This window comes from Argopecten irradians, chromosome 1, assembly GCF_041381155.1.
Source record: "Argopecten irradians isolate NY chromosome 1, Ai_NY, whole genome shotgun sequence".
Classification (NCBI taxonomy): domain Eukaryota; kingdom Metazoa; phylum Mollusca; class Bivalvia; order Pectinida; family Pectinidae; genus Argopecten; species Argopecten irradians.
Window position 1 is genome coordinate 74,417,692 of NC_091134.1, and position 72,089 is coordinate 74,489,780.

The window sequence follows — 72,089 nt, forward strand, 5'->3', positions numbered from 1 at the left end:
CTTCATGTTAAGCTGCTTGGCTAGTTGTCAAGCCTTCATGTTAAGCTGCTAGGCTAGTTGTCAAGTCTTCATGTTAAGCTGCTAGGCTATAGTTGTCAAGCCTTCATGTTAAGCTGCTAGGCTATAGTTATCAAGCCTTCATGTTAAGCTGCTAGGCTATAGTTGTCAAGCCTTCATGTTAAGCTGCTAGGCTATAGTTGTCAAGCCTTCATGTTAAGCTGCTAGGCTATAGTTGTCAAGCCTTCATGTTAAGCTGCTAGGCTTATAGTTATCAAGCCTTCATGTTAAGCTGCTAGGCTAGTTGTCAAGCCTTCATGTTAAGCTGCTAGGCTATAGTTATCAAGACTTCATGTTAAGCTGCTAGGCTAGTTGTCAAGCCTTCATGTTAAGCTGCTAGGCTAGTTGTCAAGCCTTCATGTTAAGCTGCTAGGCTATAGTTATCAAGCCTTCATGTTAAGCTGCTAGGCTAGTTGTCAAGCCTTCATGTTAAGCTGCTAGGCTAGTTGTCAAGCCTTCATGTTAAGCTGCTAGGCTAGTTGTCAAGCCTTCATGTTAAGCTGCTAGGCTATAGTTGTCAAGCCTTCATGTTAAGCTGCTAGGCTAGTTATCAAGCCTTCATGTTAAGCTGCTAGGCTATAGTTATCAAGCCTTCATGTTAAGCTGCTAGGCTATAGTTATCAAGCCTTCATGTTAAGCTGCCTAGGCTAGTTTGTCAAGCCTTCATGTTAAGCTGCTAGGCTTAGTTGTCAAGCCTTCATGTTAAGCTGCTAGGCTAGTTGTCAAGCCTTCATGTTAAGCTGCTAGGCTATAGTTATCAAGCCTTCATGTTAAGCTGCTAGGCTATAGTTATCAAGCCTTCATGTTAAGCTGCTAGGCTAGTTGTCAAGCCTTCATGTTAAGCTGCTAGGCTAGTTGTCAAGCCTTCATGTTAAGCTGCTAGGCTAGTTGTCAAGCCTTCATGTTAAGCTGCTAGGCTATTAGTTATCAAGCCTTCATGTTAAGCTGCTAGGCTAGTTGTCAAGCCTTCATGTTAAGCTGCTAGGCTAGTTATCAAGCCTTCATGTTAAGCTGCTAGGCTAGTTGTCAAGCCTTCATGTTAAGCTGCTAGGCTATAGTTATCAAGCCTTCATGTTAAGCTGCTAGGCTAGTTGTCAAGCCTTCATGTTAAGCTGCTAGGCTAGTTGTCAAGCCTTCATGTTAAGCTGCTAGGCAAAGCCTTCATGTTAAGCTGCTAGGCTATAGTTATCAAGCCTTCATGTTAAGCTGCTAGGCTATAGTTATCAAGCCTTCATGTTAAGCTGCTAGGCTAGTTGTCAAGCCTTCATGTTAAGCTGCTAGGCTAGTTGTCAAGCCTTCATGTTAAGCTGCTAGGCTATAGTTATCAAGCCTTCATGTTAAGCTGCTAGGCTAGTTGTCAAGCCTTCATGTTAAGCTGCTAGGCTATAGTTATCAAGCCTTCATGTTAAGCTGCTAGGCTATAGTTATCAAGCCTTCATGTTAAGCTGCTAGGCTAGTTGTCAAGCCTTCATGTTAAGCTGCTAGGCTAGTTGTCAAGCCTTCATGTTAAGCTGCTAGGCTAGTTGTCAAGCCTTCATGTTAAGCTGCTAGGCTATAGTTATCAAGCCTTCATGTTAAGCTGCTAGGCTATAGTTATCAAGCCTTCATGTTAAGCTGCTAGGCTAGTTGTCAAGCCTTCATGTTAAGCTGCTAGGTTAGTTGTCAAGTCTTCATGTTAAGCTGCTAGGCTAGTTGTCAAGCCTTCATGTTAAGCTGCTAGGCTATAGTTGTCAAGCCTTCATGTTAAGCTGCTAGGCTAGTTGTCAAGCCTTCATGTTAAGCTGCTAGGCTATAGTTATCAAGCCTTCATGTTAAGCTGCTAGGCTATAGTTATCAAGTCTTCATGTTAAGCTGCTAGGCTAGTTGTCAAGCCTTCATGTTAAGCTGCTAGGCTAGTTGTCAAGCCTTCATGTTAAGCTGCTAGGCTATAGTTATCAAGCCTTCATGTTAAACTGCTAGGCTATAGTTATCAAGCCTTCATGTTAAGCTGCTAGGCTATAGTTATCAAGCCTTCATGTTAAGCTGCTAGGCTAGTTGTCAAGCCTTCATGTTAAGCTGCTAGGCTATAGTTATCAAGTCTTCATGTTAAGCTGCTAGGCTAGTTGTCAAGCCTTCATGTTAAGCTGCTAGGCTATAGTTATCAAGCCTTCATGTTAAGCTGCTAGGCTAGTTGTCAAGCCTTCATGTTAAGCTGCTAGGCTATAGTTATCAAGCCTTCATGTTAAGCTGCTAGGCTATAGTTGTCAAGCCTTCATGTTAAGCTGCTAGGCTAGTTGTCAAGCCTTCATGTTAAGCTGCTAGGCTATAGTTATCAAGCCTTCATGTGTTAAGCTGCTAGGCTAGTTGTCAAGCCTTCATGTTAAGCTGCTAGGCATAGTTGTCAAGCCTTCATGTTAAGCTATTAGGCTAGTTGTCAAGCCTTCATGTTAAGCTGCTAGGCTATAGTTATCAAGCCTTCATGTTAAGCTGCTAGGCTATAGTTGTCAAGCCTTCATGTTAAGCTGCTAGGCTATAGTTATCAAGCCTTCATGTTAAGCTGCTAGGCTATAGTTATCAAGCCTTCATGTTAAGCTGCTAGGCTAGTTGTCAAGCCTTCATGTTAAGCTGCTAGGCTAGTTGTCAAGCCTTCATGTTAAGCTGCTAGGCTAGTTGTCAAGCCTTCATGTTAAGCTGCTAGGCTATAGTTGTCAAGCCTTCATGTTAAGCTGCTAGGCTAGTTGTCAAGCCTTCATGGTTAAGCTGCTAGGCTAGTTGTCAAGCCTTCATGTTAAGCTGCTAGGCTATAGTTGTCAAGCCTTCATGTTAAGCTGCTAGGCTATAGTTGTCAAGCCTTCATGTTAAGCTGCTAGGCTAGTTGTCAAGCCTTCATGTTAAGCTGCTAGGCTAGTTATCAAGCCTTCATGTTAAGCATGTTAGGCTAGTTCAAGCCTTCATGTTAAGCTGCTAGGCTATAGTTATCAAGCCTTCATGTTAAGCTGCTAGGCTAGTTGTCAAGCCTTCATGTTAAGCTGTTAGGCTAGTTGTCAAGCCTTCATGTTAAGCTGCTAGGCTATAGTTATCAAGCCTTCATGTTAAGCTGCTAGGCTATAGTTATCAAGCCTTCATGTTAAGCTGCTAGGCTATAGTTATCAAGCCTTCATGTTAAGCTGCTAGGCTAGTTGTCAAGCCTTCATGTTAAGCTGCTAGGCTATAGTTGTCAAGCCTTCATGTTAAGCTGCTAGGCTATAGTTGTCAAGCCTTCATGTTAAGCTGCTAGGCTAGTTGTCAAGCCTTCATGTTAAGCTGCTAGGCTAGTTTTCAAGCCTTCATGTTAAGCTGCTAGGCTAGTTGTCAAGCCTTCATGTTAAGCTGCTAGGCTAGTTGTCAAGCCTTCATGTTAAGCTGCTAGGCTATAGTTATCAAGCCTTCATGTTAAGCTGCTAGGCTAGTTATCAAGCCTTCATGTTAAGCTGCTAGGCTATAGTTATCAAGCCTTCATGTTAAGCTGCTAGGCTATAGTTGTCAAGCCTTCATGTTAAGCTGCTAGGCTATAGTTGTCAAGCCTTCATGTTAAGCTGCTAGGCTATAGTTATCAAGCCTTCATGTTAAGCTGCTAGGCTAGTTGTCAAGCCTTCATGTTAAGCTGCTAGGCTATAGTTGTCAAGCCTTCATGTTAAGCTGCTAGGCTAGTTGTCAAGCCTTCATGTTAAGCTGCTAGGCTATAGTTGTCAAGCCTTCATGTTAAGCTGCTAGGCTATAGTTATCAAGCCTTCATGTTAAGCTGCTAGGCTATAGTTATCAAGCCTTCATGTTAAGCTGCTAGGCTATAGTTATCAAGCCTTCATGTTAAGCTGCTAGGCTATAGTTGTCAAGCCTTCATGTTAAGCTGCTAGGCTAGTTAGTTGTCAAGCCTTCATGTTAAGCTGCTAGGCTAGTTATCAAGCCTTCATGTTAAGCTGCTAGGCTAGTTGTCAAGCCTTCATGTTAAGCTGCTAGGCTATAGTTGTCAAGCCTTCATGTTAAGCTGCTAGGCTATAGTTATCAAGCCTTCATGTTAAGCTGCTAGGCTAGTTATCAAGCCTTCATGTTAAGCTGCTAGGCTATAGTTATCAAGCCTTCATGTTAAGCTGCTAGGCTAGTTGTCAAGCCTTCATGTTAAGCTGCTAGGCTAGTTGTCAAGCCTTCATGTTAAGCTGCTAGGCTATAGTTGTCAAGCCTTCATGTTAAGCTGCTAGGCTATAGTTGTCAAGCCTTCATGTTAAGCTGCTTAGGCTAGTTGTCAAGCCTTCATGTTAAGCTGCTAGGCTAGTTGTCAAGCCTTCATGTTAAGCTGCTAGGCTAGTTGTCAAGCCTTCATGTTAAGCTGCTAGGCTATAGTTATCAAGCCTTCATGTTAAGCTGCTAGGCTAGTTGTCAAGCCTTCATGTTAAGCTGCTAGGCTAGTTGTCAAGCCTTCATGTTAAGCTGCTAGGCTATAGTTGTCAAGCCTTCATGTTAAGCTGCTAGGCTAGTTGTCAAGCCTTCATGTTAAGCTGCTAGGCTATAGTTATCAAGCCTTCATGTTAAGCTGCTAGGCTAGTTGTCAAGCCTTCATGTTAAGCTGCTAGGCTATAGTTATCAAGCCTTCATGTTAAGCTGCTAGGCTAGTTGTCAAGCCTTCATGTTAAGCTGCTAGGCTAGTTGTCAAGCCTTCATGTTAAGCTGCTAGGCTAGTTATCAAGCCTTCATGTTAAGCTGCTAGGCTATAGTTATCAAGCCTTCATGTTAAGCTGCTAGGCTATAGTTATCAAGCCTTCATGTTAAGCTGCTAGGCTAGTTGTCAAGCCTTCATGTTAAGCTGCTAGGCTATAGTTATCAAGCCTTCATGTTAAGCTGCTAGGCTATAGTTGTCAAGCCTTCATGTTAAGCTGCTAGGCTAGTTGTCAAGCCTTCATGTTAAGCTGCTAGGTAGTTGTCAAGCCTTCATGTTAAGCTGCTAGGCTATAGTTATCAAGCCTTCATGTTAAGCTGCTAGGCTAGTTGTCAAGCCTTCATGTTAAGCTGCTAGGCTAGTTGTCAAGCCTTCATGTTAAGCTGCTAGGCTAGTTGTCAAGCCTTCATGTTAAACTGCTAGGCTATAGTTATCAAGCCTTCATGTTAAACTGCTAGGCTATAGTTATCAAGCCTTCATGTTAAGCTGCTAGGCTATAGTTATCAAGCCTTCATGTTAAGCTGCTAGGCTATAGTTATCAAGCCTTCATGTTAAGCTGCTAGGCTAGTTGTCAAGCCTTCATGTTAAGCTGCTAGGCTATAGTTGTCAAGCCTTCATGTTAAGCTGCTAGGCTATAGTTATCAAGCCTTCATGTTAAGCTGCTAGGCTAGTTGTCAAGCCTTCATGTTAAGCTGCTAGGCTAGTTGTCAAGCCTTCATGTTAAGCTGCTAGGCTATAGTTATCAAGCCTTCATGTTAAGGCTGCTAGGCTATAGTTGTCAAGCCTTCATGTTAAGCTGCTAGGCTAGTTGTCAAGCCTTCATGTTAAGCTGCTAGGCTATAGTTATCAAGCCTTCATGTTAAGCTGCTAGGCTAGTTGTCAAGCCTTCATGTTAAGCTGCTTGGCTAGTTGTCAAGCCTTCATGTTAAGCTGCTAGGCTAGTTGTCAAGTCTTCATGTTAAGCTGTTAGGCTAGTTGTCAAGCCTTCATGTTAAGCTGCTAGGCTATAGTTATCAAGCCTTCATGTTAAGCTGCTAGGCTATAGTTATCAAGCCTTCATGTTAAGCTGCTAGGCTAGTTGTCAAGCCTTCATGTTAAGCTGCTAGGCTATAGTTGTCAAGCCTTCATGTTAAGCTGCTAGGCTAGTTGTCAAGCCTTCATGTTAAGCTGCTAGGCTATAGTTGTCAAGCCTTCATGTTAAGCTGCTAGGCTAGTTGTCAAGCCTTCATGTTAAGCTGCTAGGCTAGTTGTCAAGCCTTCATGTTAAGCTGCTAGGCTAGTTGTCAAGCCTTCATGTTAAGCTGCTAGGCTAGTTGTCAAGCCTTCATGTTAAGCTGCTAGGCTATAGTTATCAAGCCTTCATGTTAAGCTGCTAGGCTATAGTTATCAAGCCTTCATGTTAAGCTGCTAGGCTATAGTTATCAAGCCTTCATGTTAAGCTGCTAGGCTATAGTTGTCAAGCCTTCATGTTAAGCTGCTAGGCTATAGTTATCAAGCCTTCATGTTAAGCTGCTAGGCTAGTTGTCAAGCCTTCATGTTAAGCTGCTAGGCTAGTTGTCAAGCCTTCATGTTAAGCTGCTAGGCTATAGTTGTCAAGCCTTCATGTTAAGCTGCTAGGCTATAGTTATGTTGTCAAGCCTTCATGTTAAGCTGCTAGGCTAGTTGTCAAGCCTTCATGTTAAGCTGCTAGGCTATAGTTGTCAAGCCTTCATGTTAAGCTGCTAGGCTAGTTGTCAAGCCTTCATGTTAAGCTGCTAGGCTATAGTTATCAAGCCTTCATGTTAAGCTGCTAGGCTATAGTTAGTTCAAGCCTTCATGTTAAGCTGCTAGGCTATAGTTGTCAAGCCTTCATGTTAAGCTGCTAGGCTAGTTGTCAAGCCTTCATGTTAAGCTGCTAGGCTATAGTTATCAAGCCTTCATGTTAAGCTGCTAGGCTATAGTTGTCAAGTCTTCATGTTAAGCTATTAGGCTAGTTGTCAAGCCTTCATGTTAAGCTGCTAGGCTATAGTTATCAAGACTTCATGTTAAGCTGCTAGGCTAGTTGTCAAGCCTTCATGTTAAGCTGCTAGGCTAGTTGTCAAGCCTTCATGTTAAGCTGCTAGGCTAGTTGTCAAGCCTTCATGTTAAGCTGCTAGGCTATAGTTATCAAGCCTTCATGTTAAGCTGCTAGGCTATAGTTGTCAAGCCTTCATGTTAAGCTGCTAGGCTATAGTTATCAAGCCTTCATGTTAAGCTGCTAGGCTAGTTATCAAGCCTTCATGTTAAGCTGCTAGGCTAGTTATCAAGCCTTCATGTTAAGCTGCTAGGCTATAGTTATCAAGCCTTCATGTTAAGCTGCTAGGCTAGTTGTCAAGCCTTCATGTTAAGCTGCTAGGCTAGTTGTCAAGCCTTCATGTTAAGCTGCTAGGCTATAGTTATCAAGCCTTCATGTTAAGCTGCTAGGCTAGTAGTTATCAAGCCTTCATGGTTAAGCTGCTAGGCTAGTTGTCAAGCCTTCATGTTAAGCTGCTAGGCTATAGTTATCAAGCCTTCATGTTAAGCTGCTAGGCTAGTTGTCAAGCCTTCATGTTAAGCTGCTAGGCTAGTAGTTGTCAAGCCTTCATGTTAAGCTGCTAGGCTAGTTATCAAGCCTTCATGTTAAGCTGCTAGGCTATAGTTGTCAAGCCTTCATGTTAAGCTGCTAGGCTATAGTTGTCAAGCCTTCATGTTAAGCTGCTAGGCTATAGTTGTCAAGTCTCATGTTAAGCTGCTAGGCTAGTTGTCAAGCCTTCATGTTAAGCTGCTAGGCTATAGTTGTCAAGCCTTCATGTTAAGCTGCTAGGCTAGTTGTCAAGCCTTCATGTTAAGCTGCTAGGCTATAGTTGTCAAGCCTTCATGTTAAGCTGCTAGGCTAGTTATCAAGCCTTCATGTTAAGCTGCTAGGCTATAGTTGTCAAGCCTTCATGTTAAGCTGCTAGGCTAGTTGTCAAGCCTTCATGTTAAGCTGCTAGGCTATAGTTGTCAAGCCTTCATGTTAAGCTGCTAGGCTATAGTTATCAAGCCTTCATGTTAAGCTGCTAGGCTAGTTGTCAAGCCTTCATGTTAAGCTGCTAGGCTATAGTTATCAAGCCTTCATGTTAAGCTGCTAGGCTATAGTTATCAAGCCTTCATGTTAAGCTGCTAGGCTATAGTTATCAAGCCTTCATGTTAAGCTGCTAGGCTATAGTTATCAAGCCTTCATGTTAAGCTGCTAGGCTAGTTGTCAAGCCTTCATGTTAAGCTGCTAGGCTAGTTGTCAAGCCTTCATGTTAAGCTGCTAGGCTAGTTGTCAAGCCTTCATGTTAAGCTGCTAGGCTATAGTTATCAAGCCTTCATGTTAAGCTGCTAGGCTATAGTTATCAAGCCTTCATGTTAAGCTGCTAGGCTATAGTTGTCAAGTCAGTTTCATGCTATAGTTATCAAGCCTTCATGTTAAGCTGCTAGGCTAGTTATCAAGCCTTCATGTTAAGCTGCTAGGCTAGTTATCAAGCCTTCATGTTAAGCTGCTAGGCTAGTTGTCAAGCCTTCATGTTAAGCTGCTAGGCTAGTTGTCAAGCCTTCATGTTAAGCTGCTAGGCTAGTTGTCAAGCCTTCATGTTAAGCTGCTAGGCTATAGTTATCAAGCCTTCATGTTAAGCTGCTAGGCTATAGTTATCAAGCCTTCATGTTAAGCTGCTAGGCTATAGTTGTCAAGCCTTCATGTTAAGCTGCTAGGCTAGTTGTCAAGCCTTCATGTTAAGCTGCTAGGCTATAGTTGTCAAGCCTTCATGTTAAGCTGCTAGGCTATAGTTATCAAGCCTTCATGTTAAGCTGCTAGGCTAGTTGTCAAGCCTTCATGTTAAGCTGCTAGGCTATAGTTGTCAAGCCTTCATGTTAAGCTGCTAGGCTAGTTGTCAAGCCTTCATGTTAAGCTGCTAGGCTATAGTTGTCAAGCCTTCATGTTAAGCTGCTAGGCTAGTTATCAAGCCTTCATGTTAAGCTGCTAGGCTAGTTATCAAGCCTTCATGTTAAGCTGCTAGGCTATAGTTATCAAGCCTTCATGTTAAGCTGCTAGGCTAGTTGTCAAGCCTTCATGTTAAGCTGCTAGGCTAGTTGTCAAGCCTTCATGTTAAGCTGCTAGGCTAGTTGTCAAGCCTTCATGTTAAGCTGCTAGGCTATAGTTGTCAAGCCTTCATGTTAAGCTGCTAGGCTATAGTTGTCAAGCCTTCATGTTAAGCTGTTAGGCTATAGTTGTCAAGCCTTCATGTTAAGCTGCTAGGCTATAGTTGTCAAGCCTTCATGTTAAGCTGCTAGGCTAGTTGTCAAGCCTTCATGTTAAGCTGCTAGGCTAGTTATCAAGCCTTCATGTTAAGCTGCTAGGCTAGTTGTCAAGCCTTCATGTTAAGCTGCTAGGCTATAGTTGTCAAGCCTTCATGTTAAGCTGCTAGGCTATAGTTATCAAGCCTTCATGTTAAGCTGCTAGGCTATAGTTATCAAGCCTTCATGTTAAGCTGCTAGGCTATAGTTATCAAGCCTTCATGTTAAGCTGCTAGGCTATAGTTGTCAAGCCTTCATGTTAAGCTGCTAGGCTATAGTTGTCAAGCCTTCATGTTAAGCTGCTAGGCTAGTTGTCAAGCCTTCATGTTAAGCTGCTAGGCTAGTTGTCAAGCCTTCATGTTAAGCTGCTAGGCTATAGTTGTCAAGCCTTCATGTTAAGCTGCTAGGCTATAGTTATCAAGCCTTCATGTTAAGCTGCTAGGCTATAGTTGTCAAGCCTTCATGTTAAGCTGCTAGGCTAGTTGTCAAGCCTTCATGTTAAGCTGCTAGGCTATAGTTGTCAAGCCTTCATGTTAAGCTGCTAGGCTATAGTTATCAAGCCTTCATGTTAAGCTGCTAGGCTATAGTTATCAAGCCTTCATGTTAAGCTGCTAGGCTATAGTTATCAAGCCTTCATGTTAAGCTGCTAGGCTATAGTTATCAAGCCTTCATGTTAAGCTGCTAGGCTATAGTTGTCAAGCCTTCATGTTAAGCTGCTAGGCTAGTTGTCAAGCCTTCATGTTAAGCTGCTAGGCTATAGTTGTCAAGCCTTCATGTTAAGCTGCTAGGCTATAGTTGTCAAGCCTTCATGTTAAGCTGCTAGGCTATAGTTGTCAAGCCTTCATGTTAAGCTGCTAGGCTAGTTGTCAAGCCTTCATGTTAAGCTGCTAGGCTATAGTTATCAAGCCTTCATGTTAAGCTGCTAGGCTAGTTGTCAAGCCTTCATGTTAAGCTGCTAGGCTAGTTGTCAAGCCTTCATGTTAAGCTGCTAGGCTAGTTATCAAGCCTTCATGTTAAGCTGCTAGGCTAGTTATCAAGCCTTCATGTTAAGCTGCTAGGCTAGTTGTCAAGCCTTCATGTTAAGCTGCTAGGCTATAGTTGTCAAGCCTTCATGTTAAGCTGCTAGGCTATAGTTGTCAAGCCTTCATGTTAAGCTGCTAGGCTATAGTTGTCAAGCCTTCATGTTAAGCTGCTAGGCTAGTTGTCAAGCCTTCATGTTAAGCTGCTAGGCTATAGTTATCAAGCCTTCATGTTAAGCTGCTAGGCTAGTTGTCAAGCCTTCATGTTAAGCTGCTAGGCTAGTTGTCAAGCCTTCATGTTAAGCTGCTAGGCTATAGTTGTCAAGCCTTCATGTTAAGCTGCTAGGCTAGTTGTCAAGCCTTCATGTTAAGCTGCTAGGCTAGTTGTCAAGCCTTTGTCAAGCCTTCATGTTAAGCTGCTAGGCTATAGTTGTCAAGCCTTCATGTTAAGCTGCTAGGCTATAGTTATCAAGCCTTCATGTTAAGCTGCTAGGCTAGTTGTCAAGCCTTCATGTTAAGCTGCTAGGCTAGTTGTCAAGCCTTCATGTTAAGCTGCTAGGCTATAGTTGTCAAGCCTTCATGTTAAGCTGCTAGGCTATAGTTATCAAGCCTTCATGTTAAGCTGCTAGGCTAGTTGTCAAGCCTTCATGTTAAGCTGCTAGGCTAGTTTCAAGCCTTCATGTTAAGCTGCTGGCTAGTTGTCAAGCCTTCATGTTAAGCTGCTAGGCTATAGTTATCAAGCCTTCATGTTAAGCTGCTAGGCTATAGTTATCAAGCCTTCATGTTAAGCTGCTAGGCTATAGTTATCAAGCCTTCATGTTAAGCTGCTAGGCTAGTTGTCAAGCCTTCATGTTAAGCTGCTAGGCTATAGTTATCAAGCCTTCATGTTAAGCTGCTAGGCTAGTTATCAAGCCTTCATGTTAAGCTGCTAGGCTATAGTTGTCAAGCCTTCATGTTAAGCTGCTAGGCTAGTTGTCAAGCCTTCATGTTAAGCTGCTAGGCTATAGTTGTCAAGCCTTCATGTTAAGCTGCTAGGCTATAGTTATCAAGCCTTCATGTTAAGCTGCTAGGCTATAGTTATCAAGCCTTCATGTTAAGCTGCTAGGCTAGTTGTCAAGCCTTCATGTTAAGCTGCTAGGCTAGTTGTCAAGCCTTCATGTTAAGCTGCTAGGCTATAGTTGTCAAGCCTTCATGTTAAGCTGCTAGGCTATAGTTGTCAAGCCTTCATGTTAAGCTGCTAGGCTATAGTTGTCAAGCCTTCATGTTAAGCTGCTAGGCTATAGTTATCAAGCCTTCATGTTAAGCTGCTAGGCTATAGTTATCAAGCCTTCATGTTAAGCTGCTAGGCTATAGTTATCAAGCCTTCATGTTAAGCTGCTAGGCTATAGTTATCAAGCCTTCATGTTAAGCTGCTAGGCTATAGTTATCAAGCCTTCATGTTAAGCTGCTAGGCTAGTTGTCAAGCCTTCATGTTAAGCTGCTAGGCTAGTTGTCAAGCCTTCATGTTAAGCTGCTAGGCTAGTTGTCAAGCCTTCATGTTAAGCTGCTAGGCTAGTTGTCAAGCCTTCATGTTAAGCTGCTAGGCTATAGTTGTCAAGCCTTCATGTTAAGCTGCTAGGCTATAGTTATCAAGCCTTCATGTTAAGCTGCTAGGCTATAGTTATCAAGCCTTCATGTTAAGCTGCTAGGCTATAGTTGTCAAGCCTTCATGTTAAGCTGCTAGGCTATAGTTGTCAAGCCTTCATGTTAAGCTGCTAGGCTAGTTGTCAAGCCTTCATGTTAAGCTGCTAGGCTAGTTGTCAAGCCTTCATGTTAAGCTGCTAGGCTATAGTTGTCAAGCCTTCATGTTAAGCTGCTAGGCTAGTTGTCAAGCCTTCATGTTAAGCTGCTAGGCTATAGTTGTCAAGCCTTCATGTTAAGCTGCTAGGCTATAGTTGTCAAGCCTTCATGTTAAGCTGCTAGGCTATAGTTGTCAAGTCTTCATGTTAAGCTGCTAGGCTAGTTGTCAAGCCTTCATGTTAAGCTGCTAGGCTATAGTTATCAAGCCTTCATGTTAAGCTGCTAGGCTATAGTTATCAAGCCTTCATGTTAAGCTGCTAGGCTATAGTTGTCAAGCCTTCATGTTAAGCTGCTAGGCTATAGTTATCAAGCCTTCATGTTAAGCTGCTAGGCTAGTTGTCAAGCCTTCATGTTAAGCTGCTATGGCTCATGTAAGCTAGGTTAGTTATCAAGCCTTCATGTTAAGCTGCTAGGCTATAGTTGTCAAGCCTTCATGTTAAGCTGCTAGGCTATAGTTATCAAGCCTTCATGTTAAGCTGCTAGGCTAGTTGTCAAGCCTTCATGTTAAGCTGCTAGGCTAGTTGTCAAGCCTTCATGTTAAGCTGCTGGCTAGTTAGGTTAAGCCTTCATGTTAAGCTGCTAGGCTATAGTTATCAAGCCTTCATGTTAAGCTGCTAGGCTATAGTTATCAAGCCTTCATGTTAAGCTGCTAGGCTATAGTTGTCAAGCCTTCATGTTAAGCTGCTAGGCTATAGTTATCAAGCCTTCATGTTAAGCTGCTAGGCTAGTTGTCAAGCCTTCATGTTAAGCTGCTAGGCTAGTTGTCAAGCCTTCATGTTAAGCTGCTAGGCTATAGTTATCAAGCCTTCATGTTAAGCTGCTAGGCTATAGTTATCAAGCCTTCATGTTAAGCTGCTAGGCTATAGTTATCAAGCCTTCATGTTAAGCTGCTAGGCTAGTTGTCAAGCCTTCATGTTAAGCTGCTAGGCTAGTTGTCAAGCCTTCATGTTAAGCTGCTAGGCTAGGCTAGTTGTCAAGCCTTCATGTTAAGCTGCTAGGCTATAGTTATCAAGCCTTCATGTTAAGCTGCTAGGCTATAGTTATCAAGCCTTCATGTTAAGCTGCTAGGCTAGTTATCAAGCCTTCATGTTAAGCTGCTAGGCTATAGTTATCAAGCCTTCATGTTAAGCTGCTAGGCTATAGTTGTCAAGCCTTCATGTTAAGCTGCTAGGCTATAGTTGTCAAGCCTTCATGTTAAGCTGCTAGGCTATAGTTGTCAAGCCTTCATGTTAAGCTGCTAGGCTATAGTTGTCAAGCCTTCATGTTAAGCTGCTAGGCTATAGTTGTCAAGCCTTCATGTTAAGCTGCTAGGCTATAGTTGTCAAGCCTTCATGTTAAGCTGCTAGGCTATAGTTATCAAGCCTTCATGTTAAGCTGCTAGGCTATAGTTGTCAAGCCTTCATGTTAAGCTGCTAGGCTAGTTATCAAGCCTTCATGTTAAGCTGCTAGGCTATAGTTATCAAGCCTTCATGTTAAGCTGCTAGGCTAGTTATCAAGCCTTCATGTTAAGCTGCTAGGCTATAGTTGTCAAGCCTTCATGTTAAGCTGCTAGGCTATAGTTGTCAAGCCTTCATGTTAAGCTGCTAGGCTATAGTTGTCAAGCCTTCATGTTAAGCTGCTAGGCTATAGTTGTCAAGCCTTCATGTTAAGCTGCTAGGCTATAGTTGTCAAGCCTTCATGTTAAGCTGCTAGGCTATAGTTATCAAGCCTTCATGTTAAGCTGCTAGGCTATAGTTATCAAGCCTTCATGTTAAGCTGCTAGGCTATAGTTATCAAGCCTTCATGTTAAGCTGCTAGGCTAGTTGTCAAGCCTTCATGTTAAGCTGCTAGGCTAGTTGTCAAGCCTTCATGTTAAGCTGCTAGGCTATAGTTGTCAAGCCTTCATGTTAAGCTGCTAGGCTATAGTTGTCAAGCCTTCATGTTAAGCTGCTAGGCTATAGTTGTCAAGCCTTCATGTTAAGCTGCTAGGCTATAGTTGTCAAGCCTTCATGTTAAGCTGCTAGGCTAGTTGTCAAGCCATCATGTTAAGCTGTTAGGCTATAGTTGTCAAGCCTTCATGTTAAGCTGCTAGGCTATAGTTGTCAAGCCTTCATGTTAAGCTGCTAGGCTATAGTTGTCAAGCCTTCATGTTAAGCTGCTAGGCTATAGTTGTCAAGCCTTCATGTTAAGCTGCTAGGCTAGTTGTCAAGCCTTCATGTTAAGCTGCTAGGCTATAGTTATCAAGCCTTCATGTTAAGCTGCTAGGCTATAGTTGTCAAGCCTTCATGTTAAGCTGCTAGGCTATAGTTTCAAGCCTTCATGTTAAGCTGCTAGGCTATAGTTTCAAGCCTTCATGTTAAGCTGCTAGGCTATAGTTATCAAGCCTTCATGTTAAGCTGCTAGGCTATAGTTATCAAGCCTTCATGTTAAGCTGCTAGGCTATAGTTGTCAAGCCTTCATGTTAAGCTGCTAGGCTATAGTTATCAAGCCTTCATGTTAAGCTGCTAGGCTATAGTTGTCAAGCCTTCATGTTAAGCTGCTAGGCTATAGTTATCAAGCCTTCATGTTAAGCTGCTAGGCTATAGTTGTCAAGCCTTCATGTTAAGCTGCTAGGCTATAGTTGTCAAGCCTTCATGTTAAGCTGCTAGGCTATAGTTGTCAAGCCTTCATGTTAAGCTGCTAGGCTATAGTTATCAAGCCTTCATGTTAAGCTGCTAGGCTATAGTTGTCAAGCCTTCATGTTAAGCTGCTAGGCTATAGTTATCAAGCCTTCATGTTAAGCTGCTAGGCTATAGTTGTCAAGCCTTCATGTTAAGCTGCTAGGCTATAGTTGTCAAGCCTTCATGTTAAGCTGCTAGGCTATAGTTGTCAAGCCTTCATGTTAAGCTGCTAGGCTATAGTTGTCAAGCCTTCATGTTAAGCTGCTAGGCTATAGTTGTCAAGCCTTCATGTTAAGCTGCTAGGCTAGTTGTCAAGCCTTCATGTTAAGCTGCTAGCTATAGTTGTCAAGCCTTCATGTTAAGCTGCTAGGCTAGTTGTCAAGCCTTCATGTTAAGCTGCTAGGCTATAGTTATCAAGCCTTCATGTTAAGCTGCTAGGCTATAGTTATCAAGCCTTCATGTTAAGCTGCTAGGCTATAGTTATCAAGCCTTCATGTTAAGCTGCTAGGCTATAGTTATCAAGCCTTCATGTTAAGCTGCTAGGCTATAGTTATCAAGCCTTCATGTTAAGCTGCTAGGCTATAGTTGTCAAGCCTTCATGTTAAGCTGCTAGGCTATAGTTGTCAAGCCTTCATGTTAAGCTGCTAGGCTATAGTTATCAAGCCTTCATGTTAAGCTGCTAGGCTATAGTTGTCAAGCCTTCATGTTAAGCTGCTAGGCTAGTTGTCAAGCCTTCATGTTAAGCTGCTGGCTAGGCATTTAAGCTGTGGCTAGTTATCAAGCCTTCATGTTAAGCTGTTAGGCTAGTTGTCAAGCCTTCATGTTAAGCTGCTAGGCTATAGTTATCAAGCCTTCATGTTAAGCTGCTAGGCTATAGTTGTCAAGCCTTCATGTTAAGCTGCTAGGTATAGTTATCAAGCCTTCATGTTAAGCTGCTAGGCTATAGTTATCAAGCCTTCATGTTAAGCTGCTAGGCTATAGTTGTCAAGCCTTCATGTTAAGCTGCTAGGCTATAGTTATCAAGCCTTCATGTTAAGCTGCTAGGCTATAGTTGTCAAGCCTTCATGTTAAGCTGCTAGGCTATAGTTGTCAAGCCTTCATGTTAAGCTGCTAGGCTATAGTTGTCAAGCCTTCATGTTAAGCTGCTAGGCTATAGTTGTCAAGCCTTCATGTTAAGCTGCTAGGCTATAGTTATCAAGCCTTCATGTTAAGCTGCTAGGCTATAGTTATCAAGCCTTCATGTTAAGCTGCTAGGCTAGTTGTCAAGCCTTCATGTTAAGCTGCTAGGCTAGTTGTCAAGCCTTCATGTTAAGCTGCTAGGCTATAGTTATCAAGCCTTCATGTTAAGCTGCTAGGCTATAGTTATCAAGCCTTCATGTTAAGCTGCTAGGCTAGTTGTCAAGCCTTCATGTTAAGCTGCTAGGCTAGTTATCAAGCCTTCATGTTAAGCTGCTAGGCTATAGTTGTCAAGCCTTCATGTTAAGCTGCTAGGCTATAGTTGTCAAGCCTTCATGTTAAGCTGCTAGGCTATAGTTGTCAAGCCTTCATGTTAAGCTGCTAGGCTATAGTTGTCAAGCCTTCATGTTAAGCTGCTAGGCTATAGTTATCAAGCCTTCATGTTAAGCTGCTAGGCTATAGTTGTCAAGCCTTCATGTTAAGCTGCTAGGCTAGTTGTCAAGCCTTCATGTTAAGCTGCTAGGCTATAGTTATCAAGCCTTCATGTTAAGCTGCTAGGCTATAGTTGTCAAGCCTTCATGTTAAGCTGCTAGGCTATAGTTATCTATAGTTGTCAAGCCTTCATGTTAAGCTGCTAGGCTATAGTTGTCAAGCCTTCATGTTAAGCTGCTAGGCTATAGTTGTCAAGCCTTCATGTTAAGCTGCTAGGCTATAGTTATCAAGCCTTCATGTTAAGCTGCTAGGCTATAGTTATCAAGCCTTCATGTTAAGCTGCTAGGCTAGTTGTCAAGCCTTCATGTTAAGCTGCTAGGCTAGTTATCAAGCCTTCATGTTAAGCTGCTAGGCTATAGTTGTCAAGCCTTCATGTTAAGCTGCTAGGCTATAGTTATCAAGCCTTCATGTTAAGCTGCTAGGCTATAGTTGTCAAGTCTTCATGTTAAGCTGCTAGGCTAGTTGTCAAGCCTTCATGTTAAGCTGCTAGGCTAGTTATCAAGCCTTCATGTTAAGCTGTAGGCTATAGTTGTAAGCCTTCATGTTAAGCTGCTAGGCTATAGTTGTCAAGCCTTCATGTTAAGCTGCTAGGCTATAGTTATCAAGCCTTCATGTTAAGCTGCTAGGCTATAGTTGTCAAGCCTTCATGTTAAGCTGCTAGGCTATAGTTGTCAAGCCTTCATGTTAAGCTGCTAGGCTATAGTTGTCAAGCCTTCATGTTAAGCTGCTAGGCTATAGTTATCAAGCCTTCATGTTAAGCTGCTAGGCGATAGTTATCAAGCCTTCATGTTAAGCTGTTAGGCTATAGTTGTCAAGCCTTCATGTTAAGCTGCTAGGCTATAGTTATCAAGCCTTCATGTTAAGCTGCTAGGCTAGTTATCAAGCCTTCATGTTAAGCTGCTAGGCTATAGTTATCAAGCCTTCATGTTAAGCTGCTAGGCTATAGTTATCAAGCCTTCATGTTAAGCTGCTAGGCTATAGTTATCAAGCCTTCATGTTAAGCTGTTTAGGCTAGTTATAGTTATCAAGCCTTCATGTTAAGCTGCTAGGCTATAGTTGTCAAGCCTTCATGTTAAGCTGCTAGGCTATAGTTATCAAGCCTTCATGTTAAGCTGCTAGGCTATAGTTGTCAAGCCTTCATGTTAAGCTGCTAGGCTATAGTTATCAAGCCTTCATGTTAAGCTGCTAGGCTATAGTTATCAAGCCTTCATGTTAAGCTGCTAGGCTATAGTTATCAAGCCTTCATGTTAAGCTGCTAGGCTAGTTATCAAGCCTTCATGTTAAGCTGCTAGGCTATAGTTATCAAGCCTTCATGTTAAGCTGCTAGGCTAGTTATCAAGCCTTCATGTTAAGCTGCTAGGCTATAGTTATCAAGCCTTCATGTTAAGCTGCTAGGCTAGTTATCAAGCCTTCATGTTAAGCTGCTAGGCTATAGTTATCAAGCCTTCATGTTAAGCTGCTAGGCTATAGTTATCAAGCCTTCATGTTAAGCTGTTAGGCTATAGTTGTTAAGCCTTCATGTTAAGCTGCTAGGCTATAGTTATCAAGCCTTCATGTTAAGCTGCTAGGCTATAGTTATCAAGCCTTCATGTTAAGCTGCTAGGCTATAGTTATCAAGCCTTCATGTTAAGCTGCTAGGCTAGTTATCAAGCCTTCATGTTAAGCTGTTAGGCTATAGTTGTCAAGCCTTCATGTTAAGCTGCTAGGCTATAGTTATCAAGCCTTCATGTTAAGCTGCTAGGCTATAGTTATCAAGCCTTCATGTTAAGCTGCTAGGCTATAGTTATCAAGCCTTCATGTTAAGCTGCTAGGCTATAGTTGTCAAGCCTTCATGTTAAGCTGCTAGGCTATAGTTATCAAGCCTTCATGTTAAGCTGCTAGGCTATAGTTATCAAGCCTTCATGTTAAGCTGCTAGGCTATAGTTGTCAAGCCTTCATGTTAAGCTGCTAGGCTATAGTTATCAAGCCTTCATGTTAAGCTGCTAGGCTAGTTATCAAGCCTTCATGTTAAGCTGCTAGGCTATAGTTATCAAGCCTTCATGTTAAGCTGCTAGGCTAGTTATCAAGCCTTCATGTTAAGCTGCTTGGCTATAGTTATCAAGCCTTCATGTTAAGCTGCTAGGCTAGTTGTCAAGCCTTCATGTTAAGCTGCTAGGCTAGTTATCAAGCCTTCATGTTAAGCTGCTAGGCGATAGTTATCAAGCCTTCATGTTAAGCTGCTAGGCTAGTTATCAAGCCTTCATGTTAAGCTGCTTGGCTAGTTATCAAGCCTTTTTGTTAAGCTGCTAGGCTAGTTATTAAGCCTTCATGTTAAGCTGTTAGGCTAGTTGTCAAGCCTTCATTTTAAGCTGCTAGGCTATAGTTGTCAAGCCTTCATGTTAAGCTGTTAGGCTAGTTGTCAAGCCTTCATGTTAAGCTCTGTCAATTTGTATTCATGTTTACAAAAACACATTTCCACTTTCCAGTGTCTAAGTTATGCTGATGCTGCTGGACACTGATTTAAATACAATACTTTTACTTGAATTGATATTTCAGGATAAATTTGGACAGGAACATACGAGGTCTAATAATAAAACCGTATTCAAATCAGTAGGTTGAGCTGTTGATAATGCTGTTAAATATGCTGTCAAAAACAGTTTGTACCAGTGCATGTATATTGGTATACAGATCCAGTCCTATTTGGTATATATATGTAGTTAGTTGTTTTGTATCTTAGTACCTGGTTCTGTGATTAAGTGTATGTTATATATATATATGTCTATACAATAGGCAATGTAAACTATGTAAACTAATGCACTCCAATCTTAAGTATATTATCACAGAAAATATCTGTAGATATTGAAGAGAAATACCCTGTTCCCTACCCATTGTTCAGAAATTGAGTTATGAACAGATGCAAGGGATTTTTACCATGTAAACATTTAATATACAGTTAAGCTGGGTTATCATTTCAAGGTGATATAAATTCATGAAAACTATATGAGATTACTAAGATAATGTAATGTTTACATATGTTGCAGATCTCGAAAACTTTAGAAGAATTTGATGTTGAAGAACGACCTTGGATGTCAGTACAGCAAGACTGTCCCAATGTCAAGGTCATTCAGACAGAGGTCACTGCACTAGACAGTGAAGCACATGTATGTACTGTGGTTAGAGGGGGTATACACAAGCTATTAAAACTGTATTTATTAATTACACTGCATTAATCAGCTCTTCCCATCATTGTGTGATAACTGTCTCCTCATATGAGGTCAAATACAAAATTCATGAAACAAATCTCATTCACAACCATAATTGAAAAATGCAGAAACTACCACTTTGAACTAATACTTAATATTTAAACTGTGTTGTAGTCTATAACAGTGAAAGATGGACAGACCTTTAATTATAAACAACTGTGTCTATGTTCTGGAGGACGACCTAAGGTAAGTCAATCAGATTATAGCTATAGTTCTATATAGTTAATCTTTAACTAAAATTTAACTTTGTAAGAGAATATAGTTTGGTAATTGGAATGTTATACAGACATTTAAACCCAGATTTCTTTGTCAGTCATCCCTAATTGTACATTTGTTTTCCTGTAGGTCATCAGTAAGGACAACAGATTTGTTCTGGGAATTCGGGACACACAGAGCGTCAAGGTAAGAGAATGTTTTGTATCCTGTTAGATCATCTGACCTGAAGGGTTGGGATGACCTATTGTCATCATGCACCGTCCTTTGTTGCGGCATGCAATGTGCGTAAACTTTTCATTCAAAGGAGTTCTTCTCAATTATCAAAAGGCCCAGGGTACTTATATTGGACCGGCAGCATGCTGGCATGAAGGGCTACCAAGTTCATTCAAGGGTACGGAGGTCAAATAGTTTAAAATCTTTAAACAACTTCTTTTGAATAACTAAGAGGCCGATAGATATGATATTGGGTCTGTGACATGCTGAAATGAAGGGCTACCAAGTTTGTTTAAATTGATGACCTTGACCTTCATTCAAGGTCACAGGGGTCAAATGGGCTAAAATCTTTAAACAACTTCTTGTGAATAACTAATTAGAGGCATAGAGACCTTATATTGGCCCTGTGACATGCTGGTATGAAGGGCTAACAAGTTTGTTCAAATTAATAACCTTGACCTTCTTGTGAATAACTAAGGCCTAGAGACCTGATATTGGGTCTGTGACATGTTTGTTCAAACATGATTATTAAAATGAATAACCTTGACATTCATTCAAGGTCAAATTCATCAAATGTATCAGAAACTGGACCTTTTGTTGCCACAATTGTTTGCCACTACTATATTCTTTGAGGTGTTGTATTGTGCCAATAGTCAGATGACTGTTAAGGCCCCAGGGCCTTTTGTTTTTCTGGTATTTCATACATGCCATACCTCCAGGCATGAGACAAAATCTCCCATATTTTAAAGCCTGTTATTGTCTCCCCGGAGGAGAGTCTATTATATTTTTCGCTGCCATATTTGTGTACATGCTAGGTTAATTTTAGCACGAGAGTGACCAACACCCCAGTGCCCCTAATTAGCAGCCTTGGGCTATTTCCTCTTTGACTTGTGGTGTCACTTTCAGGTCTGTGTTTTACGTAAACTGCAGTCAACCAGTTTATCGGCTGCCTAGAAAACAATCAGCTGACCTTTCAATAAGTTTTATGACTACAGGTATTGAGCATTACTACAAAACAAATACTGCTTACAACTGTAAATGCTTTACTCACGTCTTTAATATTTGATAGGCCTATCTATACCTGAGTGATGTCATTGATGTCACAAGCTTTTCAATCGTAGTGGGTAATTGTAATAGTGGATCCGGTTGTATACAAATTCAGGATTTCACTAATATTCACGTTTTTAAAAATGGAAACAGTATTATTTATTTCTTAGAATTTCGGTGTGAATTTATTTTTAGAAAAAATACATAAATAATAATAAAATTATGATTAGTAAATGAATTTAAATAAACCCAATTAAAAAGATATCTACTTTTTTTCTCTCAGATTAAATTACATTTTGAATACTACTGTAAAAATTCTCTGTATTTTCTGAATTTAGTGAATGTATATTTAAGAACATTATTTAATATTATTATCCATTATTGTGAAAGATATATTAAAAAGCTCAGTCTGATATTTTGAACAATAAAATCGCACTAGAACTTGGTTTAGGGATGTGACTACTTTAGCATGCATTCCTTTATGTCAGTAAAATTCAATATGAATGCAGACTGTTTCTGTTACACTCCGACTAATGCTGTATTCCAATAAGCAAAGAAAGCAAATGCAATGAGAAAAATGATACCTAAATGAAGCAAAATTGTTACAGAACATGAAATTACATGTATGTGTTTGTGTTTATTTTGCAAAGAATTTCATCATGAAAAACAGATATTGAATTTATTCATATGTCGTGTGTACACCTCCCTTATTTGAGACCAAAATCCCTAAAAATGGTTATCAATCTTCCATACCACCCCAAGAAAAATATGGCATGTATGGCATTTATAAATACAGAAACAATAGGGATGGTAACACAAGCTCATTAACATTGTAGCTGGAGAGGAACGTAGACATATCACCATAGTGATACCAAGGATTATAGGCACAGGGACATGCTGGAACAAAGATAGTAGTACAAGTTACCTATAAGTACACATTAGATATCAGATTACACAGGGACATGCTGGAACAAAGATAGTAGTACAAGTTACCTATAAGTACACATTAGATATCAGATTACACAGGGACATGCTGGAACAAAGATAGTAGTACAAGTGACCTATAAGTACACATTAGATATCAGATTACACAGGGACATGCTGGAACAAAGATAGTAGTACAAGTGACCTATAAGTACACATTAGATATCAGATTACACAGGGACATGCTGGAACAAAAATAGTAGTACAAGTTACCTATAAGTACACATTAGATATCAGATTACACAGGGACATGCTGGAACAAAGATAGTAGTACAAGTGACCTATAAGTACACATTAGATATCAGATTACACAGGGACATGCTGGAACAAAGATAGTAGTACAAGTGACCTACACATTAGATATCAGATTACACAGGGACATGCTGGAACAAAGATAGTAGTACAAGTGACCTACACATTAGATATCAGATTACACAGGGACATGCTGGAACAAAGATAGTAGTACAAGTGACCTACACATTAGATATCAGATTACACAGGGACATGCTGGAACAAAGATAGTAGTACAAGTTACCTATAAGTACACATTAGATATCAGATTACACAGGGACATGCTGGAACAAAAATAGTAGTACAAGTTACCTATAAGTACACATTAGATATCAGATTACACAGGGACATGCTGGAACAAAGATAGTAGTACAAGTTACCTATAAGTACACATTAGATATCAGATTACACAGGGACATGCTGGAACAAAGATAGTAGTAAAAGTTACCTACACATTAGATATCAGATTACACAGGGACATGCTGGAACAAAGATAGTAGTACAAGTTACCTATAAGTACACATTAGATATCAGATTACACAGGGACATGCTGGAACAAAGATAGTAGTACAAGTTACCTATAAGTACACATTAGATATCAGAGTACACAGGGACATGCTGGAACAAAGATAGTAGTACAAGTTACCTATAAGTACACATTAGATATCAGATTAAACAGGGACATGCTGGAACAAAGATAGTAGTACAAGTGACCTATAAGTACACATTAGATATCAGATTACACAGGGACATGCTGGAACAAAGATAGTAGTACAAGTGACCTATAAGTACACATTAGATATCAGATTACACAGGGACATGCTGGAACAAAGATAGTAGTACAAGTGACCTACACATTAGATATCAGATTACACAGGGACATGCTGGAACAAAGATAGTAGTACAAGTGACCTACACATTAGATATCAGATTACACAGGGACATGCTGGAACAAAGATAGTAGTACAAGTTACCTATAAGTACACATTAGATATCAGATTACACAGGGACATGCTGGAACAAAGATAGTAGTACAAGTGACCTATAAGTACACATTAGATATCAGATTACACAGGGACATGCTGGAACAAAGATAGTAGTACAAGTGACCTACACATTAGTATATTACAGCATTACAACAGGATACAGATTACACAGGACATGCTGGAACAAAATAGTAGTACAAGTGACCTATAAGTACACATTAGATATCAGATTACACAGGGACATGCTGGAACAAAGATAGTAGTACAAGTGACCTATAAGTACACATTAGATATCAGATTACACAGGGACATGCTGGAACAAAGATAGTAGTACAAGTGACCTATAAGTACACATTAGATATCAGATTACACAGGGACATGCTGGAACAAAGATAGTAGTACAAGTGACCTATAAGTACACATTAGATATCAGATTACACAGGGACATGCTGGAACAAAAATAGTAGTACAAGTGACCTATAAGTACACATTAGATATCAGATTACACAGGGACATGCTGGAACAAAGATAGTAGTACAAGTGACCTATAAGTACACATTAGATATCAGATTACACAGGGACATGCTGGAACAAAGATAGTAGTACAAGTGACCTATAAGTACACATTAGATATCAGATTACACAGGGACATGCTGGAACAAAGATAGTAGTACAAGTTACCTATAAGTACACATTAGATATCAGATTACACAGGGACATGCTGGAACAAAGATAGTAGTACAAGTGACCTATAAGTACACATTAGATATCAGATTACACAGGGACATGCTGGAACAAAGATAGTAGTACAAGTGACCTATAAGTACACATTAGATATCAGATTACACAGGGACATGCTGGAACAAAGATAGTAGTACAAGTGACCTATAAGTACACATTAGATATCAGATTACACAGGGACATGCTGGAACAAAGATAGTAGTACAAGTGACCTATAAGTACACATTAGATATCAGATTACACAGGGACATGCTGGAACAAAAATAGTAGTACAAGTTACCTATAAGTACACATTAGATATCAGATTACACAGGGACATGCTGGAACAAAGATAGTAGTACAAGTGACCTATAAGTACACATTAGATATCAGATTACACAGGGACATGCTGGAACAAAGATAGTAGTACAAGTGACCTACACATTAGATATCAGATTACACAGGGACATGCTGGAACAAAAATAGTAGTACAAGTGACCTATAAGTACACATTAGATATCAGATTACACAGGGACATGCTGGAACAAAGATAGTAGTACAAGTGACCTATAAGTACACATTAGATATCAGATTACACAGGGACATGCTGGAACAAAGATAGTAGTACAAGTTACCTATAAGTACACATTAGATATCAGATTACACAGGGACATGCTGGAACAAAAATAGTAGTACAAGTTACCTATAAGTACACATTAGATATCAGATTACACAGGGACATGCTGGAACAAAGATAGTAGTACAAGTTACCTATAAGTACACATTAGATATCAGATTACACAGGGACATGCTGGAACAAAGATAGTAGTACAAGTGACCTACACATTAGATATCAGATTACACAGGGACATGCTGGAACAAAGATAGTAGTACAAGTTACCTATAAGTACACATTAGATATCAGATTACACAGGGACATGCTGGAACAAAAATAGTAGTACAAGTTACCTATAAGTACACATTAGATATCAGATTACACAGGGACATGCTGGAACAAAGATAGTAGTACAAGTGACCTATAAGTACACATTAGATATCAGATTACACAGGGACATGCTGGAACAAAGATAGTAGTACAAGTGACCTATAAGTACACATTAGATATCAGATTACACAGGGACATGCTGGAACAAAGATAGTAGTACAAGTGACCTATAAGTACACATTAGATATCAGATTACACAGGGACATGCTGGAACAAAGATAGTAGTACAAGTGACCTATAAGTACACATTAGATATCAGATTACACAGGGACATGCTGGAACAAAGATAGTAGTACAAGTGACCTATAAGTACACATTAGATATCAGATTACACAGGGACATGCTGGAACAAAAGATAGTAGTACAAGTGACCTATAAGTACACATTAGATATCAGATTACACAGGGACATGCTGGAACAAAGATAGTAGTACAAGTGACCTATAAGTACACATTAGATATCAGATTACACAGGGACATGCTGGAACAAAGATAGTAGTACAAGTTACCTATAAGTACACATTAGATATCAGATTACACAGGGACATGCTGGAACAAAGATAGTAGTACAAGTGACCTATAAGTACACATTAGATATCAGATTACACAGGGACATGCTGGAACAAAGAATAGTAGTACAAGTTACCTATAAGTACACATTAGATATCAGATTACACAGGGACATGCTGGAACAAAGATAGTAGTACAAGTGACCTATAAGTACACATTAGATATCAGATTACACAGGGACATGCTGGAACAAAGATAGTAGTACAAGTTACCTATAAGTACACATTAGATATCAGATTACACAGGGACATGCTGGAACAAAGATAGTAGTACAAGTTACCTATAAGTACACATTAGATATCAGATTACACAGGGACATGCTGGAACAAAGATAGTAGTACAAGTTACCTATAAGTACACATTAGATATCAGATTACACAGGGACATGCTGGAACAAAGATAGTAGTACAAGTGACCTATAAGTACACATTAGATATCAGATTACACAGGGACATGCTGGAACAAAGATAGTAGTACAAGTGACCTATAAGTACACATTAGATATCAGATTACACAGGGACATGCTGGAACAAAGATAGTAGTACAAGTTACCTATAAGTACACATTAGATATCAGATTACACAGGGACATGCTGGAACAAAGATAGTAGTACAAGTTACCTATAAGTACACATTAGATATCAGATTACACAGGGACATGCTGGAACAAAGATAGTAGTACAAGTGACCTATAAGTACACATTAGATATCAGATTACACAGGGACATGCTGGAACAAAGATAGTAGTACAAGTGACCTATAAGTACACATTAGATATCAGATTACACAGGGACATGCTGGAACAAAGATAGTAGTACAAGTGACCTATAAGTACACATTAGATATCAGATTACACAGGGACATGCTGGAACAAAGATAGTAGTACAAGTGACCTATAAGTACACATTAGATATCAGATTACACAGGGACATGCTGGAACAAAGATAGTAGTACAAGTTACCTATAAGTACACATTAGATATCAGATTACACAGGGACATGCTGGAACAAAGATAGTAGTACAAGTTACCTATAAGTACACATTAGATATCAGATTACACAGGGACATGCTGGAACAAAGATAGTAGTACAAGTGACCTATAAGTACACATTAGATATCAGATTACACAGGGACATGCTGGAACAAAGATAGTAGTACAAGTTACCTATAAGTACACATTAGATATCAGATTACACAGGGACATGCTGGAACAAAGATAGTAGTAGTACAATGACCTACACATTAGATATCAGATTACACAGGGACATGCTGGAACAAAAATAGTAGTACAAGTGACCTATAAGTACACATTAGATATCAGATTACACAGGGACATGCTGGAACAAAGATAGTAGTACAAGTTACCTATAAGTACACATTAGATATCAGATTACACAGGGACATGCTGGAACAAAGATAGTAGTACAAGTTACCTATAAGTACACATTAGATATCAGATTACACAGGGACATGCTGGAACAAAGATAGTAGTACAAGTTACCTATAAGTACACATTAGATATCAGATTACACAGGGACATGCTGGAACAAAATAGTAGTACAAGTGACCTATAAGTACACATTAGATATCAGATTACACAGGGACATGCTGGAACAAAGATAGTAGTACAAGTGACCTATAAGTACACATTAGATATCAGATTACACAGGGACATGCTGGAACAAAGATATAGTAGTAGATACAAGTTACCTATAAGTACACATTAGATATCAGATTACACAGGGACATGCTGGAACAAAGATAGTAGTACAAGTGACCTATAAGTACACATTAGATATCAGATTACACAGGGACATGCTGGAACAAAGATAGTAGTACAAGTGACCTACACATTAGATATCAGATTACACAGGGACATGCTGGAACAAAGATAGTAGTACAAGTGACCTATAAGTACACATTAGATATCAGATTACACAGGGACATGCTGGAACAAAAATAGTAGTACAAGTTACCTATAAGTACACATTAGATATCAGATTACACAGGGACATGCTGGAACAAAGATAGTAGTACAAGTGACCTATAAGTACACATTAGATATCAGATTACACAGGGACATGCTGGAACAAAGATAGTAGTACAAGTTACCTATAAGTACACATTAGATATCAGATTACACAGGGACATGCTGGAACAAAGATAGTAGTACAAGTTACCTATAAGTACACATTAGATATCAGATTACACAGGGACATGCTGGAACAAAGATAGTAGTACAAGTTACCTATAAGTACACATTAGATATCAGATTACACAGGGACATGCTGGAACAAAGATAGTAGTACAAGTGACCTATAAGTACACATTAGATATCAGATTACACAGGGACATGCTGGAACAAAGATAGTAGTACAAGTGACCTATAAGTACACATTAGATATCAGATTACACAGGGACATGCTGGAACAAAGATAGTAGTACAAGTTACCTATAAGTACACATTAGATATCAGATTACACAGGGACATGCTGGAACAAAGATAGTAGTACAAGTTACCTATAAGTACACATTAGATATCAGATTACACAGGGACATGCTGGAACAAAGATAGTAGTACAAGTTACCTTATAAGTACACATTAGATATCAGATTACACAGGGACATGCTGGAACAAAGATAGTAGTACAAGTGACCTATAAGTACACATTAGATATCAGATTACACAGGGACATGCTGGAACAAAGATAGTAGTACAAGTGACCTACACATTAGATATCAGATTACACAGGGACATGCTGGAACAAAATAGTAGTACAAGTGACCTATAAGTACACATTAGATATCAGATTACACAGGGACATGCTGGAACAAAGATAGTAGTACAAGTTACCTATAAGTACACATTAGATATCAGATTACACAGGGACATGCTGGAACAAAGATAGTAGTACAAGTTACCTATAAGTACACATTAGATATCAGATTACACAGGGACATGCTGGAACAAAGATAGTAGTACAAGTTACCTATAAGTACACATTAGATATCAGATTACACAGGGACATGCTGGAACAAAGATAGTAGTACAAGTTACCTATAAGTACACATTAGATATCAGATTACACAGGGACATGCTGGAACAAAAATAGTAGTACAAGTTACCTATAAGTACACATTAGATATCAGATTACACAGGGACATGCTGGAACAAAGATAGTAGTACAAGTGACCTATAAGTACACATTAGATATCAGATTACACAGGGACATGCTGGAACAAAAATAGTAGTACAAGTGACCTATAAGTACACATTAGATATCAGATTACACAGGGACATGCTGGAACAAAGATAGTAGTAGTACAAGTTACCTATAAGTACACATTAGATATCAGATTACACAGGGACATGCTGGAACAAAGATAGTAGTAGTACAAGTTACCTATAAGTACACATTAGATATCAGATTACACAGGGACATGCTGGAACAAAGATAGTAGTACAAGTGACCTATAAGTACACATTAGATATCAGATTACACAGGGACATGCTGGAACAAAGATAGTAGTACAAGTTACCTATAAGTACACATTAGATATCAGATTACACAGGGACATGCTGGAACAAAGATAGTAGTACAAGTGACCTATAAGTACACATTAGATATCAGATTACACAGGGACATGCTGGAACAAAGATAGTAGTACAAGTTACCTATAAGTACACATTAGATATCAGATTACACAGGGACATGCTGGAACAAAGATAGTAGTACAAGTTACCTATAAGTACACACATTAGATATCAGATTACACAGGGACATGCTGGAACAAAGATAGTAGTACAAGTTACCTATAAGTACACATTAGATATCAGATTACACAGGGACATGCTGGAACAAAGATAGTAGTACAAGTTACCTATAAGTACACATTAGATATCAGATTACACAGGGACATGCTGGAACAAAGATAGTAGTACAAGTTACCTATAAGTACACATTAGATATCAGATTACACAGGGACATGCTGGAACAAAGATAGTAGTACAAGTGACCTACACATTAGATATCAGATTACACAGGGACATGCTGGAACAAAGATAGTAGTACAAGTTACCTATAAGTACACATTAGATATCAGATTACACAGGGACATGCTGGAACAAAGATAGTAGTACAAGTTACCTATAAGTACACATTAGATATCAGATTACACAGGGACATGCTGGAACAAAGATAGTAGTACAAGTTACCTATAAGTACACATTAGATATCAGATTACACAGGGACATGCTGGAACAAAGATAGTAGTACAAGTGACCTATAAGTACACATTAGATATCAGATTACACAGGGACATGCTGGAACAAAATAGTAGTACAAGTGACCTATAAGTACACATTAGATATCAGATTACACAGGGACATGCTGGAACAAAGATAGTAGTACAAGTTACCTATAAGTACACATTAGATATCAGATTACACAGGGACATGCTGGAACAAAGATAGTAGTACAAGTGACCTACACATTAGATATCAGATTACACAGGGACATGCTGGAACAAAGATAGTAGTACAAGTGACCTATAAGTACACATTAGATATCAGATTACACAGGGACATGCTGGAACAAAGATAGTAGTACAAGTGACCTATAAGTACACATTAGATATCAGATTACACAGGGACATGCTGGAACAAAGATAGTAGTACAAGTTACCTATAAGTACACATTAGATATCAGATTACACAGGGACATGCTGGAACAAAGATAGTAGTACAAGTGACCTACACATTAGATATCAGATTACACAGGGACATGCTGGAACAAAGATAGTAGTACAAGTTACCTATAAGTACACATTAGATATCAGATTACACAGGGACATGCTGGAACAAAGATAGTAGTACAAGTGACCTATAAGTACACATTAGATATCAGATTACACAGGGACATGCTGGAACAAAGATAGTAGTACAAGTGACCTACACATTAGATATCAGATTACACAGGGACATGCTGGAACAAAAATAGTAGTACAAGTGACCTATAAGTACACATTAGATATCAGATTACACAGGGACATGCTGGAACAAAGATAGTAGTACAAGTGACCTATAAGTACACATTAGATATCAGATTACACAGGGACATGCTGGAACAAAATATAGTAGTACAAGTACCTATAAGTACACATTAGATATCAGATTACACAGGGACATGCTGGAACAAAGATAGTAGTACAAGTTGACCTATAAGTACACATTAGATATCAGATTACACAGGGACATGCTGGAACAAAGATAGTAGTACAAGTGACCTATAAGTACACATTAGATATCAGATTACACAGGGACATGCTGGAACAAAGATAGTAGTACAAGTGACCTATAAGTACACATTAGATATCAGATTACACAGGGACATGCTGGAACAAAGATAGTAGTACAAGTGACCTATAAGTACACATTAGATATCAGATTACACAGGGACATGCTGGAACAAAGATAGTAGTACAAGTAAGTACACATTAGATATCAGATTACACAGGACATGCTGGAACAAAGATAGTAGTACACCTATAAGTACACATTAGATATCAGATTACACAGGGACATGCTGGAACAAAGATAGTAGTACAAGTTACCTATAAGTACACATTAGATATCAGATTACACAGGGACATGCTGGAACAAAGATAGTAGTACAAGTGACCTATAAGTACACATTAGATATCAGATTACACAGGGACATGCTGGAACAAAGATAGTAGTACAAGTTACCTATAAGTACACATTAGATATCAGATTACACAGGGACATGCTGGAACAAAAATAGTAGTACAAGTTACCTATAAGTACACATTAGATATCAGATTACACAGGGACATGCTGGAACAAAGATAGTAGTACAAGTGACCTATAAGTACACATTAGATATCAGATTACACAGGGACATGCTGGAACAAAGATAGTAGTACAAGTTACCTATAAGTACACATTAGATATCAGATTACACAGGGACATGCTGGAACAAAGATAGTAGTACAAGTGACCTATAAGTACACATTAGATATCAGATTACACAGGGACATGCTGGAACAAAGATAGTAGTACAAGTGACCTATAAGTACACATTAGATATCAGATTACACAGGGACATGCTGGAACAAAGATAGTAGTACAAGTGACCTATAAGTACACATTAGATATCAGATTACACAGGGACATGCTGGAACAAAGATAGTAGTACAAGTTACCTATAAGTACCACATTAGATATCAGATTACACAGGGACATGCTGGAACAAAGATAGTAGTACAAGTTACCTATAAGTACACATTAGATATCAGATTACACAGGGACATGCTGGAACAAAGATAGTAGTACAAGTTACCTATAAGTACACATTAGATATCAGATTACACAGGGACATGCTGGAACAAAGATAGTAGTACAAGTACCTATAAGTACACATTAGATATCAGATTACACAGGACATGCTGGAACAAAGATAGTATAGTACCATATTACACAGGGACATTACACAGGGACATGCTGGAACAAAGATAGTAGTACAAGTTACCTATAAGTACACATTAGATATCAGATTACACAGGGACATGCTGGAACAAAAATAGTAGTACAAGTTACCTATAAGTACACATTAGATATCAGATTACACAGGGACATGCTGGAACAAAGATAGTAGTACAAGTGACCTAACACATTAGATATCAGATTACACAGGGACATGCTGGAACAAAGATAGTAGTACAAGTGACCTATAAGTACACATTAGATATCAGATTACACAGGGACATGCTGGAACAAAGATAGTAGTACAAGTGACCTATAAGTACACATTAGATATCAGATTACACAGGGACATGCTGGAACAAAGATAGTAGTACAAGTGACCTACACATTAGATATCAGATTACACAGGGACATGCTGGAACAAAGATAGTAGTACAAGTTACCTATAAGTACACATTAGATATCAGATTACACAGGGACATGCTGGAACAAAGATAGTAGTACAAGTTACCTATAAGTACACATTAGATATCAGATTACACAGGGACATGCTGGAACAAAGATAGTAGTACAAGTTACCTATAAGTACACATTAGATATCAGATTACACAGGGACATGCTGGAACAAAGATAGTAGTACAAGTTACCTATAAGTACACATTAGATATCAGATTACACAGGGACATGCTGGAACAAAGATAGTAGTACAAGTTACCTATAAGTACACATTAGATATCAGATTACACAGGGACATGCTGGAACAAAGATAGTAGTACAAGTGACCTATAAGTACACATTAGATATCAGATTACACAGGGACATGCTGGAACAAAGATAGTAGTACAAGTGACCTATAAGTACACATTAGATATCAGATTACACAGGGACATGCTGGAACAAAGATAGTAGTACAAGTTACCTATAAGTACACATTAGATATCAGATTACACAGGGACATGCTGGAACAAAGATAGTAGTACAAGTGACCTATAAGTACACATTAGATATCAGATTACACAGGGACATGCTGGAACAAAAATAGTAGTACAAGTGACCTATAAGTACACATTAGATATCAGATTACACAGGGACATGCTGGAACAAAGATAGTAGTACAAGTTACCTATAAGTACACATTAGATATCAGATTACACAGGGACATGCTGGAACAAAGATAGTAGTACAAGTGACCTACACATTAGATATCAGATTACACAGGGACATGCTGGAACAAAATAGTAGTACAAGTGACCTATAAGTACACATTAGATATCAGATTACACAGGGACATGCTGGAACAAAAGATAGTAGTACAAGTTACCTATAAGTACACATTAGATATCAGATTACACAGGGACATGCTGGACACAAAATAGTAGTACAAGTTACCTATAAGTACACATTAGATATCAGATTACACAGGGACATGCTGGAACAAAAATAGTAGTACAAGTTACCTATAAGTACACATTAGATATCAGATTACACAGGGACATGCTGGAACAAAGATAGTAGTACAAGTTACCTATAAGTACACATTAGATATCAGATTACACAGGGACATGCTGGAACAAAAATAGTAGTACAAGTTACCTATAAGTACACATTAGATATCAGATTACACAGGGACATGCTGGAACAAAGATAGTAGTACAAGTGACCTATAAGTACACATTAGATATCAGATTACACAGGGACATGCTGGAACAAAAGATAGTAGTACAAGTGACCTATAAGTACACATTAGATATCAGATTACACAGGGACATGCTGGAACAAAGATAGTAGTACAAGTGACCTACACATTAGATATCAGATTACACAGGGACATGCTGGAACAAAATAGTAGTACAAGTGACCTATAAGTACACATTAGATATCAGATTACACAGGGACATGCTGGAACAAAGATAGTAGTACAAGTGACCTACACATTAGATATCAGATTACACAGGGACATGCTGGAACAAAATAGTAGTACAAGTGACCTATAAGTACACATTAGATATCAGATTACACAGGGACATGCTGGAACAAAGATAGTAGTACAAGTGACCTATAAGTACACATTAGATATCAGATTACACAGGGACATGCTGGAACAAAGATAGTAGTAAAAGTTACCTATAAGTACACATTAGATATCAGATTACACACATCTGTGTAAGTTACACATTAAAGTGGTTCAAGTCAGAGATATCTAAAATTTCTGCTTTTTTCATTTGCTTCTGTAAGTTTCCATAGTATGTAGTAATATAGTTAATATCTACTCTTTTGTTTTAGGAGTTTCAGCAACATCTGCATGATGCCCGTAGAATACTTGTAGTAGGAAATGGAGGGATCGCAACCGAGCTTGTGTAAGTATAAATTAACTGTAAGTGCAGAAATACAGGAGAGGAAACATATTTGTTAATAATGTGTGCATTATTGGGATTAAATGAGAAATTCAACATGCATCCCATCCCACAGGAACACTATTAGTACCATTTGACTGTGAGAAATTCAACAGGTATCCTATCCCAAAGGAACACAATATAAGTACCATTGGACTGTGAGAAATTCAACAGGTATCCTATCCCAAAGGAACCTACTATTAGTACGATTTGACTGTGAGAAATTCAACAGGTATTCCACCCAACAGGAACATACTTTAAGTACGATTTGACTGTGAGAAATTCAACAGGTATCCTATCCCAAAGGAACCTACTATTAGTACGATTTGACTGTGAGAAATTCAACAGGTATTCCACCCCAAAGGAACACACTATTAGTACCATTTGACTGTGAGAATTCAACAGGTATCCTATCCCAAAGGAACACAATATAAGTACCATTGGACTGTGAGAAATTCAACAGGTATCCTATCCCAAAGGAACCTACTATTAGTACCATTTGACTGTGAGAAATTCAACAGGTATTCCATCCCAAAGGAACCTACTATTAGTACGATTTGACTGTGAGAAATTCAACAGGTATTCCACCCCAAAGGAACACACTATTAGTACCATTTGACTGTGAGAAATTCAACAGGTATCCTATCCCAAAGGAACACTATTAGTACCATTTGACTGTGAGAAATTCAACAGGTATTCCATCCCAAAGGAACCTACTTTTAGTACGATTTGACTGTGAGAAATTCAACAGGTATTCCACCCAACAGGAACATACTTTAAGTACGATTTGACTGTGAGAAATTCAACACGTATTCCATCCCAAAGGAACGCAATATAAGTACCATTGGACTGTGAGAAATTCAACAGGTATCCTATCCCAAAGGAACACAATATAAGTACCATTGGACTGTGAGAAATTCAACAGGTATTCCACCCAACAGGAACATACTTTAAGTATGATTTGACTGTTCTGTGGGAGACTGTTCTGTAGGGGCCTGTTCTGTAGGGGCCTGTTCTGTGGTAGCCTGTTCTGTGGGAGCCTGTTCTGTAGGGGCCTGTTCTGTAGGGGCCTGTTCTGTGGTAGCCTGTTCTGTGGGAGCCTGTTCTGTAGGGGCCTGTTCTGTGGTAGCCTGTTCTGTGGGAGCCTGTTCTGTGAGGGCCTGTTCTGTAGGGGGCTGTTCTGTGGTAGCCTGTTTTGTGGGAGCCTGTTTTGTAGGGGCCTGTTCTGTGGGAGCCTGTTCTGTAGGGGCCTGTTCTGTTGGAGCCTGTTCTGTTCTGTAGGGGCCTGTTCTGTGGGAGCCTGTTCTGTAGGGGCCTGTTCTGTAGGGGCCTGTTCTGTGGTAGCCTGTTCTGTGGGAGCCTGTTCTGTAGGGGCCTGTTCTGTGGTAGCCTGTTCTGTGGGAGCCTGTTCTGTGAGGGCCTGTTCTGTAGGGGGCTGTTCTGTGGTAGCCTGTTCTGTAGGGGCCTGTTCTGTTGGAGCCTGTTCTGTTCTGTAGGGGCCTGTTCTGTGGGAGCCTGTTCTGTAGGGGCCTGTTCTGTGGTAGCCTGTTCTGTGGGAGCCTGTTCTGTAGGGGCCTGTTCTGTGGTAGCCTGTTCTGTGGGAGCCTGTTCTGTGAGGGCCTGTTCTGTAGGGGGCTGTTCTGTGGGAGCCTGTTCTGTAGGGGCCTGTTCTTTGGGAGCCTGTTCTGTGGGAGCCTATTTTATGGAAGCTAGTACTGTGAGAGCCTGTTCTGTGGGGGACTGTTCTGTTGGAGCCTGTTCTGTAGGAGCCTGTTTTGCAGGAATCTGTTCTGTGGGAGCTTGTTTTGTGGGGGATTGTTCTGTGGAGCCTTTGTTGTAGGAGCCTGTTCTGTGGGAGTCTGTTCTGTTGGAGCCTGTTCTGTTGGAGTCTATTCTGTAGGAGCCTGTTTTGTAGGGTCCTGTTCTGTAGGGGCCTGTTCTGTAGGGGCCTGTTCTGTGGTAGCCTGTTCTGTGGGAGCCTGTTCTGTAGGGGCCTGTTCTGTGGTAGCCTGTTCTGTGGGAGCCTGTTCTGTGAGGGCCTGTTCTGTAGGGGGCTGTTCTGTGGTAGCCTGTTCTGTAGGGGCCTGTTCTGTTGGAGCCTGTTCTGTTCTGTAGGGGCCTGTTTGTGGGAGCCTGTTCTGTAGGGGCCTGTTCTGTGGTAGCCTGTTCTGTGGGAGCCTGTTCTGTAGGGGCCTGTTCTGTGGGAGCCTGTTCTGTGAGGGCCTGTTCTGTAGGGGGCTGTTCTGTGGTAGCCTGTTTTGTGGGAGCCTGTTTTGTAGGGGCCTGTTCTGTGGGAGCCTGTTCTGTAGGGGCCTGTTCTGTGGGAGCCTGTTATGTAGGGGCCTGTTCTGTGGTAGCCTGTTCTGTAGGGGCCTGTTCTGTTGGAGCCTGTTCTGTAGGGGCCTGTTCTGTGGTAGCCTGTTCTGTAGGAGCTTGTTCTGTGGGAGCCTGTTCTGTTCTGTAGGGGCCTGTTCTGTGGGAGCCTGTTCTGTAGGGGCCTGTTCTGTAGGAGCCCGTTCTTTAGGGGCCTGTTCTGTAGGAGCCTGTTCTGTATGGACCTGTTCTGTGGTAGCCTGTTCTGTAGGGGCCTGTTCTGTTGGAGCCTGTTCTGTAGGGGCCTGTTCTGTAGGGGCCTGTTCTGTAGGGACCTGTTTTGTGGGAGCCTGTTCTATGGGAGCCTGTTCTGTAGGGGCCTGTTCTGTGGTAGCCTGTTCTGTAGGGGCCTGTTCTGTGGGAGCCTGTTCTGTAGGGGCCTGTTCTTTGGGAGCCTGTTCTGTGGGAGCCTATTTTATGGAAGCTAGTACTGTGAGAGCCTGTTCTGTGGGGGACTGTTCTGTTGGAGCCTGTTCTGTAGGAGCTTGTTTTGTGGGGGATTGTTCTGTGGAGCCTTTGTTGTAGGAGCCTGTTCTGTGGGAGTCTGTTCTGTTGGAGCCTGTTCTGTTGGAGCCTATTCTGTAGGAGCCTGTTTTGTAGGGTCCTGTTCTGTAGGGGCCTGTTGGGTAGGAGCCCGTTCTGTAAGGACCTTTTCTGTAGGGGCCTGTTCTGTAGGAATCTGTTCTGTAGGGGCCTGTTCTGTTGGAGCCTGTCCTGTAGGGACCTTTTCTGTAGGGGCCTGTTCTGTTGGAGCCTGTTCTGTTCTGTAGGGGCCTGTTCTGTGGGAGACTGTTCTGTAGGGGCCTGTTCTGTTGGAGCCTGTTCTGTAGGGACCTTTTCTGTAGGAGCCTGTTCTGTTGGAGCCTGTTCTGTTCTGTAGTGGCCTGTTCTGTGGGAGGCTGTTTTGTTGGAGCCTGTTCTGTTGGAACCTGTTCTGTAGGGACCTGTTCTGTAGGGGTCTGTTCTGTAAGAGCCTGTTCTGTTGGAGCCGCCTGTTTTGCAAGGGCCTATTCTGTGGGAGCCTGTTGAGAAGGGGCCTGTTTTGATGGAGCCTGTTTTGTGGGAGCCTGTACTGTTGGAGCCTGTTCTGTTGGAGCCTATTCTGTAGGAGCCTGTTTTGTAGGGTCCTGTTCTGTAGGGGCCTGTTGGGTAGGAGCCTGTTCTGTAGGGACCTTTTCTGTAGGGGCCTGTTCTGTAGGAATCTGTTCTGTAGGGGCCTGTTCTGTTGGAGCCTGTTCTGTAGGGACCTTTTCTGTAGGGGCCTGTTGTGTTGGAGCCTGTTCTGTTCTGTAGGGGCCTGTTCTGTGGGAGACTGTTCTGTAGGGGCCTGTTCTGTTGGAGCCTGTTCTGTAGGGACCTTTTCTGTAGGGGCCTGTTCTGTTGGAGCCTGTTCTGTTCTGTAGTGGCCTGTTCTGTGGGAGGCTGTTTTGTTGGAGCCTGTTCTGTTGGAACCTGTTCTGTAGGGACCTGTTCTGTAGGGGTCTGTTCTGTAAGAGCCTGTTCTGTTGGAGCCGCCTGTTTTGCAAGGGCCTATTCTGTGGGAGCCTGTTGAGAAGGGGCCTGTTTTGATGGAGCCTGTTTTGTGGGAGCCTGTACTGTTGGAGCCTGTTCTGTTGGAGCCTATTCTGTAGGAGCCTGTTTTGTAGGGTCCTGTTCTGTAGGGGCCTGTTGGGTAGGAGCCTGTTCTGTAGGGACCTTTTCTGTAGGGGCCTGTTCTGTAGGAATCTGTTCTGTAGGGGCCTGTTCTGTTGGAGCCTGTTCTGTAGGGACCTTTTCTGTAGGGGCCTGTTGTGTTGGAGCCTGTTCTGTTCTGTAGGGGCCTGTTCTGTGGGAGACTGTTCTGTAGGGGCCTGTTCTGTTGGAGCCTGTTCTGTAGGGACCTTTTCTATAGGGGCCTGTTCTGTTGGAGCCTGTTCTGTGGGAGGCTTTTTTGTGGGAGCCTGTTCTGTAGGGTCCTGTTCTGTAGGGACCTGTTCTGTTGGAGCCACCTGCTTTGTAGGGTCCTGTTCTGTTGGAGCCTGTTCTGTTGGAGCCACCTGCTTTGTAGGGTCCTGTTCTGTAGGGGCCTGTTCTGTGGGAGCCTGTTCTGTAGGGGCCTGTTCTATGGGAGCCTGTTCTGTAGGAGCCTGTTCTGTAGGGGCCTGTTCTGTTAGAGCCTGTTCTGTAGGAGCCTGTTCTGTAGGGGCCTGTTCTGTGGGAGCCTGTTCTGTAGGAGCCTGTTCTGTGGGAGCCTGTTCTGTAGGAGCCTGTTCTGTGGGAGCCTGTTCTGTAGGAGCCTGTTCTGTGGGAGCCTGTTCTGAGGGAGCCTGTTTTGTGGTAGCCTGTTCTGTGGGAGCCTGTTTTGTTGGAGCCTGTTTTGTGGGAGCCTGTTCTGTTGGAGCCTGTTCTGTAGGGACCTGTTCTTTGGGAGCTTGTTCTGAGGGAGCCTGTTTTGTAGGTGCTTGATCTGTTGGAGCCTGTTCTGTAGGGGCCTGTTTTGTTGGAGCCTGTTTTGTAGGTGCTTGATCTGTTGGAGCCTGTTCTGTAGGGGCCTGTTCTGTGGGAGCCTGTTCTGTGGGATTCTGTTCTGTGGGAGCCTGTTCTGTAGGGGCCTGTTCTGTGGGAGCCTGTTCTGTAGGGGCCTGTTCTGTGGTAGCCTGTTCTGTGGGAGCCTATTTTATGGAAGCTAGTTCTGTGAGAGCCTGTTCTGTGGGGGACTTCTGTTGGAGCCTGTTCTGTAGGGGCCTGTTCTGTTGGAACCTGTTTTGTGGGGGATTGTTCTGTGGGAGCCTTTTTTGTAGGAGCCTGTTCTGTGGGAGTCTGTTCTGCTGGAGTCTATTCTGTTGGAGCCTATTCTGTAGGAGCCTGTTCAGTAGGAACCTGTTCTGTAGGGGTCTGTTCTGTAAGAGCCTGTTCTGTTGGAGCCGTCTTTTTTGTAAGGGCCTGTTCTGTGGGAGCCTGTTGTGTAGGGGCCTGTTCTGATGGAGCCTGTTCTGTGGGAGCCTGTTCTATGTGGGCCTGTTCTATGGGAGCCTGTTCTGTAGGGGCCTGTTCTGTGGGAGCCTGTTTTGTGGGAGCCTGTTCTGTTGGGGCCTGTTCTATAGGGGCCTGGTATGTTGGAGCCTGTTTTGTAGGGACCTGTTCTGTGGGAGCCTGTATGTGGGAGCCTGTTTTGTAGATGCTTGATCTGTTGGAGCCTGTTCTGTAGGGGCCTGTTCTGTGGGAGCCTGTTCAGTTCTAGCCTGTTCTGTGATTCTGTTCTGTGGGAGCCTGTTCTGTAGGGGCCTGTTCTGTGGGAGCCTGTTCTATAGGGCCCTGTTCTGTGGGAGCCTATTCTGTAGGGGTCTGTTCTGTGGTAGCCTGTTCTGTGGGAGCCTATATTATGGAAGCTAGTTCTGTGAGAGCCTGTTCTGTGGGGGACTGTTCTGTTGGAGACTGTTATGTGGGAGCCTGTTTTGCAGGAGCCTGTTCTGTGGGAGCCTGGTCTGTAGGGGCCTGTTCTGTTGGAGCCTGTTCTGTAGGGAACTTTTCTCTAGGAGCCTGTTCTGTAGGAAACTGTTCTGTTGGAGCCGCCTGTTTTGTAGGGGCCTGTTCTGTTGGACCCTGTTCTGTTCTGTAGGGGCCTGTTCTGTAGGAATCTGTTCTGTTGGAACCGCCTGTTTTGTAAGGGCCTGTTCTGTTGGAGGCTGTTCTGTGGGAGCCTGTTCTGTGGGAGCCTGTTTTGTAGGGGCCTGTTCTGTGGGAGCCTGTTCTGTTGGAGCCTGTTCTGTAGGGACCTGTTCTGTGGGAGCCTGTTCTGTGGGAGCCTGTTCTGTGGGAGCCTGTTCTGTGGGAGCCTGTTCTGTAGGAGCCTGTTCTGTGGGAGCCTGAGCCTGTTCTGTGGGAGCCTGTTCTGTTGGAGCCTGTTCTGTAGGGGCCTGTTCTGTTGGAGCCTGTTCTGTTCTGTAGGGGCTTGTTCTGTGGGAGCCTGTTCTGTAGGGGCCTGTTCTGTGGGAGCCTGTTCTGTAGAAGCCTGTTCTGTGGGAGCCTGTTCTGTAGGGGCCTGTTCTGTGGGAGCTTGTTCTGTAGGGGCCTGTTCTGTAGGGGCCTGTTTTGTTGGAGCCTGTTCTATGGGAGCCTGTTCTTTAGGAGCTTGTTCTGTAGGAGCCTGTTCTGTAGGGACCTGTTCTGTTGGGGCCTGTTCTTTGGGAGCCTGTTCTGTAGGAGCCTGTTCTGTAGGGACCTGTTCTGTAGGAGCCTGTTCTGTGGGAGCCTGCTCTGTGGGAGCCTGTTCTGTAGGGGCCTGTTCACTAGGAGCCTGTTCTGTGGGAACCTGTTTTGTGAGAGCCTGTTCTGTAGGGGGCCTGTTCTGTTGGAGCCTGTTCTGTAGGGGCCTGTTCTGTGGGAACCTGTTCTGTGGGAGCCTGTTCTGTGGGAACCTGTTCTGTTAGCGCCTGTTTTGTTGGAGCCTGTTCTGAACTTGTTTAGATCTGCCCTGGCTAGATTCATCTTATCTTTCATAACATAATCTGTCTGTTTTTATCTATATAGGCCGGGATCTAGGGGGGGGTGGTCCACGTGCCCCCCCCCCCCCCCCCCCCTCACAACTGAATGAACCAATGTTTTTCTGAAGCCTTATGACCCACTGATAACGAAAATCGAGAGGTAACATTGTATAAACTGGGATGAACTTCCGGTTATGACGTCATCAAGATGGCCGCCATCTCGAATTTTACTAAAGATTGAAAAATAGTCATAACATTGACATTTTTCAACCGCAGAAGACAAATGAGGCACCAAAACAACAACAATAGAACAACAAATACATATCAGGACCATATAATCCAATATATGTAGTAATTTCTACGCAGGAATTGAAAAAATCGGATTTTAAGCTCAAAAATGGTAATTTTTTAGCAAATTTTTCATATTTTGGCTTGACACAGCAAAAATGTTTGCCAACAGCAAACTATTGTTTCTAATCAGTTATTTGACCTCTTATCAATCAGTAAAAACAACACCAACAAAGAAAACAATGTTAACATTGTATAAGCTCCGGTTATGACGTCATCAAGATGGCCGCCATCTCAAATTTCACTAACAATTGAAAAATAGTCATAACATTAACATTTTCAACCGAAGTAGACAAATAAGGTATCAAAATGATCATAATAGAACAACAAATTCATATCTGGACCACATTATTCAATATATGTAGTGATTTCTAGGTAGGAAATGAAAAAATTGGATATTAAGCTCAAAAATGATATTTTTTTAGCAAATTTTTCATATTTGGCTTGACGCAGCAAAAATGTTTACCAACAACAAACTAATTAAAACTAATTATTCGTAAACAGTTATTTGACCTCCAATCACTCAGTAAAACAATAAAAATATATAGAGATACAAAAAAGAATTATTGTTATACCATCATTAATTTTACATAACATCACCGGGTGCGTATGCTGGGTATATGCTATTTTTCTAACTCCAAACCGCTGACACTACAGTTTCCTAGTGTATTATAAATTCCTTAAATAAGTTTGACTATTGGCGATTTATAAGTAGGAAACATGAATGTAAAGTTGACAGAATATCTAGGTAGGACAAGTCACAGTTTCATTTTTTTCCTATGCATAGTATAAGCAAAATGTCAGATGGTTACCACAATGTCACATATTTCTTTCACTGGTTCTCAATTATAACCATTATCATTGTGCGTGCTTTCCCGCCTCACTGCACTATCCTCTGACGTGACTCGGCATGTCTGGTAGCTGGTACATGCAGTCCAAATCAGATTAATCAAGATATCAGTATCCAATTCGTCGAAAGCCAGAGCGTCGTCTTCGATGTCGATGAGCTGATGTGACACTACATTACCAGTGGTGTTCTAGCCTGTCATCTTTCATGACCCATCCATTACCAGAGTTTATATTAGGAACAACAGGTTCAGGGATGTTGGATCTCCTTCAGATATTCAAACATATCGTATATGCTGTTTCAGACATCTCAGGAAATTACACCAGATCCAGATTCTTCAAATTGTGGAATGATTCAAGCACCATTTATCAACCTTGTGGACACTCGTGCGACTATAGATGGCACAGGTGATATCCTCGAGGTCTTTAATGAGGTCATAAATGTTAAATTTCATTGGTCAGACTTTCCCCAGTCCCTTGAAGGTACTGGTTGTGTCGCATCTGGTGTATGCGTGGATACACCATTGAAGACTCTCCAGAAAAAGTTTTCTACAGTGCTCTCCAGACTTGGCAAAGAGAGGAACTTCACTGTAGACCTCATTTATGACCTCAAAGAACCCACCTGTGCCATCTATGGTCACTGAGGGTTCACAAGAATTAGGAATTGTGCTTCATACGAATTAAGGAAAAGCAACTCAACCCTTCGCAGAATGTGGCTCTAGTGTCTTTTCCATTCTACCGGAGAGGTCTGGAACATCATATACGATATGTGTATCACTAGGTTGAAAACAGGATGAGCTCCCACATCCACGAACCCGATGTTATTGATGTTACCTCTGGCCATGGACGGTTGACAAGTTAGAACTACGATGGTAAACCGGTAATGTAATGTCACATCAGCTCATCAGCTCATCGACACTCTGGCAAAATGCTTATCATTAAGAACTATTGAAAGAAATATGTGATACTGCAGTAACCATCTGACATTTTGCTTATACTATACACAGAAAAAATAAAGTTAACAGTGGATGCGCTATTTCTAAAGGAAACAAATTTCGGAAAGTGTCGTGGTATTAACAGAAACAAATGCTTTCTTCAGTTTTAATTTGATACCCTATTAGTTGGCGTTGTGCTGTAAAAATTCATTTTGAGACGCTACTAGTCTACAAACTTTCGAACATGAAAATGGATTATGTAAGGAAATTGTCAAGTCCCACTTAGATATTAAGCCAACTTAAAATTCAAATGCGTTAAGGTATGAATCGTCAATTGCCAATGTTATCTTCAGGAAATTCTAAGACATCCAGAAACTGTAGTGTCAGTGGTTTGGAAAAAACAGCAATCATATACCCTGTATACGCACCCGGTGATGTTTTGTAAACCAAATGATGTTATAACAATAATTCTTTTTTGTATCTCTATATATTTTTATTGTTTTACTGAGTGATTAGAGGTCAAATAACTGTTTACGAATAATAGTTTGTTGTTGGTAAACATTTTTGCTGCGTCAAGCCAAATATGAAAAATTAGCTAAAAAATTATCATTTTTGCAATGAGCTTAAAATCCGATTTTTTCATTTCCTACCTAGAAATCACTACATATATTGAATAATGTGGTCCAGATATGAATTTGTTGTTCTATTATGATCATTTTGATACCTTATTTGTCTACTTCGGTTGAAAAATGTCAATGTTATGACTATTTTCCAATCTTTAGTGAAATTTGAGATGGCGGCCATCTTGATGACGTCATAAACGGAGCTTATACAATGTTAACATTGTTTTCTTTGTTGGTGTTGTTTTTACTGATTGATAAGAGGTCAAATAACTGATTAGAAACAACAGTTTGCTGTTGGCAAACATTTTTGCTGTGTCAAGCCAAATATGAAAAATTTGCTAAAAAAAATACCATTTTTGAGCTTAAAATCCGATTTTTTCATTCCCTGCGTAGAAATAACTACATATATTGGATTATATTGTCCTGATATGTATTTGTTGTTCTATTGTTGTTGTTTTGGTGCCTCATTTGTCTTCTTCGGTTGAAAAATGTCAATGTTATGACTATTTTCCAATCTTTAGTGAAATTCGAGATGGCGGCCATCTTGATGACGTCATAACCGGAAGTTCATCCCAGTTTATACAATGTTATCTCTCGATTTCGTTATCAGTGGGTCATAAGGCTTCAGAAAAACATTGGTTCATTCAGTTGTGAGGGGGGGGGGGGGGTGCACGTGGACCCCCCCTAGATCCCGGCCTAATATAAACCATTTCCTTACCTAGGTACGAGGTTGAGGGCTGTGAAGTGGTCTGGGCCATTAAAGACAAGTCTATATCTAATGCCTTTGTTGATGCTGGGGCTGCAGAATTCTTTTTACCTAAACTGAACTCGGAGAAGGAGGAGGGAAACAAACCATCAAAACGTCTTAAATATACCACTGAAGGTAAAGATATTAACTTAAATATACCACTGAAGGTAAGGATATTATCTTAAATATACCACTGAAGGTAGCGATATTATATTAAATATACCACTGAAGGTAAAGATATTATCTTAAAGATGCTCCACCGTCGACAGAGCATAAAAGATATTCATCATTTGAAAAATAATTGGTGTTTAATATATGCCTATTTAACACAAAAATAATATAAAATAATTTATTTCGCCTTTGGTGCATGCACAAACAGTACTTCATTCTGTATAGGATATAGTGTCATGGAATTTTTTCGGGATGCAATTAATTATTCTTCATATTTTTAACTTGAAGTTGAATTAGAAGGAAAAGAAATAGTCTACATATACCACTGAAGGTAAAGATATTATCTTAAATATACCACTGAAGGTAAAGATATTATCTTAAATATACCACTGAAGGTAAGGATATTATCTTAAATATACCACTGAAGGTAAAGATATTATCTGAAATATACCACTGAAGGTAAGGATATTATCTTAAATATACCACTGAATGTAAAAATATTATCTTAAATATACAACTGAAGGTAAAGATATTATCTTAAATATACCACTGAAGGTAAAGATATTATCTTAAATATACCACTGAAGGTAAGGATATTATCTTAAATATACCACTGAAGGTAAGGATATTATCTTAAATATACCACTGAAGGTAAGGATATTATCTTAAATATACCACTGAAGGTAAAGATATTATCTAAAATATACCACTGAAGGTAGCGATATTATATTAAATATACCACTGAAGGTAAAGAAATTATCTTAAATATACCACTGAAGGTAAGGATATTATCTTAAATATACCACTGAAGGTAAGGATATTATCTTAAATATACCACTGAAGGTAGCGATATTATATTGAATATACCACTGAAGGTAAAGATATTATCTTTAATATACCACTGAAGGTAAGGATATTATCTTAAATATACCACTGAAGGTAAAGATATTATCTTAAATATACCACTGAAGGTAAGGATATTATCTTAAATATACCACTGAATGTAAAGATATTATCTGAAATATACCACTGAAGGTAAGGATATTATCTTAAATATACCACTGAATGAAAAATATTATCTTAAATATACAACTGAAGGTAAAGATATTATCTTAAATATACCACTGAAGGTAAAGATATTATCTTAAATATACCACTGAAGGTAAGGATATTATATTAAATATACCACTGAAGGTAAGGATATTATCTTAAATATACCACTGAAGGTAAAGATATTATCTTAAATATACTACTGAAGGTAAAGATATTATCTTAAATATACCACTGAAGGTAAAGATATTATCTTAAATATACCACTGAAGGTAAGGATATTATATTAAATATACCACTGAAGGTAAGGATATTATCTTAAATATACCACTGAAGGTAAGGATATTATCTTAAATATACCACTGAAGGTAAGGATATTATCTTAAATATACCACTGAAGGTAAAGATATTATCTTAAATATACCACTGAAGGTAAGGATATTATCTTAAATATAACACTGAAGGTAAAGATATTATATTAAATATACCACTGAAGGTAAGGATATTATCTTAAATATACCACTGAAGGTAAGGATATTATCTTAAATATACCACTGAAGGTAAAGATATTATCTAAAATATACCACTGAATGTAAGGATATTATCTTAAATATACCACTGAAGGTAAAGATATTATCTTAATATACCACTGAATGTAAGGATATTATCTTAAATATACCACTGAAGGTAAGGATATTATCTTAAATATACCACTGAAGGTAAGGATATTATCTTAAATATACCACTGAAGGTAAGGATATTATATTAAATATACCACTGAAGGTAAGAATATTATCTTAAATATACCACTGAAGGTAAAGATATTATCTTAAATATACCACTGAAGGTAAAGAAATTATCTTAAATATACCACTGAAGGTAAGGATATTATCTTAAATGTACCACTGAAGGTAAAGATATTATCTTAAATATACCACTGAAGGTAAAGATATTATCTTAAATATACCACTGAAGGTAAGGATATTATCTTAAATATACCACTGAAGGTAAAGATATTATCTTAAATATACCACTGAAGGTAAGGATATTATCTTAAATATACCACTGAAGGTAAAGATATTATCTTAATATACCACTGAATGTAAGGATATTATCTTAAATATACCACTGAAGGTAAAGAAATTATCTTAAATATACCACTGAAGGTAAGGATATTATATTAAATATACCACTGAAGGTAAAAAAATAGTCTACATAAACCATTGAAGGTAAAGATATTATCTTAAATATACCACTGAAAGTAAGGAAATAGTCTACATTTATTATACCTCAAGTGAGAATCCTGCATTCTGATTGGTCGAGAGATATTTGGTATTTTACACTATCACACGGCAGGTAACATTAGAACAATAGGAAACAATAGACACGTTCGTAGCAACCCTTTAGCAACGGGTGATAGTGTATTTTTGACAGTGCAAAATATTAACCGCCCAAAAAAGATGCGCACTCATTTCTTATTTCGACGCCATCTTTGTTTTTTTGAAGCGACGCTTCAAAAATTATCTGGAGCTATTTAGTAATAGTTTTGCCAAATTAGTCTGTTTATCAATAAAAAAATATCATATAAAGGACGGAGCTCTCCGTTCACGTCTTTTCGCTTACCGTCAAAGCGCTATATGTTGGTTTTTATGAACCCGTCGGTGATTAGGTGAACGGAAGACATGTGATTTCAAGCGTCTTCGTGACGTTGCTAATGTTGTAAACAGACGACGGGACGAAACCAAAATTCATTGAGATTTACAAAAACGTTAAGATTTAAACAAAGGCAGGAGACAAGATAACAAGAATTTTCACTAAATGCTTATTGTGAGTATTCTTTTTTATAATGCAGTGATAGTTAGCGCTATTGAGTAGAAGCTGATATGCTATTCTACTGTCGACGGTGACTGTTCGTCGCTAAAATCAGTTAAAAAGTTTCAATATATTGCAAATACTTGAAAAGTAGTTTTGTTTCTAGACTTTTGGTATAATAAAATAAATACTACCTGCATTAGAGGGTGACAGTGATATCCTCGGGGTGACACTAGGCACTGTCACCCTCTAATGCTTCGCCTCGGGTGACAGCGATATCCTCGGGGTGACACTAGGCACTGTCATCGTCTAATGCAGGTATTATTTATATAATACCACTGAAGGTAAGGATATTATCTTAAATGTATACTACTGAAGGTAAAGAAATTATCTTAGATATACTACTTAAGGTGTACCACTGATGATTGCTGGAGTAATACAGTAGTTCCCTAGTCTGGTATCTTTAGTTAACAGTGTAGCAGTTATTTTACCAGGAAGCCGAAAATATATTCCCTCAGACCCATCGGAGTAGAACTGAGTTATTAAAAAAATATGCCTTTGAATAGACTATGAAATGTTTTTTTTTATCTGTTTGCCAATTTCAGTTACGGGAAATATTTTCTAAGTCATTGAAAACTAAAAAATATTGAAGAAATGACATGAAGGATGAGATAATTATTATAACATATCAAAGGGATGTTGGTTGATTATTTTTGTAGATAACAAGCTCCCAGACCAATCACAAGAGGAAACATTTGGAGGAGCTCTCGGTCCAGATTGGTCAACAAACCTAAAAATGACCGGTCAACAGGAGGTATGTTCATATTGATATCTGCAATATCAGCTTCATATTTCTGGGGTGGTCTTTGAGTACAGTGTTAGTCTAGACCTGATCGATTATCAGTCATATTTTAATTACCATCTGACAGTATGGCGTACAGCAAGTATGGTGTCTGGTGTTATTTCAGGTAAACTACTGATTTTGTGACATGTAAAATCATGTTTATTAAACAGGATTAATTACTAAGTTGGTTTTGCACCTGTTTCAACCCTTTAAGGATTTTACATCGGCATTCTTATCAAACCTTCATATTTCCATCACGCATGTATGTGCTATGTCAGCAGATATATAATTGGTACAATAATGGTAGGGTAGTGATTTGTTAATTACCCTGAGATTGTGGTAGGGTAGTGGTTTGTTAATTACCCTGTGATTGTGGTAGGGTGTAGTGGTTTGTTTATTACCCTGTGATTGTGGTAGGGTGTAGTGGTTTGTTAATTACCCTGAGATTGTGGTAGGGTAGTGGTTTGTTAATTACCCTGTGATTGTGGTAGGGTGTAATGGTTTGTTAATTACCCTGTGATTGTGGTAGGGTGTAGTGGTTTGTTAATTACCCTGAGATTGTGGTAGGGTGTAATGGTTTGTTAATTACCCTGTGATTGTGGTAGGGTAGTGGTTTGTTAATTACCCTGAGATTGTGGTAGGGTAGTGGTTTGTTAATTACCCTGTGATTGTGGTAGGATAGTGGTTTGTTAATTACCCTGAGATTGTGGTAGGGTGTAATGGTTTGTTAATTACCCTGAGATTGTGGTAGGGTAGTGGTTTGTTAATTACCCTGAGATTGTGGTAGGGTGTAATGGTTTGTTAATTACCCTGTGATTGTGGTAGGGTGTAGTGGTTTGTTAATTACCCTGTGATTGTGGTAGGATGTTGTGGTTTGTTAATTACCCTGAGATTGTGGTAGGGTAGTGGTTTGTTAATTACCCTGAGATTGTGGTAGGGTAGTGGTTTGTTAATTACCCTGTGGTTGTGGTAGGGTGTAGTGGTTTGTTAATTACCCTGTGATTGTGGTAGGGTGTAGTGGTTTGTTAATTACCCTGAGATTGTGGTAGGGAAGTGGTTTGTTAATTACCCTGATATTGTGGTAGGGTAGTTGTTTGTTAATTACCCTGTGATTGTGGTAGGGTGTAGTGGTTTGTTAATTACCCTGTGATTGTGGTAGGGTAGTGGTTTGTTAATTACCCTGAGATTGTGGTAGGGTAGTGGTTTGTTAATTACCCTGTGATTGTGGTAGGGTGTAGTGGTTTGTTTATTACCCTGTGATTGTGGTAGGGTGTAGTGGTTTGTTAATTACCCTGAGATTGTGGTAGGGTAGTGGTTTGTTAATTACCCTGTGATTGTGGTAGGGTGTAATGGTTTGTTAATTACCCTGTGATTGTGGTAGGGTGTAGTGGTTTGTTAATTACCCTGAGATTGTGGTAGGGTGTAATGGTTTGTTAATTACCCTGTGATTGTGGTAGGGTAGTGGTTTGTTAATTACCCTGAGATTGTGGTAGGGTAGTGGTTTGTTAATTACCCTGTGATTGTGGTAGGATAGTGGTTTGTTAATTACCCTGAGATTGTGGTAGGGTGTAATGGTTTGTTAATTACCCTGAGATTGTGGTAGGGTAGTGGTTTGTTAATTACCCTGAGATTGTGGTAGGGCGTAATGGTTTGTTAATTACCCTGTGATTGTGGTAGGGTGTAGTGGTTTGTTAATTACCCTGTGATTGTGGTAGGATGTTGTGGTTTGTTAATTACCCTGAGGTTGTGGTAGGGTAGTGGTTTGTTAATTACCCTGAGATTGTGGTAGGGTAGTGGTTTGTTAATTACCCTGTGGTTGTGGTAGGGTGTAGTGGTTTGTTAATTACCCTGAGATTGTGGTAGGGTAGTGGTTTGTTAATTACCCTGATATTGTGGTAGGGTAGTTGTTTGTTAATTACCCTGTGATTGTGGTAGGGTGTAGTGGTTTGTTAATTACCCTGTGATTGTGGTAGGGTAGTGGTTTGTTAATTACCCTGAGATTGTGGTAGGGTGTAATGGTTTGTTAATTACCCTGTGATTGTGGTAGGATAGTGGTTTGTTAATTACCCTGAGATTGTGGTAGGGTGTAATGGTTTGTTAATTACCCTGAGATTGTGGTAGGGTAGTGGTTTGTTAATTACCCTGAGATTGTGGTAGGATGTAATGGTTTGTTAGTTACCCTGTGATTGTGGTAGGGTGTAGTGGTTTGTTAATTACCCTGTGATTGTGGTAGGATGTTGTGGTTTGTTAATTACCCTGAGATTGTGGTAGGGTAGTGGTTTGTTAATTACCCTGAGATTGTGGTAGGGTAGTGGTTTGTTAATTACCGTGTGGTTGTGGTAGGGTGTAGTGGTTTCTTAATTACCCTGAGATTGTGGTAGGGTAGTGGTTTGTTAATTACCCTGATATTGTGGTAGGGTAGTTGTTTGTTAATTACCCTGTGATTGTGGTAGGGTGTAGTGGTTTGTTAATTACCCTGTGATTGTGGTAGGGTAGTGGTTTGTTAATTACCCTGAGATTGTGGTAGGGTGTAATGGTTTGTTAATTACCCTGAGATTGTGGTAGGGTAGTGGTTTGTTAATTACCCTGAGATTGTGGTAGGGTGTAATGGTTTGTTAAATACCCTGAGATTGTGGTAGGATGTAATGGTTTGTTAATTACCCTGTGATTGTGGTAGGGTAGTGGTTTGTTAATTACCCTGTGATTGTGGTAGGATAGTGGTTTGTTAATTACCCTGAGATTGTGGTAGGGTGTAATGGTTTGTTAATTACCCTGAGATTGTGGTAGGATAGTGGTTTGTTAATTACCCTGAGATTGTGGTAGGGTGTAATGGTTTGTTAAATACCTTAAGATTGTGGTAGGGTGTAATGGTTTGTTAATTACCATGTGATTGTGGTAGGATAGTGGTTTGTTAATTACCCAGAGATTGTGGTAGGGTGTAATGGTTTGTTAATTACCCTGTGATTGTGGTAGGGTAGTGGTTTGTTAATAACCCTGAGATTGTGGTAGGGTGTAATGGTTTGTTAATTACCCTGTGATTGTGGTAGGGTGTAGTGGTTTGTTAATTACCCTGTGATTGTGGTAGGATGTTGTGGTTTGTTAATTACCCTGAGATTGTGGTAGGGTAGTGGTTTGTTAATTACCCTGAGTTTGTGGTAGGGTAGTGGTTTGTTAATTACCCTGTGGTTGTGGTAGGGTGTAGTGGTTTGTTAATTACCCTGTGATTGTGGTAGGGTGTAGTGGTTTGTTAATTACCCTGAGATTGTGGTAGGGTAGTGGTTTGTTAATTACCCTGATATTGTGGTAGGGTAGTTGTTTGTTAATTACCCTGTGATTGTGGTAGGGTAGTGGTTTGTTAATTACCCTGTGATTGTGGTAGGGTAGTGGTTTGTTAATTACCCTGAGATTGCGGTAGGGTGTAATGGTTTGTTAATTACCCTGAGATTGTGGTAGGGTAGTGGTTTGTTAATTACCCTGAGATTGTGGTAGGGTGTAATGGTTTGTTAAATACCCTGAGATTGTGGTAGGGTGTAATGGTTTGTTAATTACCCTGTGATTGTGGTAGGGTAGTGGTTTGTTAATTACCCTGAGATTGTGGTAGGGTAGTGGTTTGTTAATTACCCTGTGATTGTGGTAGGATAGTGGTTTGTTAATTACCCTGAGATTGTGGTAGGGTGTAATGGTTTGTTAATTACCCTGAGATTGTGGTAGGGTAGTGGTTTGTTAATTACCCTGAGATTGTGGTAGGGTGTAATGGTTTGTTAATTACCCTGTGATTGTGGTAGGGTGTAGTGGTTTGTTAATTACCCTGTGATTGTGGTAGGATGTTGTGGTTTGTTAATTACCCTGAGATTGTGGTAGGGTAGTGGTTTGTTAATTACCCTGAGATTGTGGTAGGGTAGTGGTTTGTTAATTACCCTGTGATTGTGTTAGGGTGTAGTGGTTTGTTAATTACCCTGTGATTGTGGTAGGATGTAGTGGTTTGTTAATTACCCTGTGATTGTGGTAGGTTGTAATGGTTTGTTAATTACCCTGAGATTGTAATAAGTTAGTGATTTAAATAATTTGAAACTTGATAGGTTTCACATCAAGTCCATGTGGAGTATAAAGTGGAGGTGAAGGTCATCCATACTGCAGAGGACTTTGTTGCCACAGCAATGACTGAATCATCATTACCAGGCTTTATACAAGGTGAGAACCCTTCCTGGTTATATACAAACTTGTTCTATCTCAATTGTTTTATTAACCAAAGGCCTTATATAATATAGGTACTAAATCATAGTGTATACGTACCCAAATTTGTAAATATTCTTAGTGTAATTTCCATTCATAATGCCCAGAATGCTTGTTATATATCAGCTATTTATAACTGTATGCCCAATATGTTTGTTAGATATCTGCCATTTCCTTTCTTTAAACCCAGAATGTTTGTTACAGGGTCACATTTGATAACCTTAACTTGATGAGAGTAATAATTTTAAGTAATATATACCTTCATTGGAATAAACGATTGATAAACCAGCAAGAATATATATTGTGACCTCTAGTTGCTTTTAAATCAAGGAAATTTGATGGAAAAAATTGTGTGACCTGCATATTCAGTATAGTTAAATCAATAAATATATATCTATATCTCAACTATGATAGCAGATTATTAACTGTGAATTATCATCAGAATTTTATAACCCTGAGCTGATAATTAGAATATCTGATCTGAAAATCCAAGCTACATGTATCTGATTGCTTTTGACATAATGTGATGATAACGTGTTTTTAGACATCATAATCAGTTCCATCAAAGGATTAGTGAGGACAAATAACCTTTATACAATACAAGGTTTGGTGAGGGCTGTCTACAGGGGATAACCTTTATACAATACAAGGTTTGGTGAGGGCCGTCTACAGGGGGATAACCTTTATACAATACTAGGTTTGGTGAGGGCCGTCTACAGAGGGATAACCTTTATACAATACTAGGTTTGGTGAGGGCTGTCTACAGGGGATAACCTTTATACAATACAAGGTTTGGTGAGGGCCGTCTACAGGGGGATAACCTTTATACAATACAAGGTTTGGTGAGGGCCGTCTACAGGGGGATAACCTTTATACAATACAAGGTTTGGTGAGGGCTGTCTACAGGGGGATAACCTTTATACAATACAAGGTTTGGTGGAGGACTGTCTACAGGGGGATAACCTTTATACAATACAAGGTTTGGTGAGGGCTGTCTACAGGGGGATAACCTTTATACAATACAAGGTTTGGTGAGGGCTGTCTACAGGGGGATAACCTTTATACAATACAAGGTTTGGTGAGGCTGTCTACAGGGGGATAACCTTTATACAATACAAGGTTTGGTGAGGGCTGTCTACAGGGGGATAACCTTTATACAATACAAGGTTTGGTGAGGGCTGTCTACAGGGGGATAACCTTTATACAATACAAGGTTTGGTGAGGGCTGTCTACAGGGGGATAACCTTTATACAATACAAGGTTTGGTGAGGGCTGTCTACAGGGGGATAACCTTTATACAATACAAGGTTTGGTGAGGGCTGTCTACAGGGGGATAACCTTTATACAATACAAGGTTTGGTGAGGACTGTCTACAGGGGGATAACCTTTATACAATACAAGGTTTGGTGAGGGCTGTCTACAGGGGGATAACCTTTATACAATACAAGGTTTGGTGAGGGCCGTCTACAGGATTGGTTACAGGGGGATAACCTTTATACAATACAAGGTTTGGTGAGGGCCGTCTACAGGGGGATAACCTTTATACAATACAAGGTTTGGTGAGGGCCGTCTACAGGGGGATAACCTTTATACAATACAAGGTTTGGTGAGGGCCGTCTACAGGGGGATAACCTTTATACAATACAAGGTTTGGTGAGGGCTGTCTACAGGGGGATAACCTTTATACAATACAAGGTTTGGTGAGGGCTGTCTACAGGGGGATAACCTTTATACAATACAAGGTTTGGTGAGGGCCGTCTACAGGGGGATAACCTTTATACAATACAAGGTTTGGTGAGGGCCGTCTACAGGGGGATAACCTTTATACAATACAAGGTTTGGTGAGGGCTGTCTACAGGGGATAACCTTTATACAATACAAGGTTTGGTGAGGGCTGTCTACAGGGGATAACCTTTATACAATACAAGGTTTGGTGAGGGCTGTCTACAGGGGGATAACCTTTATACAATACAAGGTTTGGTGAGGACTGTCTACAGGGGGATAACCTTTATACAATACAAGGTTTGGTGAGGACTGTCTACAGGGGGATAACCTTTATACAATACAAGGTTTGGTGAGGGTCTACAGTCTACAGTTTGTGAGTGGGGATAACCTTTATACAATACAAGGTTTGGTGAGGGCTGTCTACAGGGGGATAACCTTTATACAATACAAGGTTTGGTGAGGGACTGTCTACAGGGGGATAACCTTTATACAATACAAGGTTTGGTGAGGGCTGTCTACAGGGGGATAACCTTTATACAATACAAGGTTTGGTGAGGGCTGTCTACAGGGGGATAACCTTTATACAATACAAGGTTTGGTGAGGACTGTCTACAGGGGGATAACCTTTATACAATACAAGGTTTGGTGAGGACTGTCTACAGGGGGATAACCTTTATACAATACAAGGTTTGGTGAGGGCTGTCTACAGGGGGATAACCTTTATACAATACAAGGTTTGGTGAGGGCTGTCTACAGGGGATAACCTTTATACAATACAAGGTTTGGTGAGGACTGTCTACAGGGGGATAACCTTTATACAATACAAGGTTTGGTGAGGACTGTCTACAGGGGGATAACCTTTATACAATACAAGGTTTGGTGAGGACTGTCTACAGGGGATAACCTTTATACAATACAAGGTTTGGTGAGGGCTGTCTACAGGGGGATAACCTTTATACAATACAAGGTTTGGTGAGGACTGTCTACAGGGGATAACCTTTATACAATACAAGGTTTGGTGAGGACTGTCTACAGGGGGATAACCTTTATACAATACAAGGTTTGGTGAGGGCTGTCTACAGGGGGATAACCTTTATACAATACAAGGTTTGGTGAGGGCTGTCTACAGGGGGGATAACCTTTATACAATACAAGGTTTGGTGAGGACTGTCTACAGGGGATAACCTTTATACAATACAAGGTTTGGTGAGGACTGTCTACAGGGGGATAACCTTTATACAATACAAGGTTTGGTGAGGACTGTCTACAGGGGGATAACCTTTATACAATACAAGGTTTGGTGAGGGCTGTCTACAGGGGGATAACCTTTATACAATACAAGGTTTGGTGAGGACTGTCTACAGGGGGATAACCTTTATACAATACAAGGTTTTGGTGAGGACTGTCTACAGGGGGATAACCTTTATACAATACAAGGTTTGGTGAGGGCTGTCTACAGGGGGATAACCTTTATACAATACAAGGTTTGGTGAGGACTGTCTACAGGGGGATAACCTTTATACATTACAAGGTTTGGTGAGGGCTGTCTACAGGGGGATAACCTTTATACAATACAAGGTTTGGTGAGGGTCTCAGGGAAACCTTCTACAGGGGATAACCTTTATACAATACAAGGTTTGGTGAGGACTGTCTACAGGGGGATAACCTTTATACAAGTTTACAAGGATACCTTTTGGTGTTGGTGACTGTCTACAGGGGGATAACCTTTATACAATACAAGGTTTGGTGAGGGCTGTCTACAGGGGGATACCTTTATACAATACAAGGTTTGGTGAGGCTGGTCTAGGCTGTCTACAGGGGGATAACCTTTATACAATACAAGGTTTGGTGAGGGCTGTCTACAGGGGGATAACCTTTATACAATACAAGGTTTGGTGAGGGCTGTCTACAGGGGGATAACCTTTATACAATACAAGGTTTGGTGAGGGCTGTCTACAGGGGGATAACCTTTATACAATACAAGGTTTGGTGAGGGACTGTCTACAGGGGGATAACCTTTATACAATACAAGGTTTGGTGAGGGCTGTCTACAGGGGGATAACCTTTATACAATACAAGGTTTGGTGAGGGCTGTCTACAGGGGATAACCTTTATACAATACAAGGTTTGGTGAGGGCTGTCTACAGGGGGATAACCTTTATACAATACAAGGTTTGGTGAGGGCTGTCTACAGGGGGATAACCTTTATACAATACAAGGTTTGGTGAGGGCTGTCTACAGGGGGATAACCTTTTATACAATACAAGGTTTGGTGAGGGCTGTCTACAGGGGGATAACCTTTATACAATACAAGGTTTGGTGAGGGCTGTCTACAGGGGGATAACCTTTATACAATACAAGGTTTGGTGAGGGCTGTCTACAGGGGGATAACCTTTATACAATACAAGGTTTGGTGAGGGCTGTCTACAGGGGGATAACCTTTATACAATACAAGGTTTGGTGAGGGCTGTCTACAGGGGGATAACCTTTATACAATACAAGGTTTGGTGAGGGCTGTCTACAGGGGGATAACCTTTATACAATACAAGGTTTGGTGAGGGCTGTCTACAGGGGGATAACCTTTATACAATACAAGGTTTGGTGAGGACTGTCTACAGGGGGATAACCTTTATACAATACAAGGTTTGGTGAGGGCTGTCTACAGGGGGATAACCTTTATACAATACAAGGTTTGGTGAGGGCTGTCTACAGGGGGATAACCTTTATACAATACAAGGTTTGGTGAGGGCTGTCTACAGGGGGATAACCTTTATACAATACAAGGTTTGGTGAGGGCTGTCTACAGGGGGATAACCTTTATACAATACAAGGTTTGGTGAGGGCTGTCTACAGGGGGATAACCTTTATACAATACAAGGTTTGGTGAGGGCTGTCTACAGGGGGATAACCTTTATACAATACAAGGTTTGGTGAGGACTGTCTACAGGGGGATAACCTTTATACAATACAAGGTTTGGTGAGGACTGTCTACAGGGGGATAACCTTTATACAATACAAGGTTTGGTGAGGGCTGTCTACAGGGGGATAACCTTTATACAATACAAGGTTTGGTGAGGGCTGTCTACAGGGGGATAACCTTTATACAATACAAGGTTTGGTGAGGACTGTCTACAGGGGGATAACCTTTATACAATACAAGGTTTGGTGAGGACTGTCTACAGGGGATAACCTTTATACAATACAAGGTTTGGTGAGGACTGTCTACAGGGGGATAACCTTTATACAATACAAGGTTTGGTGAGGGCTGTCTACAGGGGGATAACCTTTATACAATACAAGGTTTGGTGAGGGCTGTCTACAGGGGGATAACCTTTATACAATACAAGGTTTGGTGAGGGACTGTCTACAGGGGGATAACCTTTATACAATACAAGGTTTGGTGAGGACTGTCTACAGGGGGATAACCTTTATACAATACAAGGTTTGGTGAGAGCTGTCTACAGGGGGATAACCTTTATACAATACAAGGTTTGGTGAGGACTGTCTACAGGGGGATAACCTTTATACAATACAAGGTTTGGTGAGGACTGTCTACAGGGGGATAACCTTTATACAATACAAGGTTTGGTGAGGACTGTCTACAGGGGGATAACCTTTATACAATACAAGTGTTTGGTGAGGACTGTCTACAGGGGGATAACCTTTATACAATACAAGGTTTGGTGAGGACTGTCTACAGGGGGATAACCTTTATACAATAAAAGGTTTTGGTGAGGGCTGTCTACAGGGGGATAACCTTTATACAATACAAGGTTTGGTGAGGGCTGTCTACAGGGGGATAACCTTTATACAATACAAGGTTTGGTGAGGGCTGTCTACAGGGGGATAACCTTTATACAATACAAGGTTTGGTGAGGACTGTCTACAGGGGGATAACCTTTATACAATACAAGGTTTGGTGAGGACTGTCTACAGGGGGATAACCTTTATACAATACAAGGTTTGGTGAGGACTGTCTACAGGGGGATAACCTTTATACAATACAAGGTTTGGTGAGGACTGTCTACAGGGGGATAACCTTTATACAATACAAGGTTTGGTGAGGGCTGTCTACAGGGGGATAACCTTTATACAATACAAGGTTTGGTGAGGGCTGTCTACAGGGGGATAACCTTTATACAATACAAGGTTTGGTGAGGGCTGTCTACAGGGGGATAACCTTTATACAATACAAGGTTTGGTGAGGACTGTCTACAGGGGGATAACCTTTATACAATACAAGGTTGGTGAGGGCTGTCTACAGGGGGATAACCTTTATACAATACAAGGTTTGGTGAGGACTGTCTACAGGGGGATAACCTTTATACAATACAAGGTTTGGTGAGGACTGTCTACAGGGGGATAACCTTTATACAATACAAGGTTTGGTGAGGGCTGTCTACAGGGGGATAACCTTTATACAATACAAGGTTTGGTGAGGGCTGTCTACAGGGGGATAACCTTTATACAATACAAGGTTTGGTGAGGGCTGTCTACAGGGGGATAACCTTTATACAATACAAGGTTTGGTGAGGGCTGTCTACAGGGGGATAACCTTTATACAATACAAGGTTTGGTGAGGGCTGTCTACAGGGGGATAACCTTTATACAATACAAGGTTTGGTGAGGGCTGTCTACAGGGGGATAACCTTTATACAATACAAGGTTTGGTGAGGGCTGTCTACAGGGGGATAACCTTTATACAATACAAGGTTTGGTGAGGCTGTCTACAGGGGATAACCTTTATACAATACAAGTTTGGTGAGGCTGTCTACAGGGGGATAACCTTTATACAATACAAGGTTTGGTGAGGGCTGTCTACAGGGGGATAACCTTTATACAATACAAGGTTTGGTGAGGGCTGTCTACAGGGGGATAACCTTTATACAATACAAGGTTTGGTGAGGGACTGTCTACAGGGGGATAACCTTTATACAATACAAGGTTTGGTGAGGGCTGTCTACAGGGGGGATAACCTTTATACAATACAAGGTTTGGTGAGGGCTGTCTACAGGGGGATAACCTTTATACAATACAAGGTTTGGTGAGGGCTGTCTACAGGGGGATAACCTTTATACAATACAAGGTTTGGTGAGGGCTGTCTACAGGGGGATAACCTTTATACAATACAAGGTTTGGTGAGGGCTGTCTACAGGGGGATAACCTTTATACAATACAAGGTTTGGTGAGGACTGTCTACAGGGGGATAACCTTTATACAATACAAGGTTTGGTGAGGGCTGTCTACAGGGGGATAACCTTTATACAATACAAGGTTTGGTGAGGGCTGTCTACAGGGGATAACCTTTATACAATACAAGGTTTGGTGAGGGCTGTCTACAGGGGGATAACCTTTATACAATACAAGGTTTGGTGAGGGCTGTCTACAGGGGGATAACCTTTATACAATACAAGGTTTGGTGAGGACTGTCTACAGGGGGATAACCTTTATACAATACAAGGTTTGGTGAGGGCTGTCTACAGGGGGATAACCTTTATACAATACAAGGTTTTGTTAGGGCTGTCTACAGGGGATAACCTTTATACAATACAAGGTTTGGTGAGGGCCTGTCTACAGGGGGATAACCTTTATACAATACAAGGTTTGGTGAGGGCTGTCTACAGGGGGATAACCTTTATACAATACAAGTTTGGGGTGCACAGGACTTATTTACAAGGTTTGGTGAGGGCTGTCTACAGGGGGATAACCTTTATACAATACAAGGTTTGGTGAGGGCTGTCTACAGGGGGATAACCTTTATACAATACAAGGTTTGGTGAGGGCTGTCTACAGGGGGATAACCTTTATACAATACAAGGTTTGGTGAGGACTGTCTACAGGGGGATAACCTTTATACAATACAAGGTTTGGTGAGGACTGTCTACAGGGGGATAACCTTTATATATTACAAGGTTTGGTGAGGACTGTCTACAGGGGGATAACCTTTATACAATACAAGGTTTGGTGAGGACTGTCTACAGGGGGATAACCTTTATACAATACAAGGTTTGGTGAGGACTGTCTACAGGGGGATAACCTTTATACAATACAAGGTTTGGTGAGGACTGTCTACAGGGGATAACCTTTATACAATACAAGGTTTGGTGAGGGCTGTCTACAGAGTGATATCCTTTATACAATACAAGGTTTGGTGAGGGCTGTCTACAGGGGGATAACCTTTATACAATACAAGGGTTTGGTGAGGGCTGTCTACAGGGGGATAACCTTTATACAATACAAGGTTTGGTGAGGACTGTCTACAGGGGGATAACCTTTATACAATACAAGGTTTGGTGAGGGCTGTCTACAGGGGGATAACCTTTATACAATACAAGGTTTGGTGAGGGCTGTCTACAGGGGGATAACCTTTATACAATACAAGGTTTGGTGAGGGCTGTCTACAGGGGGATAACCTTTATACAATACAAGGTTTGGTGAGGGCTGTCTACAGGGGGATAACCTTTATACAATACAAGGTTTGGTGAGGGCTGTCTACAGGGGGATAACCTTTATACAATACAAGGTTTGGTGAGGGACTGTCTACAGGGGGATAACCTTTATACAATACAAGGTTTGGTGAGGGCTGTCTACAGGGGGATAACCTTTATACAATACAAGGTTTGGTGAGGGCTGTCTACAGGGGGATAACCTTTATACAATACAAGGTTTGGTGAGGGCTGTCTACAGGGGGATAACCTTTATACAATACAAGGTTTGGTGAGGGCTGTCTACAGGGGGATAACCTTTATACAATACAAGGTTTGGTGAGGGCTGTCTACAGGGGGATAACCTTTATACAATACAAGGTTTGGTGAGGGCTGTCTACAGGGGGATAACCTTTATACAATACAAGGTTTGGTGAGGGCTGTCTACAGGGGGATAACCTTTATACAATACAAGTGTTTGGTGAGGACTGTCTACAGGGGGATAACCTTTATACAATACAAGGTTTGGTGAGGGCTGTCTACAGGGGGATAACCTTTATACAATACAAGGTTTGGTGAGGGCTGTCTACAGGGGGATAACCTTTATACAATACAAGGTTTGGTGAGGGCTGTCTACAGGGGGATAACCTTTATACAATACAAGGTTTGGTGAGGGACTGTCTACAGGGGGATAACCTTTATACAATACAAGGTTTGGTGAGGGCTGTCTACAGGGGGATAACCTTTATACAATACAAGGTTTGGTGAGGGCTGTCTACAGGGGGATAACCTTTATACAATACAAGGTTTGGTGAGGGCTGTCTACAGGGGGATAACCTTTATACAATACAAGGTTTGGTGAGGGCTGTCTACAGGGGGATAACCTTTATACAATACAAGGTTTGGTGAGGGCTGTCTACAGGGGGATAACCTTTATACAATACAAGGTTTGGTGAGGACTGTCTACAGGGGGATAACCTTTTTACAATACAAGGTTTGGTGAGGCTGTCTACAGGGGGATAACCTTTATACAATACAAGGTTTGGTGAGGGCTGTCTACAGGGGGATAACCTTTATACAATACAAGGTTTGGTGAGGGCTGTCTACAGGGGGATAACCTTTATACAATACAAGGTTTGGTGAGGACTGTCTACAGGGGGATAACCTTTATATACAATACAAGGTTTGGTGAGGGCCTGTCTACAGGGGGATAACCTTTATACAATACAAGGTTTGGTGAGGACTGTCTACAGGGGGATAACCTTTATACAATACAAGGTTTGGTGAGGGCCGTCTACAGGGGGATAACCTTTATACAATACAAGGTTTGGTGAGGGCTGTCTACAGGGGATAACCTTTATACAATACAAGGTTTGGTGAGGGCTGTCTACAGGGGGATAACCTTTATACAATACAAGGTTTGGTGAGGACTGTCTACAGGGGGATAACCTTTATACAATACAAGGTTTGGTGAGGACTGTCTACAGGGGGATAACCTTTATACAATACAAGGTTTGGTGAGGGCTGTCTACAGGGGGATAACCTTTATACAATACAAGGTTTGGTGAGGGCTGTCTACAGGGGGATAACCTTTATACAATACAAGGTTTGGTGAGGGCTGTCTACAGGGGGATAACCTTTATACAATACAAGGTTTGGTGAGGACTGTCTACAGGGGTATAACCTTTATACAATACAAGGTTTGGTGAGGACTGTCTACAGGGGGATAACCTTTATACAATACAAGGTTTGGTGAGGACTGTCTACAGGGGGATAACCTTTATACAATACAAGGTTTGGTGAGGGCTGTCTACAGGGGGATAACCTTTATACAATACAAGGTTTGGTGAGGGCTGTCTACAGGGGGATAACCTTTATACAATACAAGGTTTGGTGAGGACTGTCTACAGGGGGATAACCTTTATACAATACAAGGTTTGGTGAGGCTGTCTACAGGGGGATAACCTTTATACAATACAAGGTTTGGTGAGGGCTGTCTACAGGGGGATAACCTTTATACAATACAAGGTTTGGTGAGGCTGTCTACAGGGGGATAACCTTTATACAATACAAGGTTTGGTGAGGGCTGTCTACAGGGGGATAACCTTTATACAATACAAGGTTTGGTGAGGGCTGTCTACAGGGGGATAACCTTTATACAATACAAGGTTTGGTGAGGACTGTCTACAGGGGGATAACCTTTATACAATACAAGGTTTGGTGAGGGCTGTCTACAGGGGGATAACCTTTATACAATACAAGGTTTGGTGAGGGACTGTCTACAGGGGGATAACCTTTATACAATACAAGGTTTGGTGAGGGCCGTCTACAGGGGGATAACCTTTATACAATACAAGGTTTGGTGAGGACTGTCTACAGGGGGATAACCTTTATACAATACAAGGTTTGGTGAGGGCTGTCTACAGGGGGATAACCTTTATACAATACAAGGTTTGGTGAGGGCCGTCTACAGGGGGATAACCTTTATACAATACAAGGTTTGGTGAGGACTGTCTACAGGGGGATAACCTTTATACAATACAAGGTTTGGTGAGGACTGTCTACAGGGGGATAACCTTTATACAATACAAGGTTTGGTGAGGACTGTCTACAGGGGGATAACCTTTATACAATACAAGGTTTGGTGAGGGCTGTCTACAGGGGGATAACCTTTATACATTACAAGGTTTGGTGAGGACTGTCTACAGGGGGATAACCTTTATACAATACAAGGTTTGGTGAGGACTGTCTACAGGGGGATAACCTTTATACAATACAAGGTTTGGTGAGGGCCGTCTACAGGGGGATAACCTTTATACAATACAAGGTTTGGTGAGGGCCGTCTACAGGATGATAACCTTTATACAATACAAGGTTTGGTGAGGACTGTCTACAGGGGGATAACCTTTATACAATACGGAGGGCTGAAGTTGGTTGCGAGTTCCTAGTTCCTAGTTCTGTTTAATAAACGGAACTAGGAACCAGACCCGAGTTCCGTTTAACAAACATACTGGCCAACGAGCGGAGTTCCGTTTATTAGGAGTCCTATCTCTAACTGCATGTTCAATTACCTATTATATACAGGAATCGAACTTAGACCTTCCATGAATAATACCGCACAGAATTAATCTCCTTAACACAAGTTTCCTTAAACGGATCTGACACCTAGACTCCAGTTCCGTTTAACTTAAACGGAACATAGGAACCAGACCCGAGTTCCGTTTAAGCAAACAACTGGTCAACTAGAGCGGAAGTTTATTAACCGAGTCCTACTGCATGTTTAAACAAACATACTGGCATGGCCACCGAGCGGACTTTCCAAGTTTATTCTGGAGTCCTATCTCTAACTGCAATGTTCAATTAGGAACCAGACCCTATTAGTTTATACAGGAATCCGAACTTAGACCTTCCATGTTCAATTACCTATTATATACATGAATAATACAGCACAGAATTAATCTCCTTAACACAAGTTTCCTTAAACGGATCTGACACCTAGACTCCAGTTCCGTTTAACTTAAACGGAACTAGGAACCAGACCCGAGTTCCGTTTAAGCTTAAACGGAACTAGGAACCAGACCCGAGTTCCGTTTAACAAACATACTGGCCAACGAGCGGAGTTCCGTTTATTAGGAGTCCTATCTCTAACTGCATGTTCAATTACCTATTATATACAGGAATCGAACTTAGAGCTTCCATGAATAATACCGCACAGAATTAATCTCCTTAACACAAGTTTCCTTAAACGGATCTGACACCTAGACTCCAGTTCCGTTTAACTTAAACGGAACTAGGAACCAGACCCGAGTTCCGTTTAAGCTTAAACGGAACTAGGAACCAGACCCGAGTTCCGTTTAACAAACATACTGGCCAACGAGCGGAGTTCCGTTTATTAGGAGTCCTATCTCTAACTGCATGTTCAATTACCTATTATATACAGGAATCGAACTTAGAGCTTCCATGAATAATACAGCACAGAATTAATCTCCTTAACACAAGTTTCCTTAAACGGATCTGACACCTAGACTCCAGTTCCGTTTAACTTAAACGGAACTAGGAACCAGACCCGAGTTCCGTTTAAAACATACATACTGACCAACGAGCGGAGTTCCGTTTATTAGGATTTCTACCTCTAATTGAATGTTCAATTACATATTATATATCGGAATCGAACTCTGAGCTTTCAACAGCGATACGACACAGAATTAATCTCCATAACACAGATTTTCTTAAATGGATCTGACACCTAGACCTCAGTTCCGTTTAACTTAAACGGAACTAGGAACCAGACCCGAGTTCCGTTTAAGCTTATACGGAACTAGGAACCAGACCCGAGTTCCGTTTAACTTAAACGGAACATGGAACCAGGCCCTAGTTCCGTTTAACTTAAACGGAACTAGAAACCAGACCTGAGTTCCTTTTAACACAAATATACTGGTCAATGAGTTGAGTTCCGTTTATTAGGATTTCTGCATCGTATAAGATATTAAATTCAAATGATATAAAGGAATCTAGCTCTGAGCTTTCAGGAATGATACAACAGAGAATTAATCTCTATAACACAGATTTTATTAAACGGATCTGACACCTAGACCCCAGTTCCGTTTTGCTTAAACGGAACTAGGAACCAGACCCTAGCTCCGTTTAACACAAATACTGGTCAACCAGCCGGATTCCGTTTATTAAAATTTCTACCTGTAATAAGATGTTTAATTACCATTATAATTCTGAAATCGAACGTAAAGCTTCTATGAATAATACAACACTTAATTATTCTATATAACAGAATTTCTTCAGCAGGTTTGACACCTAGACACCAGTTCCGTTTAACTAAATCGGAACTAGGAACCAGACCCGAGTTCCGTTTAACACAAATACTGGTCAACCAGCCGAGTTCCATTTATTAGAATTTCTACCTCTAATAAGATGTTTAATTACCATTGTAATACAGGAAGCGAACTTAAAGCTTCCATGAATAATACAACATAGAATTTCTTCAACGGGTTTGACACCTAGACCCTGGTTCCGTTTAACTTAAACGGAACTAGGACCCAGACCCGGGTTCTGTTTAAGCTCAAACAGAACTAGGAACCATATTCGAGTTCCGTTTATTTGATCGGAACTAGGAACCAGACTCGAGGTCAGTTTAGAGCCGACGCTTGCATAGATGTGACTTTTTTAGATATATTTTTACAGGAATTGTCTTTGAAATTTCAGGACCATGTAATCAAAGTAAAAATCATTTCAGTGTAGATTTCTTTACACGAAGTCGACAATGAGACCTGTTCTGTTTTGTTTAATATTATGCGGATCTAGGAACCAGTTCCTAGTTCTGTTTAAGCCGATGTTGGCCTATACATTGCCTTTAAAAGACTTTAATGAATATCCTGATGCTTAATAGTGCCCCGTATCGCAATACGGGTGCCTTATAGTAATCAGGTTGTCGGTCTATCTGTCCGTCCGTCTGTACGTCCGTCCGTCCGTCCGTCCGTCCATCCGCCTGTCCTTTTTTAGTTCTTTTTTTGTTACCAAGAAATTCTTAAATTGCAGAAGTAGGTTACCTTAGTGCCCTTGTTCTGCATATTACATTTTTGGGCCAATCGGTCAATATAATGGCCGACAGAGAAACAATTTTGATTTTGGTAGTTGAAGATATTTATCTCTATTAAGCACCAAAGGGATCTGTCTGAAAGTTCAGAGGTTGGTTTCCCCTAGGTTCCTAGTTGCGTATAAGGCATTTTTGAACCGATCTATCAACAAGATAGCCCCAAATGGGCCATACAACTCAATCAAACAAAATCAACAAGATGGCCAAGAGGCAGTCATCTTGGATTTTAATATTTATTGTTTAAAAAGCAGAGAAAATATTCCTCTTTCGTCAGACATACATCATTCTTTGGTACGCGCCAAGAATCCTCTACGATATCTTGTAATATATACTGTCATCAATCATTTCGAAATCAGAGCTTCAATTGTACATTTCATTGTCAAGATATTACTTTTCCTAATCGCAAAGCACCTTGAGCGGGGCCTATTTTGACGTGTCAGTGTTCTAGTATTTAACAGTAATCGTCTTCGGAACCTTTAGGAACTTATAATTACAGAAAAACTCAATATAGCGTAGAAACGGAGTCGAAAAACCATGCCCGAGTTCCGTTTAAGATCATACGAATCTAGGAATTAGACCCGAGTTCCTTTTAACCCAACGCAATCAAATTCCATATTCAGTTCACGTGCTTTTACTGACCAATGAGTTCGTTTATTATGATTCCCACGTGTAATAAGATGTTTAACTGGACATTTTCATTGGACAATATGACGGGTGTTTATCTAACAAGGAAAAGTGGTCAATGGCATTCATATCTTAACTCGAGTTATGAAGAAGAATTTTTCCTCATCTCGCACGCTTAAGTTAGCCCTGTTGCACCTCAGTTTTGGTCAAAGGTTCAAGCCCCTGGTTATGCAATACACGATAGACTGCCGTCCTCTTTGCCTGCTAAGCTTGAGTGTTGAACTCTGGAAACTTGGTCAATGAACCAGGTAGTGTTCGGCTCCAAGGAGCACCACACGATGGAGAGGCTGTTGCATCTCTCCATCCAGAATGTCATATATAAACTTGAAAATTTCTGCCCTGAACAGGACATTGAGAGGATTGGCTTCTTTGAAGGTGTCATTACTCGTCAATGTCAGACGTGGTCCCTTCTGCCTTTTTTGAAGAGAATTCAGGCGTTGAAGGCCATTACCTCACAGAGGTCAGTACCACCAAAAAAGAAAGCTAGAAATTCTGCTCCCACTGTTATATGCGACCGAAGTCAAAACCTTATTTCAATGGTAACATTGGGAAGGGTAGGAAGAGTACAAATCATTGGGACAAGACGAAAAGTTCCTGATTCGTCTCTCCGTCCTTGCTCGTTCCATACGAAATGTCTGTTCTTGAGAATTCAGCCAGTCTCAGATTCAAGTCCTCCTCTCGTAAATTAGGGTTTGGGTAAGGCAACAATTCTCCATCTGTGAAGGTCTCGATATTCCTCGTTTTCATCTTCCTGTAGGAGATCGTCAGTCCACCTTCTTTCTAGAGTCAATGGAAGGATATCACCCAGGACCCTTGAGCCTTTTCTGTAGTGAAGGAGCGGTTTGGCATTCCATACTTGCGGCATCCGCACTTTGTGTCAAAGTATGTTTTTTTCCCTTCTTCGGGGGATCCGGAGATGGCAGTTTCCATCCGGGAGGAACTAAGGACCATGCTTTTAAAGGGCACGGTCGAGGAGGTGCCTATTATGGACTACACACTCGGCTTCTATTCCAGAATAATTCTGATCCGCAAGAGGTTTGGAGCTTGGTGTCCCATCAACTGCTGCTGGTTGTAGTGTGATTTCTGCACTCTAGGGAAGACATGTTCACAACTATGTCGACGAATTCCTAATGATCCATCTAGTTCGGGAATCTTTGGATCGGAACACCCGTCTGGTCATGAAACTTTTGCTTAGAGTTGGCTTAGTTCCTTAAAGAGTATGAGGTTCCCCTTCTTAAAACATTGTCTTCTTGGGAAACCGTTTCCACGCGGTTCATGGTATTGTCATTCCAACTTTGAAGAAATTCGAGAAGGCCAGAGATATTCCTCTGACCTTCAACGGCTGGCCTCTCGTTGGTATCTAAATATTCTGTGTTATCTCAACTCATGGGGTTTGCTCGGTGGTGTACTCTGAAAGGCAATTACAAATGTATTTCAGGGGGTTTCGTTGTCGGTCATGCCAGCTCTCACCGTTAACATGTTCACGGATGCGTTCATGGAAGTGTTAGGGGCTTACCTCGACATCCATTGCCAGTCGATGGAGTGGTCTCGGGAACATGCAGAAGATGATGGCTCTTCTGTTTTCTCTGCAGACATTTTAGAAGATTCTGCATTCCAATGCAGTTTGAATGGCTACGGACAACTCTACAGTGGTCGCTTATCTGGAGAGAAAGGGACACCAGCTCACGTCCTTTGTGCCCTCGCTATCAGTATTTCCGTATTATTCCTATCTATAAGGAAATGCAGTTAACAATTTTAGTCAAGCATCTTCCAGGAAGCGCAAATGTTCTGGCGAGAACGGCATCTATATCCCTCGACCTTTTTGCCTCTTTTCTCAATAATCAGTTGTCAACCTTTGTCTCTCCGTGGCAAACCAAATGGCTTGGGCCATGGACGCATGGTTCTACAGAAGTTTCCGGAGCATTATTGCTCCTTCTTTCCGATAACGCCACTGTTGCCGCGTCAACCCTGGTTTTCGGAGCTCTTGTCGTTTCTGGTGGCTCGTCCTCTGGTTCTCTCACCAAAAACAAATGTCTTTCGTTAGCATCGGCCCCAGACGTTACCTTCACGCTTGGACGTGATTTCAGGAGTCCTAGCTCAGACAGGCTTTTCTTCGGATATGTCAGCTCGCATCGTCCGATCAATTAGGTCTTTCTCCTCTGCCGCCTTCCAGTCACGCTGGAAAATCTTCTTTGATTGGCGTCAGGAAGATTGATCCGGTCATGGCCTCTACCCAGCTGATTGCGAGTTTCCTTCTCTGTCTTTTTTAAGGAGCACAATCATGTACTATTGCAGGCTATCACACAGCTATTGCCAGTGTACTTTCTTTCCGTGGTAAACCAGAGGTAGGATCTTCATTTCTTTGTTTTTCTTTAAATGGTTCAATCTGGACAGGCCTAACGTACAGTAGTTAGCTCCACAGTGGAACCTAGAACTCGTTTTAGAGTCATAAATGGGGGCTTCGGCTTCTAATGGGCCTTTAGGATCGGACTTCATAAAGTTTTTTTTCTTTCTAAATATATTTTTATTCAATAATCAGCAAATACAGATACATATACAACATTCTTATTTCATTCTCTCATACTTTATGAATTACTATTTTGTATCAATATTAATTAATATTTGTATAAATATTACATTTTGGAATCTCACCCTTTCGCTCATATAGTAGTACTGAGTTCTGTCATTCAACAATCCATTATTCTTTCATTCCCTAGAATTGTTTTCTGTCAATTTCACCACACACTTCATTATTTTACATACAACCTTCTTAAATTTAACATAAAAAAAGTAAAATAAATAATTGACCATATTTAACTAGCTATTTAGATGTAATTTTAAGGCCTTTATTAAAACAATGATTACAGGATTTTTAATAATATTTGTACATGTAAGTAAATTATCTGCTTTAAGTTTCAATTGTTTTTTTATCTCCTTCACTACAGAATCTGCGTTTTGTTCCTCATTTTCAAATTTCTTTAGATTCCTTGCTTTCCAAATTTGCCATTTGGTGTTGAATATTACAAAATTACACCATTTATTTATATGATCCGCATAATTACAGATTCCGAAAATTCTTTCTTTTTCGTATAGATTGATATAGTTTTGTCCATTAATATTGCTTGTTGCAATGGAATCGTTAATTAATTTTTCCATTTTGTTCCATATTGATTCATTGAAAAAACAATTGCTAAAGAGGTGATATTGTGTTTCTTCTTCGTTCTTACATAGATTACATAGACCATTTGATTTTTGCATTAATTTAAGTTTATACTCAGTCGTTAAAATTCTATGATAACTTCTCCATTGAAAATCCTTGATTTTTCTATCGATTATTTTATCATTTAAAGATAGCCAGGTTGCATTCCAATTTAGAATAAATTTTTCATTCCATTTTTTGATGGATTTTATTTCATTACCTTTGTTAAAAATTATCAACTTAATACACTTATTAAAATGCTTGTTTAAAATCAGAAGACTGTTTTTATATTTAACTACTAGGTCATCTGAGATTTGGAGAATTTTATTATCATTTTCATTATTGTTTCGCAGTAAAGTTTTCCATTCTGAAGGGATTGCCCTTCTGATTTTTGCAAATTCTGATATCCAGTTATTTTTAGTTTTTAACTTTTCCAGTAATTGTTCCGATGAAATGAAGTCGTTTTGCTCTGTATCCCAAATATGTTCCAATTTTGTTATTCCACTCTTTGCCCAATTTTTAAAGAAAATGGGGCTGTTTTTGAATAGTAAATTATTATTCCCAAATAAGTTTTCATTAAGGACATCTTCAGACGTGCTTATTTGTCTTTCTTTTAACAGTTTCTGCCAGTGAAAGATTCCTTCTTGATAAATTGTCGGAATCTTATTTAACTCTAAATTATTTGTATTGCTACATCTACACAAGAAAAATTTTATGTCATAAATTCTGTCATATCTTTGCAAAAAATACTTTCCTAGTATGTTCCAGGACTGGGTTTCACTATGTATTATTTTGTATACAAGTTTCACTCTATTAATTGTTAACATTATATCCACATCAGTCATATTTAATCCGCCTTGATTTTTTTGTAGATAAACAGTTTCTTTTGCAACCTTATTTGTTTTACATCCCCACAGGAATTCAAATATTAACTGGTTTATTTTTTTCTGAAATTCTTCAGGTATGGTATTTTGTGCCAGTTCATATGTTAGTTGAGAACAAATAAGTGATTTAATGATTAGAGTTTTTCCTTCCAATGACAAATTTCTCATTTTCCATGTGTTAATTATGTTCTCCATTTTTTTTATCTTATTATCCCATATTTTCCGAGTGTCGATACCATACCCATATAATATTCCTAAAACTTTTATGCTGTCACTTATCCATGATATATCGGTAAAGTTTGGAGGTCTTTGCCTCCAGCTGCCTATGTACATACCCTTTGTCTTTTTTTTGTTTATCCGTGCACCTGAAGCTTTCTCATATTTTTCTAATACCTTAAACAGAACTGGTAACGAGTTTTCGTTACCTAAAAACAACTGTGAATCATCTGCAAACATGCTAATTTTTGTCTGGATTTTTACATTATCTACTTCTGGAAGATTAATCCCTACAATGTTTTTGTTTTTTCTTATGGAGCAAGCTAGAGCCTCTGCTTGGATTATGTATAAAATCGGAGCCAATGGGCAGCCTTGTTTTACTGAGCGTGATATGTTAAAGAAATTTGATAATTGCCCATTTGTTAGAATACAGCTTTTTGAAAATTTATATGTCATGTTAATGTATTCAATGAAAATTTTACCAAAGTTGAATTTCTTCAAACTACTCTCTAGCCATTGCCATTCT

General features: G+C 40.4%; 2 protein-coding genes across 2 annotated transcripts; one reads left to right on the forward strand and one right to left on the reverse strand.

The window, feature by feature from the left end:
* The first annotated feature begins 19,201 nt into the window (after positions 1-19,201).
* Positions 19,202-52,857, forward strand: LOC138314290 (pyridine nucleotide-disulfide oxidoreductase domain-containing protein 1-like). The gene is made up of 7 exons (XM_069254557.1): positions 19,202-19,345; positions 19,562-19,633; positions 19,793-19,849; positions 34,267-34,340; positions 44,687-44,847; positions 48,465-48,559; positions 52,669-52,857. Exons 1-7 carry the CDS (start codon positions 19,217-19,219, stop codon positions 52,855-52,857), a joined length of 777 nt encoding a protein of 258 aa, XP_069110658.1. The 5' UTR covers positions 19,202-19,216.
* On the reverse strand, positions 35,327-43,250 carry LOC138308494 (mucin-22-like). Its single transcript, XM_069249504.1, has 10 exons — positions 43,146-43,250; positions 40,696-41,040; positions 40,134-40,645; positions 39,609-39,945; positions 37,862-39,400; positions 37,181-37,741; positions 36,845-37,144; positions 36,093-36,704; positions 35,857-36,056; positions 35,327-35,651 (listed from the first exon to the last, which is right to left on the reverse strand). Exons 1-10 carry the CDS (start codon positions 43,248-43,250, stop codon positions 35,327-35,329), a joined length of 4,836 nt encoding a protein of 1,611 aa, XP_069105605.1.
* Positions 52,858-72,089: the final 19,232 nt, after the last annotated feature.

Bases quoted from the DNA above. Each gene is read 5' to 3' on its own strand.
- LOC138308494 (XM_069249504.1), bottom strand. From the start codon at position 43,250: ATGGCCAGAGGTAACATCAATAACATCGGGTTCGTGGATGTGGGAGCT. The intron at 39,946-40,133 runs GCTCTCACAGAA...AGGCTCCCACAG, and splicing joins AACAGTCCCCCACAGAACAG to AACAGGCCCCTACAGAACAG. The intron at 37,742-37,861 runs GCTCCTACAGAA...CTTGCAAAACAG, and splicing joins AACAGGACCCTACAAAACAG to GCGGCTCCAACAGAACAGGC.
- LOC138314290 (XM_069254557.1), top strand. From the start codon at position 19,217: ATGTTGCAGATCTCGAAAACTTTAGAAGAATTTGATGTTGAAGAACGA. The intron at 19,850-34,266 runs GTAAGAGAATGT...CTTTTGTTTTAG, and splicing joins GGGACACACAGAGCGTCAAG to GAGTTTCAGCAACATCTGCA. The intron at 44,848-48,464 runs GTAAAGATATTA...TTATTTTTGTAG, and splicing joins TCTTAAATATACCACTGAAG to ATAACAAGCTCCCAGACCAA.